The sequence below is a fragment of the Triturus cristatus genome, chromosome 12 (genome assembly GCF_964204655.1).
Source record: "Triturus cristatus chromosome 12, aTriCri1.1, whole genome shotgun sequence".
Lineage (NCBI taxonomy): Eukaryota > Metazoa > Chordata > Amphibia > Caudata > Salamandridae > Triturus > Triturus cristatus.
In genome coordinates, this window is record NC_140595.1 from 697,679,870 (window position 1) to 697,751,958 (window position 72,089).

General features: G+C 43.7%; 1 protein-coding gene across 1 annotated transcript; it reads right to left on the bottom strand.

The window, feature by feature from the left end:
- Positions 1–10,197: 10,197 nt before the first annotated feature.
- On the bottom strand, positions 10,198–53,724 carry LOC146780126 (histidine N-acetyltransferase-like). The gene is made up of 3 exons (XM_085637850.1): positions 53,424–53,724; positions 13,784–14,008; positions 10,198–11,109 (listed from the first exon to the last, which is right to left on the bottom strand). The coding sequence occupies exons 1-3, from the start codon at positions 53,613–53,615 to the stop codon at positions 10,561–10,563; spliced, it is 966 nt and encodes a 321-aa protein (XP_085493976.1). The 5' UTR covers positions 53,616–53,724; the 3' UTR covers positions 10,198–10,560.
- Between the last annotated feature and the right edge of the window lie 18,365 nt (positions 53,725–72,089).

The window sequence follows — 72,089 nt, forward strand, 5'->3', positions numbered from 1 at the left end:
ATAAGCTCGACCATTGGTGTCAACTGCATGCAACAAACTATTACTTTGAAGATAACTCTCTTCATTAAAAAATGGTTCAGTACTTGAACTATGCTTCCATTCTCCTAAAAACACTTTACAAAAGTTTTTTTTTTTCACTACTCTTTTCCTTTTGCTTTGTGACTTCATTGCTTTGACTAATTTTTCTAATCTACGCATCCTGTTCAAAATTAAAATGAATAGTTTTCATTTTATTTCCAAAGCCTTTGCAACAATTGTTTCAATATATTTCTTTTTTTTATAAAATTTGGTTTTCTTCTTCTATTTTTTCACATCCTTTAGCAAATTTAACCTCACTCTTCTCTGAAATTTTTTTCGTTGAATGATTTAAAATCTATTTTTCGTGTTAAGTCACTCTTTCTTACTTCTGATGCTACATTAGCTTTTAGTATTTTCTGTTGACTCTGTTGTTGTTTTGTACTTGAAACACTATTTGTAGTGGATATACTTTTAAAAATTTTTCTTTGTTTGAAGATATTTTTTTAAAAATCCTTAGTCTGCTCACCAGAAGACTTTTTCTTCTTTCCAACATGAGGTTTTTCAACTAATTTTTTTTGTCCAGTTGTCTTCAAATATAGATGTTGTTGCTGTTCTTTTCTCTTTCTTGACTTTATAGGCATCTTTAATTAATTTCACTGTTGTTCAGCAATACCTGAAAGAAACTAAAAAAAAATACCTTTTTGTAATTTTAATACATTACGATTTTTTATTTGAGCTTTTCAAATCCTATCATATGAGCTGTCCCTTTCTTTCAACTGCAAGTCTGACAGAACAATACCAACACGTATTAAATCTCTAACATCAATTCCTGTGTGCACAGAGACTCATGGTGTGATTCTAGGTAGAAAACGATATTTGATTGGCAATTTCAAAGCACATTTACTACTGTGGTAGAGCAAGTGATAATTACTGTAACAGCCTGACACATTTTCCTTATAGTTTAGAGAGGCAGAAAAGAGCACATGTCCTAACAACTACTTGAGAGCATGAGCATGTGGAACCTGGGTGAGTGATTAGACTAGAGCAAAGGAAATGAGCCTTGGTGATGTTGAATGTGTTAGCGTTACAAACTGCTATCTGAAATACCACACAGTGCTGAATAGTAAGCATGGGAGTGCAGGAGAAACAGCTGCCTGTGTGCTAAGAGTGTGTTTCTGGGGACTGTTTATTGTCAGGTGCAAGAGAGATCTGCATGGACGCTTGCACAACTGCATGAAGACTGCAGAGATGTATGTAAGATCACCTGTGGTAAGGGTTAATTGGAGTTTTGAACATGTAGGAACTACCTCACCCATTGCAGGAGTGGAAGAAAAATCTACCCTGTTGTTTTCAAATGTGTTAGCATTTGCCTCTCATCTGTGAGATAGTGATTTGTGCTGAATGCTAACCATCACAGTTCAAGAAAACAAGCTGCCCCTTTCCTACAAGTGCAAGTCTTACAGAACAAGAGCAACACAAATTAAATCTCTGACAACAATTCCAGTGTGCACACAGTCTCATGGTGTGATTCTAGGCAGAAAACGATATTTGATAGGCAATTTCAAAGCACATTTACTACTGCGGTACAGCAAGTGATAATCACTGTAACAGCCTGACACATTTACCTTATAGTTTAGAGAGGCAGAAAAGAGCACATGTCCTAACAGCTACTTGAGACCATGAGCATGTGGAACCTGGGTGAGTGATTAGACTAGAGCAAAGGAAATGAGCCTTGGTGATGTTGAATGTGTTAGCGTTACACATTGCTATCTGAAATACGACACAGTGCTGAATAGTAAGCATGGGAGTGCAGGAGAAGCAGCTGGCTGTGTGCTAAGAGTGTGTTTCTGGAGACTGTGTATTGTCAGGTGCAAAAGAGATCTGCATGGACGCTTGCACAACTGCATGAAGACTGCATAGATGTATGTAAGATCACCTGTGGTAAGGGTTAATTGGAGTTTTTAACATGTAGGAACTACCTCACCCATTGCAGGAGTGGAAGGAAAATCTACCCTGTTGTTTTCAAGTGTGTTAGCATTTGCCTCTCATTTGTGAGATAGTGATTTCTGCTGAATGCTAGCCATCACAGTTCAAGAAAACAAGCTGCCCCTTTCCTGCGAGTGCAAGTCTAACAGAGCAAGAGCAACACGTATTAAATCTCTGAGAAGAATTCCTGTGTGCAGACAGACTCATGGTGTGATTCTAGGCACAAAACAGTATTGCTGGGTGATACCAGAACATCTTAACTTATGGTGAAGACATACTCCATAATATCTGACAAGTTCAAGGCAGTTAAATATCTTCCTTAACATAAAATGTAAAACACAACTTTAAAAGTGGAAGGAAAATGTACCATGCTAATTTCAAATGTGTTAGCATTTGCCTCTCATTTGTGAGATAGAGATTTCTGCTGAATGCTAACCATCACAGTTCAAGAAAACAAGCTGCCCCTTTCCTGCGAGTGCAAGTCTAACAGAGCAAGAGCAACACGAATTAAATCTCTGAGAAGAATTCCTGTGTGCAGACAGACTCATGGTGTGATTCTAGGCACAAAACAGTATTGCTGGGTGATACCAGAACACCTTAACTTATGGTGAAGACATACTCCATAATATCTGACAAGTTCAAGGCAGTTAAATATCTTCCTTAACATAAAATGTAAAACACAACTTTAAAAGTGGAAGGAAAATGTACCATGCTAATTTCAAATGTGTTAGCATTTGCCTCTCATTTGTGAGATAGAGATTTCTGCTGAATGCCAACCATCACAGTGCAAGAAAACAAGCTGCCCCTTTCCTGCGAGTGCAAGTCTAACAGAGCAAGAGCAACACTAATTAAATCTCTGAGAAGAATTCCTGTGTGCAGACAGACTCGTGGTGTGATTCTAGGCACAAAACAGTATTGCTGGGTGATACCAGAACCCCTTAACTTATGGTGAAGACATACTCCATAATATCTGACATGTTCAAGGCAGTTAAATATCTTCCTTAACATAAAATGTAAAACACAACTTTAAAAGTGGAAGGAAAATGTACCATGCTAATTTCAAATGTGTTAGCATTTTCCTCTCATTTGTGAGATAGTGATTTCTGCTGAATGCTAACCATCACAGTTCAAGAAAACAAGCTGCCCCTTTCCTGCGACTGCATGTCTAACAGAGCAAGAGCAACACGAATGTAATCTCTGAGAAGAATTCCTGTGTGCAGACAGACTCATGGTGTGATTCTAGGCACAAAACAGTATTGCTGGGTGATACCAGAACACCTTAACTTATGGTGAAGACATACTCCATAATATCTGACAAGTTCAAGGCAGTTAAATATCTTCCTTAACATAAAATGTAAAACACAACTTTAAAAGTGGAAAGAAAATGTACCATGCTCATTTCAAATGTGTTAGCATTTGACTCTCCTTTGTGAGATAGAGATTTCTGCTGAATGCTAACCATCACAGTTCAAGAAAACAAGCTGCCCCTTTCCTGCGAGTGCAAGTCTAACAGAGCAAGAGCAACACAAATTAAATCTCTGAGAAGAATTCCTGTGTGCAGACAGACTCATGGTGTGATTCTAGGCACAAAACAGTATTGCTGGGTGATACCAGAACACCTTAACTTATGGTGAAGACATACTCCATAATATCTGACATGTTCAAGGCAGTTAAATATCTTCCTTAACATAAAATGTAAAACACAACTTTAAAAGTGTAGGGAAAATGTACCATGCTAATTTCAAATGTGTTAGCATTTGCCTCTCATTTGTGAGATAGTGATTTCTGCTGAATGCTAGCCATCACAGTTCAAGAAAACAAGCTGCCCCTTTCCTGCGAGTGCAAGTCTAACAGAGCAAGAGCAACACGTATTAAATCTCTGAGAAGAATTCCTGTGTGCAGACAGACTCATGGTGTGATTCTAGGCACAAAACAGTATTGCTGGGTGATACCAGAACATCTTAACTTATGGTGAAGACATACTCCATAATATCTGACAAGTTCAAGGCAGTTAAATATCTTCCTTAACATAAAATGTAAAACACAACTTTAAAAGTGGAAGGAAAATGTACCATGCTAATTTCAAATGTGTTAGCATTTGCCTCTCATTTGTGAGATAGAGATTTCTGCTGAATGCTAACCATCACAGTTCAAGAAAACAAGCTGCCCCTTTCCTGCGAGTGCAAGTCTAACAGAGCAAGAGCAACACGAATTAAATCTCTGAGAAGAATTCCTGTGTGCAGACAGACTCATGGTGTGATTCTAGGCACAAAACAGTATTGCTGGGTGATACCAGAACACCTTAACTTATGGTGAAGACATACTCCATAATATCTGACAAGTTCAAGGCAGTTAAATATCTTCCTTAACATAAAATGTAAAACACAACTTTAAAAGTGGAAGGAAAATGTACCATGCTAATTTCAAATGTGTTAGCATTTGCCTCTCATTTGTGAGATAGAGATTTCTGCTGAATGCCAACCATCACAGTGCAAGAAAACAAGCTGCCCCTTTCCTGCGAGTGCAAGTCTAACAGAGCAAGAGCAACACTAATTAAATCTCTGAGAAGAATTCCTGTGTGCAGACAGACTCGTGGTGTGATTCTAGGCACAAAACAGTATTGCTGGGTGATACCAGAACCCCTTAACTTATGGTGAAGACATACTCCATGATATCTGACATGTTCAAGGCAGTTAAATATCTTCCTTAACATAAAATGTAAAACACAACTTTAAAAGTGGAAGGAAAATGTACCATGCTAATTTCAAATGTGTTAGCATTTTCCTCTCATTTGTGAGATAGTGATTTCTGCTGAATGCTAACCATCACAGTTCAAGAAAACAAGCTGCCCCTTTCCTGCGACTGCATGTCTAACAGAGCAAGAGCAACACGAATGTAATCTCTGAGAAGAATTCCTGTGTGCAGACAGACTCATGGTGTGATTCTAGGCACAAAACAGTATTGCTGGGTGATACCAGAACACCTTAACTTATGGTGAAGACATACTCCATAATATCTGACAAGTTCAAGGCAGTTAAATATCTTCCTTAACATAAAATGTAAAACACAACTTTAAAAGTGGAAAGAAAATGTACCATGCTCATTTCAAATGTGTTAGCATTTGACTCTCCTTTGTGAGATAGAGATTTCTGCTGAATGCTAACCATCACAGTTCAAGAAAACAAGCTGCCCCTTTCCTGCGAGTGCAAGTCTAACAGAGCAAGAGCAACACAAATTAAATCTCTGAGAAGAATTCCTGTGTGCAGACAGACTCATGGTGTGATTCTAGGCACAAAACAGTATTGCTGGGTGATACCAGAACACCTTAACTTATGGTGAAGACATACTCCATAATATCTGACATGTTCAAGGCAGTTAAATATCTTCCTTAACATAAAATGTAAAACACAACTTTAAAAGTGTAGGGAAAATGTACCATTCTAATTTCAAATGTGTTAGCATTTGCCTCTCATTTGTGAGATAGTGATTTCTGCTGAATGCTAGCCATCACAGTTCAAGAAAACAAGCTGCCCCTTTCCTGCGAGTGCAAGTCTAACAGAGCAAGAGCAACACGTATTAAATCTCTGAGAAGAATTCCTGTGTGCAGACAGACTCATGGTGTGATTCTAGGCACAAAACAGTATTGCTGGGTGATACCAGAACATCTTAACTTATGGTGAAGACATACTCCATAATATCTGACAAGTTCAAGGCAGTTAAATATCTTCCTTAACATAAAATGTAAAACACAACTTTAAAAGTGGAAGGAAAATGTACCATGCTAATTTCAAATGTGTTAGCATTTGCCTCTCATTTGTGAGATAGAGATTTCTGCTGAATGCTAACCATCACAGTTCAAGAAAACAAGCTGCCCCTTTCCTGCGAGTGCAAGTCTAACAGAGCAAGAGCAACACGAATTAAATCTCTGAGAAGAATTCCTGTGTGCAGACAGACTCATGGTGTGATTCTAGGCACAAAACAGTATTGCTGGGTGATACCAGAACACCTTAACTTATGGTGAAGACATACTCCATAATATCTGACAAGTTCAAGGCAGTTAAATATCTTCCTTAACATAAAATGTAAAACACAACTTTAAAAGTGGAAGGAAAATGTACCATGCTAATTTCAAATGTGTTAGCATTTGCCTCTCATTTGTGAGATAGAGATTTCTGCTGAATGCCAACCATCACAGTGCAAGAAAACAAGCTGCCCCTTTCCTGCGAGTGCAAGTCTAACAGAGCAAGAGCAACACTAATTAAATCTCTGAGAAGAATTCCTGTGTGCAGACAGACTCGTGGTGTGATTCTAGGCACAAAACAGTATTGCTGGGTGATACCAGAACCCCTTAACTTATGGTGAAGACATACTCCATAATATCTGACATGTTCAAGGCAGTTAAATATCTTCCTTAACATAAAATGTAAAACACAACTTTAAAAGTGGAAGGAAAATGTACCATGCTAATTTCAAATGTGTTAGCATTTTCCTCTCATTTGTGAGATAGTGATTTCTGCTGAATGCTAACCATCACAGTTCAAGAAAACAAGCTGCCCCTTTCCTGCGACTGCATGTCTAACAGAGCAAGAGCAACACGAATGTAATCTCTGAGAAGAATTCCTGTGTGCAGACAGACTCATGGTGTGATTCTAGGCACAAAACAGTATTGCTGGGTGATACCAGAACACCTTAACTTATGGTGAAGACATACTCCATAATATCTGACAAGTTCAAGGCAGTTAAATATCTTCCTTAACATAAAATGTAAAACACAACTTTAAAAGTGTAAGGAAAATTTACCATGCTAATTTCAAATGTGTTAGCATTTGACTCTCCTTTGTGAGATAGAGATTTCTGCTGAATGCTAACCATCACAGTTCAAGAAAACAAGCTGCCCCTTTCCTGCGAGTGCAAGTCTAACAGAGCAAGATCAACACAAATAAATCTCTGAGAAGAATTCCTGTGTGCAGACAGACTCATGGTGTGATTCTAGGCACAAAACAGTATTGCTGGGTGATACCAGAACACCTTAACTTATGATGAAGACATACTCCATAATATCTGACAAGTTCAAGGCAGTTAAATATCTTCCTTAACATAAAATGTAAAACACAACTTTAAAGGTGTAAGGAAAATGTACCATGCTAATTTCAAATGTGTTAGCATTTTCCTCACATTTGTGAGATAGTGATTTCTGCTGAATGCTAACCATCTCAGTTCAAGAAAACAAGCTACCCCTTTCCTGTGAGTGCAAGTCTAACAGAGCAAGAGCAACACAAATTAAATCTCTGAGAAGAATTCCTGTGTGCAGACAGACTCATGGTGGGATTCTAGGCACAAAACAGTTTGCTGGGTGATACCAGAACACCTTAACTTATGGTGAAGACATACTCCATAATATCTGATATGTTCAAGGCAGTTAAATATCTTCCAAAACATAAAATGTAAAACACAACTTTAAAAGTGGAAGGAAAATGTACCATGCTAATGTCAAATCTGTTAGCATTTGCCTCTCGTTTGTGAGAAAGTGATTTCTGCTGAATGCTAACCATCACAGTTCAAGAAAACAAGCTGCCCCTTTCTTGCAAGTGCAAGTCTAACAGAGCAAGAGCAACACAAATTAAATCTCTGAGAAGAATTCCTGTGTGCAGACAGACTCATGGTGTGATTCTAGGCACAAAACAGTATTGCTGGGTGATACCAGAACACCTTAATTTATGGTGAAGACATACTCCATAATATCTGACATGTTCAAGGCAGTTAAATATCTTCCAAAACATAAAATGTAAAACACAACTTTAAAAGAAGAATCACATTTCTATTATTTATATCAAAATACACCACATACATCCCCTCTCAAATTCCTAACTCACCTTTAAAAGTAGTTAGCTGAGAAAGAAATGTGGCACTCACACAGCAGATTATCAGAGCCAGAATCTCTGAACTGTACACCTCTCAGCAGAACCAGTAAATGGCAATGTTTCCCTCTCTTTTTTCACACATATACATGTTAACTTCAAATCACAGTGTTTCCCACATTTTTTCAAATGGAAACACACATTTCTATTGGTTGCAAATGTCAACCCTTTCCAAATGATCCCTACCCCCAACATTACTTCTGCCTGCTACCATAGCAACAGGTCATGGAACACTGGTGTGAGCAGAGAGGTCAGAAGTTCAGCACACAATGTTTCTATTCCAAAGAGCAAGAGTGCTTGACTTTTCAAACCTAACAGCAAATCCAAACTAATGTTCTGTTAGAACACATTTTTCACAACCAATACAAAACATGCTTTTATAAATGTAAACATACAGCCTAGTTTATTGTGTAGAATGATCTGAAATAGCCAATGAGCTCTTTTTATTTAAAAAAAAAGTATGTAAGTCTCCATTTTACAACTATCTTTCATTTCATATTGCCATTCTACTGAAAGACACCTTCTGAGTGCATCCAGATCTCCTTAGAAGATGTTCACAGTGTGGATTATAGGTCACAGCTATGTCTTCTGGAGTGAAAAGTTTGCAGAAAAAAGAGGTATTGTGAAAGACCTTGCTTTGCCAAATGTAGACATTAAATGGATTGGTCAGAGAGGGTTAAAGTGGCACCAATTAATGCCTTTGGTGAAAACCTTTCTACATCTCCCACAGCCTAACCTTATTATTGTGCACTGTGGTGGAAATGACCTAGGCACTTTAACTGGGGTAGGTCTGGAAATGCTTATTAAGGACACCTTTGTGCAATTGATGTCACTTTTTCCACAAACTGCCTTTGTATATTCTAATATATGCCAAAGGCAAAAGTGGAACTCGTCCAACCAACATTGTCTGCAGATTGACAAAGCAAGAAAGCACGTCAATAAGTCTGTTTCTGCTTTTCTCAGAGACTATGGTATGGGTTCTATATACCACAACAACTTGCGTTACAACATGCAAGACATTTATAGAGGAGACGGTGTACTTTTCAATGATGAAGGGAACAGAGTCTTCCTCTTGAACTTTAGACTCTGCATCGGTACTTACTTGTAGGTACCAAAAAACACTCAATAAACACAACGGCTCTTTTTAGAGCCACCTAATATCTAAACACTTAATCTTCTTTTTTTTTAAAATGTTTCCGTGCGCGCACGGTGCGCGCACCCTGCGAATTAAAATAAAAAATTAAAATCTTTTTTTTGGCCCTTCGGGGTCCCACTGTGACCCCCTATCAAAGGCTAGAGGGTCAGGAACTCCCTACCCTGCCCCCTGTTCACGTTCTCCACCTTTCCTTTTCAGTGTGACAGACAAAATGGCGGCCGACACTTCCTGATTTCGACCGATTCGAATGTTTACAGACATGTAGCAACCAATCAGAATTTCGCTTGCGCACGTTAGGGTGCGCGCACCATGCGCTTACGGTGCGCGCATGGTACGTGCTTATAGAAATTTATATGCTTTTAAATGCTATTTTTCTCAGGAACTACTGAACGAATTGACACCAGACCTGCAAAAGGCACTGCCCTGACCTGAGGACTACCTCTCTGCCAAATTTCAAGTAATTCTGTTCAGCCGTTCGGGCTGTACCTTCGACTAAAGGTCCTATGGGAAAATGCATGGAGAAAACGTGTTTTGGGACCCCCCTTTTTTCTCGGCCCCCGCTTGACGAATCACCCCGAGAATTTTAGGGTAGGAGCTGAGCGGAGCGCCCCATTAGTTTTGAAAATTACGCGAGGATTCGTCAACCGGCGCCAAAGTTATTCAAAATAGAATTTTCAGATTTCCTTTGGAAACTCGGTCCTAACTATAACTATCTACTGGCGACCGCCAGTAGATAATATATAATACCTGCTGACAGTTGCCAGTGGGTAGTTATAGTTAGGACCTAGTTTCCATAGGAAAAGCGTTTTTTGTTTTCCCAATCATTTTCTCGTTGTTTTACGAATCTTTGTGAAAGTTTCAAAAAAGATTCTAAAAGCCTTCCTCTTCTTGAAAGGAGGAAGAGTTGGAAAATTAGGTAACCAGACATCAATTGGCCATCCCTTGGCATCATATGCAATTTTTGTAAATGTCCTAATTTTAGGCAATCATTAGCCTCATTATACCAATTGTTTACCATTCCATGCTTCTATACAGTCTAATACTGACAGCACTGGTAAGTGGTACCACTGACTGAGGTAGAGGCTTAGGTTGGAGTTTGTTCAAAGAGACTTAGTCAGAAACTCTTTAACTATAGTTTTATTATGAGGAAAGAGGCAAGAAGTTCACTTCTGGCATCTACAAATGTATTCAGTGTGAGGATAAATATCAAGAAATTGAGCTTTAGTCAAATAGTGGGGTTGGGAAAATTCAAGATCATGCATAAAAATCAGGGTGGGCGGGGCACAATCGAAATCATTTATGCGGTGACTTGTGTGTGCTGCAGATGTGTTGACATATAACCCATTGGTCATTTACAAGATGTTCCTTCAAGATACATGTCCTTAGCTGGTTTCAGAACTACAGGTTGATGGGGTACATCTGATATGTAGAGAGATGGTCTCTACACTGATGCCCAGGTAGGGGCTTTACACTTGAAGGACTTCAGATGTCTTTCTCCATTACTAGCTGCTCTGTTAAAAAAACAAACCTATTTATGTCCTTGCAGAAAGCATCCATTGAGGGAAACACAGCTTTTTCCATGATCAGGAAGCAGACCAGATCACCTTTAAGGACCTCTTTAGAAATTGCCAATAATTGAGCAAGGAAATGTATCTTTACACTTTTTGAGTCAACGCCAAAAAGATCAATGTCTGTTCGGTGAAAGCTGCCTTCTAGTGGCACTCTAATTGCAGGGTATCCCAGGCTCAGGACGTTGGGTTCCTCTGAGTTGTCAGCCATCCAGGTGACTTCTTTAGTGAGGAGATAGTCCAGGTTGAGTTTCATTGGATAAACTGGCAGCCAGTTTTGGATAAGCATCTTCGCTGGCAGGATTTTTTCAATCACCGTCTGATTTGTACAAACCGTCATCACATCCTTGGCCTCCAAAGTCATGGGTGGCTGGAAACACTGCCCGTCCTTCTCCATTTGAGAGATGAGGACTTGGGCCTTTTCGTCTACTTCCTCAGCCTTGAACATGAGTGACAGTATCGCCTGGCAGAAAACAGAGAGGCCATTATACCACTTGTTTCCAATGGAACATTCAGTACAGGCTCAATATGCTCATTTTTGCAATGTCAGAGCCACTATTAAGCACATTCCAGTTAAACAACTTCTTTTTGCACCACACATCCCTGTCAAATAACTTATCTCTACACTTCATATGGCATACAAAGACCCTTTCTCAAACACCTCATGCCATAGGAAAGCTTCTCTCGTCACACTCTTTTTGTGGGCAATACCCCCTTCTGTAATCTCTGTTTTATTATTTCCATTCTGAACATCTCTCACAGAAGTCTCAACTTTCCTTCTCCAGTTCAAAAACACCTATCTAAGGATTCTCCCATTTTCATTTTGAGACTTGGGCACTGGATTGAATGAGTCCTGTGAAGGTAGTTGTCTGTTTGAGTGGCTGCCACTAGACGCTTGACCTGCATGTTTACACTAGATTTGCCATACCCCAGTCTGTCTGTGCTGTTTTTCATTGTTTTTGTCACAGTTTTCTACCTGGGCAGGTGACATGTCCCATGCTGAGCACTTTATTTATCATGCCACGTACTTTAGTCTAAGTGCATACTTTCCAACACCCCCTCTTCCAGTGCTTAATTTGAAAAATCACAGCTGCATAAGCCCTTGTGGAGGCCTCTTCCACTTGCACCACCCATTGCCTCTGTCAGTAGGAACATAACTACTAACTATCACACTACTACAAGTGTGAGAGTTCTAACTGTTCCAGGCCCCCATAGCTATAAGAAAGGCAGCAGGTATTAGTCATTTTTCATGTATATTGAATGAATAAACAACTGTTGTTGTCCTTTCCTTAAATCAGACAAACAGTGCTGGTGCTGAGCACCGGAAACCACCAGCTCAAATTAAGCACTGCCGTCTTCCCCCAGGGCTAGTCATTGGTCTAAGTCATTTCTTCTGATACTAAGGATTAACCTCAAGGGGAAGTGGTGGAAGATCAGTGCTTTCATAGAAGTCCTAGGAATTCATGTGAGTAGCAATTGGTTTGACAAGATCTCTCACGGGTGGGGAGCCTTCTCCCCGGTCTCGCACTACCCCTTTGCCAAGATATGTAAAGGCTAAATAAGTGTGTATATAATTCGCTACACCTATCCTTGGAGGCTGTCAGGTTAGAATTCGTGGTAGACTAGCCCAGTACATCTATGATCATTGTCAGTCTTCTAGATCAGTTTGTTCTCCCTAACCTCTATTTTTATTTCATTGTTTTGGTGGCAAGGGGTGTACAAAATCCATATTTATATGGGACTTGTGAACTATACTGTAGACTTTGGACTGCATGAGCACCTTCCTCATCTGTGCACTCCTGAGTAATTGATAATGTTGGCACCCTGCATCTATCTTGTCCATGATCTTGTCACAAACTTACTTTGTTTGTATTAATTTAGTATAAATTGAGTCTTCAGGCCTCATCTTTTGAGTGTTTTGGTGGCGGAAGTTAGTCTGTGTGATAGAATGGTGGCCCCTTAAAGGTAAGCTCCACCCACATGCAATGGTGAGTTGTCTATACCTTCCTGATTCGTACACTAGGAAGAAACTACCATAAATGTTCTAAAGGGGGAAATACAGGCAGATCTAATTTTGCAATTATGTATGCCCTTCTTTGCTCATCCTCTCATGAAAGAGATATATTCTTCTCTTTTGCTCTGACCCTCCTGTAACTCCTTCTCTTTTGCACTCACTCTCCCCTCCAAGATGTAAGTCGTTCTCTTCTTTGCTCATCCTCCCCCACAAAATATGTATCCCCGACTTCTGAGGTTACCCTCCACAATGTAAGAAGTAACCCCTTCTTTTCTTTGCTCACCTCCCATATACGGAGCACCACTTTTTGTCTTCTGTTCTAGCGCACCCTTACAAGGTAGAGTTCACAATCCCACATTATACACTACTCCCTCTCTTTGCTCAATCCCTTACATATAAAACTAACTTATTCTCCTGTCCTGTTGAACAAATATCTCCCTAACACTTATAAGAACATCTTCTCTTTAGTGCTTTCCCCTATAAGACGTTTCTGCTTCTCTCAGCCTCATTCCTCTCTCCATCCTCTCTCCATAAGGAGTCTCTCTACTCCTTTCTTTGTTACCATTTTGTTTTACAGACTATTTATTATTTTGGCCCTCTCTTTATCTCTCCCGAAATAAGGAGTTTATCTTGCTAATGTACGGATCTAAATCCTTTAATATCTCTCTATTGTCCACTCCTGCAGGGTATTTTGTAAACTAAATATATATAATTTAATATATCTATGCTTGTCCAACTCACCCTATCAATCCTCGAAAAATCTGTCTGGTTCTGAACCCATGAATCCCCTGGAAATGTCCTGTATAAGTTCATCTAGGCCTAGGTGGGCAATCAATAGGAGGGACTGTGCTACATGAAACTCCTGGAAGTGATTTCGAATGCAGCGTTGCATCACGGGAAAGCTCAGGAAAGCATCATGGATGCTGTGTTGTGTGCTTCACCTCTGGGTGTTTGCTTTGCTACATGAAACCTGGAATACAATCATTCTCCTGTTTTCCCACTTAAACTTGAATTCTCATCTCTCACCTGCCACTTCTATTACTCTTCAACTTTAACCTTTAACCTCTTTGTATACTTATGTTACCCTTTCTAGGCCCAAAGGCACCCCAGCTTGGCCTATTACCTTGGAATGTAGCAGTCTGTACTTATGAAGCGTGCTTGAGGGTGGGTCTTGGCTTCGGGTTAATCTTATGACTTTAACAGCAGGGAGCTCGGCCTTTAAAAAATCCTCAACATGGTCCAGCATCAGCCGAGCGATGCCTTGCCCCCTCTCCCAGGGCGCCACCCGCAGGCCTTCTGTAACAGCAGTGCTTCCACCATCCACCAGGCAGACTGACTCCAGAGCGATCTAAAACAAGAGACAATCTGACAGTCAGAGAAGGAAGAATGGAGACCATCAGACAGGATCAGCCAGGAGACCAAATCCAAAAGCTTTGCTTAGTCGGTGAAAGTCAGCCTTTGTGTTTGTGAGTCACAAATTTCCTGACCAATATCACTGTATAGCCAACTAAAACAAGCATTGGCAAAGACAATAAGTCTGGTGTTGAACGCCAACTTTTTGGCCATTTTTTTTTATTCTCTCATGATTTTTCTAAACCTTTATTGTTGGAGGAATATGTCGGGCCCTCATCAATCTAAAAAAAAAGTGGCTGAAAGAAAAATATTTTTTGGTCTAAAAAACGTACACTTCTATAGTAGCCCCTGTCTCTGAAGGGAAGTATTTTGTGTAGGGATGTGCTCCTTGTGAATGGGCCGCATGTCATTACTCAAAGTGAAGTTAGCCAATGGTGGAAGTGGGCTGACTCATTGACCATTGATACATGCTGAAGTGGGTCGAAGACAAATGTGAATGACACAATATTAGACTCATGAATGAAGTGTGGCTTAAGAAAAACCTATAACTAACTATGTTATGTATGCAATTTTAGGAAAAAACAAGGTATTGGCAAACACCATATCTAAAAAAGTCAATTGTTCTGGGGTTGACTGCCAGTCTCTTGAGTTTGCTAATGCTTTTTGGTAATGTTTTTGTAAATCTTTATTACAAATAGAGAGGTCTGAAAATATAGATAGATTGATAGATAGACAGACAGACAGACAGACAGACAGACAGACAGACAGACAGACAGACAGACAGACAGACAGACAGACAGACAGACAGATAGATAGATAGATAGATAGATAGATAGATAGATAGATAGATAGATAGATAGATAGATAGATAGATAGATAGATAGATAGATAGATAGATTGGAATAAACAACACCACTTTAATTAATCACTTAAATGTTATATAATCATGTCATACAGAGCACTGAGAGCAAACTAGAAAGCCATACAGGTAGGACATACAGACTAAATTGATTTTTAAATATAACTGCTTTCCCCAGCATGACATACAGAAGTGCATTTAAACATGCACTTCATAGCATGCATACTAAAAAGAGAACAACTTTACAAGGGACAGTTTCAAATGCGCACAATCTGGTAAACTGGTAAAAATAACAACAGTCAGATAAACAAAGGCCAATCCAAAAGGAATTTACAACAGCATTAGGAGGAGACAGGAACTGATAAACCTGGAATGTGCTCCTTGTGAAAGAGCTAAATGCCATCACACAGTGATGTTAGCCATTAACTTAGCATGGGGGAGGAAACTTGCCGCCACGGAAAGGCATGCGGAATTCTCTTCCGGGGGCCCATTGCCTGCCCCCAGGGTATTGGGAGAGTGGGGGTGCACATGGGGGTACCTATGGTACCCCCCCTGCATTGTCATGGACATGGTGGCAGGCACCTCGCGGTGCCTGTCACCTTGTGCATGACAATGCAAGCAGTGCATTCCCAGCATTGTGGCGGGCGGTGCTGTGAGCACCGCCCGACACAATGCTGGGAATGGAGGATGCCACGGCCACGGTGGCATCCTAATCGCTGGTGCGGGACCGCCGCACCACTGGCGCCCGGTCCCAGCACCGCTAGGGTGGCACATCCTAATGGACCTCTAGGTCTTCACAAAGCCAGACATAAAAATATAAACATAATACAATATCAGGTGGTTGTGAGATTCAAGCACATCTTTACTTATGCATGAGGAACACCTTGCTCATTAAATGACCTCAAGTTTCTTTAATTGTTTTTGACAAAAAGGACATTTCAAATTCTCACAATTGGTGCGATGAAAGAAAAGATCAACCACATTCAATTAAATAGCTATACAGTGAATAGTTTGTGAAAAACTATAAGTGTTAAAAAGCTACAAAAAAAAACGAGATTCATACTCAAAATTATTACATAAACATACTAAAATTCAGTCTTCAATCCAAAACTTGAAAAACCGGAGCAGGAAGTTCACAGAAAACGCTGTTGGTGTGGCAAGATGGCGAACGTGCCGCCGGTTGTGCTGGACGTGTGAGCTGAAACCTCTCTCACCGACACCATAGGATATGGAGTAGCGGATAACTCCGCTCAGTAATTGGCTGCTTTTGTTGTTCGGAGCTCTTTCTTGAACTATTTAGGAGTGAGACTCTCTGCTAAATGCTAAAAAAAACGATAAAACTTTGAAAAGCCGCAAATACTGCAAATACGGTGAAGGAAAAAAAATATACCTTCATGTTGGAGGCAGTTACAGCGCTGCTGAAACTCCGTAGAGCCTGGTGGGCGGTAACTCGCACAGGTGTAGCCGGTTTGTCACGAAGCAAGCAGCAGCAGAACATCGATTGCGCCCGTTCGGAGAACTTGCTGAGACACGCGATGGCTCCTAAAACCACCCGTAAGCAACGCAGACAAGAGGCTGTAACAGACTGTGAGGCGCCAACTACCAATATTGATCAAGGTGAGAGAGCTTTAAACGGTACCATTACTAAGAAGAATGCAAAGGGGACTCCGGCCAGAGTGAAACAGACGATAACTACCTTATTTACGGCCTCAGAGCAAAAACAAAAGGGACAGGCTTCAAAGGCTTCAAAAGCTCGGCAAGAATCTCACCGGGAAGATTTAATGGTAGAGCCGCAGCAGAGTGTTAAAGTTTCCGACACATTAATACAAAGTACTCATAGTGACTATGTGAATCCAGAAGAACAGTATAATACTGTAGAGAAAGAAGGCTCTACGTTAAATTCAGCTGACGTTAATATAATGGAGAAACCTTCCCCCTCGGTGCCTGCTAACACAATATCGGTAGCGGCTGCAGAGGCTGAATCTGTGGATTTCTTCTCAGTCTCAGAAAATTCAGCCTCTTCGTGTGAAGATTTAGTGACACAATATTCTAAACAGCTTAGTTTAGAGGGGGCAGAGAGCGATTATGATGAGAATGAGCCAGCTGATTTTATGGAAGAAGAGAGTCCTGTAGCCGTCAGGAGCTTGAGTGATGTGCACGCGTCAGATGGCGCGGAAGATGTGTCAGATAAGATTACGCTATCTACGATATATCAGAATATTCTCAGCCATATGGATAAAACCGCATTAGAGAGCCATAAAATTCAAAATTCATGCCGGAAATTACAAGGCTCTATTCGGAAGTTAGCTAAGGCACAGGCAGATTTTGGGGAAAGATTTACAGAGGTGGAAACTAGAATTTCCAATATTGAGGACGAGCTGGTTAAGCAGAAAGTGATAACAGAAACTCTAAGTGCCAACAAGGAGGATTTATTATGAAAAATGGCTGATTTTGAAAACCGCGCTCGTCGCAACAATTTACGATTAATGCAGATTCCTGAAGGGAAAGAAGGCCAAGATCCGCGCAAATATATAGTGGAACTTTTTTAACTGGCTTTTCCGACTTTGAACAAATGGGACTGGGAGCATGAAATTGATCGAGCTCATAGGTTTCCTTTTTATCTTCGACCCAATCAGAATCCAACTAAGACTAAACCAAGACCTTTCATTGTAGCTTTTAACAGCTTTCGCGCCAGAGAAGATGTATACATGAGCACTCAACCCAATAGGAAATCTATGGCGGAGGGATTCTCTTTTTTTTTTGCCACACCTGATTACTCCAAATATACAATGGATATCCGTTGGCAATTGCGACAGCTGGTCCATTTATATCAAACAAAAGGTGCTCAGGCCTACATTATGAACCCAACAAAACTCAAGGTGGTTTATAAGGAAAAAACTCGCTTTTTTACAAATGTTGAGGCAGCCAAAGAATATTTACATTCTTTGAAGGATTCATAATTTTTTTTTTTTTCTCTCTTAGATTTATGGAATCGGGAAATTTTTGTGTATATTTTTTTGGAATCACTAGAGTTAGTAGCGCTAACTTAAAAGTATTACTGATTTATAACCTTCTGATTTATGCATTCTGATATGTAATTTGGATAATCTTTTTTTTTTCCTGTGGTGAAGGTAGGGGGGGTAATCAGTTCGGAACCATCGATAGGACCATAAGTCCTGAAGCCTCATTAAGGGGGGGTAGGTTGGGGTTGCCAATTGAGGGAGGGGTAGAGGGGGGGGATCGGGGAGGGATGGAGAAGGTGGTGGGCACTAGGGGTAGTAAGGGTTAAGAGGGGAAAAACCATGGTAATTTCTGATGGCGACTGTCAAGAGGAAACATATAGTGGCTGGAACATCAGTTTATGCAGCATAAAAAATTCATTACTTATTATGAGTAGTTATGATTTGAGCACTTTGAAATCAACACTGTATGGCGCGAAATACTAAAATATGTTCATTTAATGTATCTGGGCTTAATCAATTTCATAAAAGAAGGAGAATTGCAGCCGAAATTCGTTTCATTCAACCCGACATTCTTTGCTTGCAAGAAACCCATCTGGCATGGGATAATAGGAAACTTGTAGCTGACTTAGGATATGTTTTAATTTCGGCCACTCAACAGACCAATAATACCAGAGGTGTAATGATTTTATCAAAACCAGGTTATTGTGAGGCAGTTCACAGTCTAACAGATAAATGGGGTAGATGGGCGATCTCAGAATTAAAAGTGGGAAATGGATTTTTTACTTTATGTTCAGTTTATGGATCTAACACTGATGAAGCTGAGGTTCTGGAAAACTTGAATACAGAACTTGCGAAATGGCGATCTCCCTTAATTATTTGTGGCGACCTTAATATCAATTTAAATAATGTGGAACTTACTGCTGGTTTAGAAAATTATAGAGGTCGTAAACCACGAGTTTTCAAAGCTTTATACGACTTGGTTACCGATCATGGACTGGTGGATATATGGAGCAAAAATCACCCGATGTCCCCAGGGTATACCCACTACTCTGCTCCACATAAGAAATTTGTCCGCTTGGACTATTTTTTTATGTCTACATCTATTCATAGCGGTACCAAGATTCAGATATTTCCAAGAGTTACTTCTGATCACTCCCCTATATTAATCGAGATTTTAATCTCAAAAGAGATATATAGAGTAAGAAATTTTTCATATGACAGAAAATTGTGTTTGGATGAACAATATAAAACTTATATGAATAAGTGGATATTAGACTTCTTTAATATTAATATTGGGTCGGCTAATATTCTAAGTGTATGGGATACTTTCAAGGCCTGTTTCAGAGGGGAGACGATAAGCTATGGTCTGTATAATCAAAATAAACTACGATCTGACATGCGAGAACTATATAATAAGTTAAGGATCGCGGAGGTGGAGTTGATTAATGAAATTGGGAAGGAGAATAATTTACCTAGTATACATGAGGCAGAAGCCAAAATCGTATGAGCATAACCGGAATTTGAACCCAAGAGATTGCAAAAAAATATTTAGTTCATAAACGTCATATCTATGAATATGGAGAAACTATAGGCCGGTCTTTGGCTTTACGCCTAAAAATGAATTCCACTTCTCGTTCAATCCCTAAATTACAAGATCAGAAAGGGGTGACTCATGAGGAACCGGGGGAAATATTAAATATATTTCAACAATTTTATACTGATTTATATACTCATCAACCTAACTTGGTTGAAGATCACGATTGGGAAGAGAGGATGTTTAACAAGCTAAGCAATATTGACTTGCAATTTTTGGATACCCCCTTTTCTATGGAAGAATTAGAGGAAGCAGTCAAGTGTATACCTTCTGGAAAAGCGGCAGGCCCTGATTTTATTCCAGGAGAAGTGTATAAATGTTTTTTTAAATCATTAAAGATAGTTATGTTAGATATCTTTAGAATGGCGCAAAAAGGAACAGCTCCAAATACATGGAATGATGCCTTAATTGTGGTATTTAGTAAGAAAGGAAAACCACCGGAGTTACCTGGGTCGTATCGCCCAATATCATTACTTAATTGTGACAGTAAGATTTATTCGAAGATGATTGCAAATCGCATATCTAAGATTATAACCCCGCTTGTATCGATAAACCAACATGGTTTTATTCCGAAAAGAGGTACAGCTACTCATATAAATAGGGTCATCACTTTATTTGACATTGCAGAGGGGGAGAACCGGGATCTAGCGTTAGTATTACTTGACGCTGAGAAAGCTTTTGACTGGGTGGAGTGGTCATATTTATGGGAAATTATGTCAAGGATGGGTTTTGGAAAAGCTATCTTAACTTCAATTCAAGTTTTATACAAAACACCAAATGCTAGAATAACTGCAATGGGTTTAAAATCTGAAAAGATCATTATAACAAGAGGGACATGGCAAGGGTGTCCGTGTTCTCCTCTGCTTTTTGCGTTGTTTATAAATCCTTTCATCATTAGTCTTCAGAAATCGTCCCATATTAAACCATTTATAGTAAAGGAGCTAGCTTATTCAGTTTTTGCATATGCGGATGATATCGCAGTAGTAACAACTCACCCAGGAGAGGCTATCACCGAGATTGAACATTTAGCCAGAGATTTTGGTGGAAAGTCCGGGTATAAATTAAATTCTGCAAAAACTCAAATATTATGTACACAAAATATTCAGTTTAAGGATCCACGAGTTATTAATGTAGTTACATATTTAGGTATAAAAATTACATTCCATATGCAAGAGATAGTAGATATTAACTGGCAAGAGACAATATCACAAATTAAGCAATCGCTGGCTAGATGGAGACGACTGCAAATATCAATAATTGGTAAAGGAAACATTATCAAGATGAAGGTTCTTGCCAAAATATTATATTTATTTCGGAGTATTCCACTGCAGTTTTCCCCTAAAAATATATCGCAACTTCAGATTGTTTGTGGAGAATTTTTGTGGGCTCCAGGAAAAGTACGTCGAGCTATGAAATGGCTGACGCTACCTGAAGAAAGGGGTGGACGTGGGCTACCGGATTTTTTACTTTATTATTATGTATGCTTTTTACAAAGAATGAGATATATGCTGACTGGTGAACCTACGGAGGATGAAGCGGAAGCTCCTTCGATATTTTTTCTGTTATTGGGTGAGCAAGCAAAAGGATGCTTATTAAAAGAACTGGAGGGTAATTATTACAAGCATACTCGATTTAAGGTTCTGATTTCAGCTTATCAAGTTTGAAGAAGTGTTAGGAATTTAATAAATCTGGGCAGAATCACCTTTTATACTCCCTTCAGTGCGGATAAAATTCTCCCTTCCGTATTTTGGGATAATGTTGCTAAGAGTTGGATAAGAAAGGGTTTATTTAGAATTGGAGATTTATATAATGGAAGTGGTACATTTGCTACATTTACAGAATTAGCAGTTAAATATCAACTGCCTCAACATTCCTTTTTTAAATATCTCCAAGTTAGAAATTTCTGTTTAAAAAAAATAAAAAAAATTTGTGCCCCTGTCTAACAATTTAGTGGAGGGGATTCGGAGGAGATTAAGGATTGGATCCCTTTATTTGATTTTGATGCAGTCCAGAGAGGATGATATGAAAAAATATAATACTTATTGGCAAAATCTGCTTGGAGTCCCGGAAGTGGATATTCAGGATACTTTATCCATTTCTAAAGAGATATGTTTAGCCGCAAACTTGAAAGCTCAAGTGTATAAAACAGTTTTTCGATTATATTATACTCCTAAACGGATGGCAAGTTGGGGTAGTAAATATGATGGGAAATGTTTTAGATGCGGGGATTCCGATGCTGATATGCTGCATATATTTTTCCAATGTAATAAATTATCACCTTTCTTGACCAATATTGAAAAATTTATGTCAGCGGTATTACATTATCCGTTTAGGATATCTTCGGTGTTGCTGTTATTGGGAGTGGAACCAAATTTAAATGGTTTCCCTGTCCTAAGTGAGCATAAATATTTTATTTTTTTAGCTATGACTGTGGTCCGTTTATGTATTGCAACTGATTGGCTTTCCCCTGACACTCCGAAATTTGAATTGTGGAGAAACAAATTTTATAGTATCTATGAGTTAGAATGGAGTTTATATGCATTGAAGGGGGTTAGAAAAAAACGTATTGGATTATTAACTTGGGGTGTTTTGTCAGATTACCTTGCATCATGAAACATTGTATGGATTTGTTATTAATGTATTAATATGTCTCAAATCTAAATTGTCAGAGGTTGATTATAATATTTTGTATAATATCCAGGCACGTCATGTATATAAATTGTATTGTCGCCAGAATTACTGTGGAAATAAAGAAATACAAAAAAAAAAGAAAACGCTCTTGGTGTTAGGACGTTATGAGGGTCCAGATGGATCTAATATGGGGTTGTAAATGATTGCTTATGGAAAAATTAATTTTAATCGTCCATATTGATGCTTGTTGGACTATGCATTTTGAACCCAAAGTGTCTATACAGGTTCTCTTCAGGACAAAGGTTTGGTAAGTTCTGCAAGGGTAAAGGGAAAGACTTTTAAACTAAGTGATCAGCACACTCCAGTTTTTAGGTCTCGACTAGCGAAGGCTGCGCTTGCGCAGTCTCGCTCGCGAGAGATAATGACTTGGAGAAGAGGGGCTTGAACCCGCCCCTCTTCTCCCCTCTTCTCCATTGGCTGGCCTCTTGAATGCTGGCCAGCCATTGGAGAAGAGGTCCGTCACTCCGAACAGGCCCCGTCCTTTTCGGATTCGGGGGCGTGTTTTTTGCAACTTTCCTAATTATCTCCTCCAGCCAATGGCAAGAGGAGAACACGCCCCCGAAACCGCCTCTGCCTTTCTCCGAGGCATTTCTGCTTCGCCTCGGAGAAAGGCAGTGGTGTGCTTGTTTCTCTTGTTATCGAGCCTCTCTCTCTCACCCTTAAAAACGCTTTTCTCCTAGTTTCCTTGCTCCGCACTGCCCTTCCGCAATCTACTGTCTACCCATCCACTGACGTGCTCCGTGTCTCGGAGTTACACCCTTCCTCTATCCTCGCACCCTCTGTCTGCCCCGGGCCTCCCGTTCACCGGCTGCACGCCTTCCAGGGCTCTGCGCTCCTCTGCAGCCAAGAACCTCACATGCCAAAGGTCACACGGTCTTCCTGGGGCGACGGGAGCTTCACAACCTGCACCGCCAGATTCTGGAGAGTTTCCCCTCCTGTCTGAAGGACACCTCGAGGCTCCCTTCCTTCAGAAAAGCCTGAAAAACAGGGCTATTCTGCCAAGAACCTTTGGAGCTTCCCTGGTTAAACCTTCATACAGCACCAAGACGCCTCTGTGCATGCCAGCGCTTTATAAAAAGGAATAACTTAACATATTAATATTAGTAATTGCACTAGTAACGGCAACAATATTCATGTAGATAATATCATATAGTTCATGTATATAACGTCACAGTTCCAGAGGCCCGTTTGTCGCTTTTATCCCAGGGCTGCCGCACGCCATCATTGTTGAACTCTGAAGAGCGAACAGCCCGGGCCACCCTGCAAGGAGTGCAGTCTGTGACCCGCAGGCTCCTCACTGACCCTCTGCAGCAGCGACCCGAACCCGACAAGCTGCCTCGCATCCATTCCAAGGCAGTTCATCCGACTGAGCCCTTACCGCTGGGGTCTGTGTATGGTCTGAAGGTCAGAGGTCATGGCAGGGGCATCTCGGCCTTTCATCCACCTTAAGTTGATAAACTGAATACCAATACTTCGACCAGGTACTAATTCTATATAAAATGCTGCGTGAAGCGCTGTATAAATACCAGGGGATGCTTACCTGCAAAGGTGGAGCTGATGAAGATGCGGACCACCCTGGAGGACTCTGGGGGAGTTCCACCGCCCTCCCCCAGAGGAGGGCCCGCCGCACCTCCGCACTGAGGCCTTGAAAGCGCATTCTGCCTTCAGATTCTAGGCGCTACCGTGAATAAACCTGGGGATCCCGGGCCCAGCGCCAACACACACCCGCTCCTTTCCACGAACAGCGCTGTTGAATTCCGGGAGCAAACGTGCAGCGGCGCAGGTCCTGTTAAGCGTCTTCTCTGTGTGCGCCCACGACGAGTTTCCTCTGCTCCTTTCTGGTGTGGGAGGAAAATGGAAGAAACGCTTGGGTATTCACCGATTGCAGATTAAATATTTGTAAGGGGGTTGGTGATGTGTAGACCCCTCCTTCCTGCCTCGCCCCATATACACCCCATCAGGCATCAGAGGCTGCAGCTGAGCACCCCGCAGCTGGGGCCTGATCCCATTCAGCTATCTCCTGAAGAGGGAGCCTATTGGGTTACTGGGCCATTCCCGACCTGCCCTGCAAAGGCCCCACTGCCCCCACCCCTACTCCCAAGATTCAATTCTGATTTTATTGTATTCACGACTCAGGTGGCAGGTGCATAAACCCACTCAGCTATCTCCACGACATTAGGCCTCTAGGATAACTCTGTCCGCCCCAGCCTGGCTTGCAGTAACCCCATGCAGACTCCCCAGAATCCAAGCCAAGCCTATGGCTTTCAGGATGCAGAACTCTCCGTGCAGCAGGTGCATGAACCCACTTAGCTTTCCCCCGCACTGGCAGGCTCTTGCATTACCTTGACCTGGCTGCGGGAGCCTCTTGGTGCAGTAGGACGCGAGGAGCCCGTTGTGCCCTGTCTGGACCCGGTGAACGCAGCCGGCTGTGTCTGATCCTTCCACCGGCTGTAAAGCACCTAGCGTGTGATCCCTCATGTGTTTGAAGCGCTCCCTTGAGAACCTCAGCATCGCTATAACAACCAGTGTTGTCGGAGAGGCTCCGGTACCACAACGGCCCACGCCGCAGGCAGAGCTCGGATCCCGCTGTGAAAGAGCACGTGGTGGTGCTATGAGGCGCTCAAAGGCGCTACAGGCATAAAGGGCGCTGCGTTCAGTGACCGACTCGGTGTTCCAGTCCAGCAGGTTTTCATTCACTGCAGGAGCCTGCGGGTGCCGCGTGGGAGGGCCTTCCTCTAATTCTGAGGAAGAAGACTGTCAAAGGGCCAGACGAACCTTTCAGAGGTTCCCGGATAAGAATAGCTTGTGACTGACTCTGCCCCAGCGCCACAGACCTTTCAGAGATATAAGCTGCACCTGACGTGTGACTGACTGACTCCTTCCCAGCGCCACAGACCTTTCGGAGATGTAAGCTGCACCTGACGTGTGACTGACTGACTCCTTCCCAGCGCCACAGACCTTTCAGAGATGTAAGCTGCACCTGATGTGTGACTGACTCTGTCCCAGCACCACAGACCTTTCAGAGATGTAAGCTGCACCTGATGTGTGACTGTCTGACTCTGTCCCAGCTCCACAGACCTTTCGGAGGCTCCCGGATAAGAATAACTTGTGACTGACTCTGTCACAGCACCACAGACCTTTCAGAGATGTAAGCTGCACCTAACCTGTGACTGACTGACTCCTTCCCAGCGCCACAGACCTTTCAGAGATGTAAGTTGCACCTGATGTGTGACTGACTGACTCTGTCCCAGCGCCACAGACCTTTCAGAGGCTCCCAGATAAGAATAACTCGTGACTGACTCCTTCCGAGCGAAACCGCGGGACACGTTCTGTGCTGCTGACCTGGGGTATGCGAGGAGAAGCAGGGGCGCCTGGAAGTCCCTACGGTGCGTGTAACTGAGGGGCAACTCCAGGCTGAGTTGGCAGCAGGATGAGAAAGTTTAGTAGTCTGGGCGACCTAGCGGTTTGGGGCAGGACTGACCGCCAGGTTGCTCGGAGTTAGTACTCCTACTGCTGGTATTGGGCATCTTTGGAATCTCAGAACATGTATCATTTTAAATAAACTGCAGGAAGGAGACAAATTAGCATCGGGGGTAATGGGATTGTCACATTCATATGCTAATTGCATTGGTGAGCATGTAGTCTGTCACCGATTATTGCCCCTCCCCGCCTTATAATGACGGGTCATAGGGCGATCACGCGGGAGTGGGGAAGGTGGCAGCTGTCTCCACCCTCAGCCCGTGTCTTGCATGTTCCTAACTGCACCAGCTGAATTCTGAGACAGCCATCAAATGGGTGTGCACGTCCAAGGCCCGCTACTTAACGTAACCTTAAGAGGCATGGGTGAACCTGTTTTCCGGGGTCGACATAAGTCAGCTTCCTGGCTCTCCAGTGCGCCGTGGGAATTGTAGTGCACCGTGTGCTCCTGGACAAATTCCTTCGTTTCCGTTCGCCTAGTTTTCTTAAGCTCTAGACATTGGAAATAACAATGCCGTTTCTTTAAATGTTTTAAAGACAAAAACATAAACAAAAATAATGTCATGAGCAATGCCAATAGCTTTAACTTTAACAATGCTGAGACCATTGCATTGTAAATGCTTGTTTAGTATGGCATGATTATCATATACTTACCTTGAAGGCACGAAAAATGCCAAAGGCTAGGATCACGGTCTGTCTTAGCTTTAATTCATTGAATAAAAAATCAATCTAGTACCTCGAGTTTTCAGCCTTGATATTGTAAGGGGACACATAGATTCACATCAATGCTATGGTGTATAATTGTGTAGGCAGCTGATAAATTGCGTATGAAATATATTTACCCTGGGTTATCGAGATTTAGACTCGTACACCAAATGAAGAGGACAAGAGAAGCTTTAAATAGTTTTCCATATTGAAGTGTGCTGGTCACTTAGTTTAAAAGTATTTCCCTTGCAGAACTCATCAAACCTTTGGCCTGAAGAGAACACTCTATAAATTGTTTTCATGATCCCTGGAGGTGTTGGTTACGGGGGTGCTTAATGGGCAATTGAGGGGGGCGCGCATGGCCGCCCTCTGTTTTTTTAATAAAGCCCCATGGAGGTGGTGGTCCCAGGGGGCCTTAAAGGGCAATGCAGGGGGGTCAGTGCCCCCCTATGCTTTTTTTATAAAGCCTACGGAAGGTGGTAATCCTCCGGGCTTGTAACAGCCTCAGGAGGAGGGCTCTGTTGTCCTCCTTTGCTTATTTTCTGAATCAGCCTGCCCCCGGGAGGTGCAGCCCCAGGGCCGAGATTGGCCATCGGGAGGGGGTTCTTGTGTGCCCCCTTTCCTTATTTAAAATATAATAAGCCCTTGGAACCTGGCCCACCCAGGGGGCCTATGTTTAATCAAGTGTGGGAGAATGGAATGTATGACATTAAAATGCAAACATTTACAACACTTGCCTTTACAAAGCAGTTTTTACATCGCAACATCCATTACAATGCATGATTTTACATCGCATGCCATCACAATGCATTTTTAGAAACTACATTTACAACGCATTCCATTACATCTCATTATACCATTACAAGGCATACCATTACATTGCATTTAAGGTAGGTGCTGGATAGTGTAGGGGTAAAAATTACTATTCCCACTCCAGTGAGTGCAACAGTAGGGTAAGTGTTGGATAGTTTAAGGGTAAAAACTCTGCGTTGTAATGGCATGCATTGTAATGGTATGCGTTGTAGTGACATGCGTTGTAATGACATGCGTTGTAGTGACATGCGATGTAATGGCTGCGTTGTAATGGCATGCGATGTAAAGGATGTTGCATTGTAATGACTGCATTGTAAAGGAAGTGCGATGTAATGACTGTGTTGTAAAGGCTGTTTCCCGGGAGAATGCATTTGTTTTTTTATTTTTTTAAATTTCTGCCTTGAATTCGCAAATCCATTGCAATTTTTGACACAATAAAAAAAAAATGCTTTTTGGGTCAGGTGGGGTCCCTCTGGGACCCCAGCACCAAGCCCGGGGAGGCAAGGTATTCCTACCCTGCCCCCTTCTCTTTATTTACCTTTTTGTTTGAGACTTGGCTGAGTGTAGGTCCCAAGATGGCTGCCACCACTTGCTAGTTGAAGTGTTAGCAGCCAATCAGACCTATACACGAGATTGAGAGGATTCGTGGAGGGGCCATCAAATCACAAAAAGGTTGCTTTCTGGACCAAGATGTACCTTTTTTTTTACCAAATATGGTGTAAATCCGTTCAGTGGTTCGTGCTGTAGTCATGTCTACAATCTCTATGGGAATTAACATGGGAAATGCACTTTTTTGACCCCCCCCCTTTTCTCAGCTCCCGCTTGACAGATCACCCCTAAAAGTTCCATGCACAAATAGAATCAGTAGGTTACTATTTTTGGAAAATTTGGTGAAGAGTCATAAGCAAGTCAAAAAATGCTTTTCCCATGGACACTAGGTCCTAACTATGCCTACCTACTGGCAACTTCCAATAGGTAATATATTCACTCAACAAAACTTTATAGTTAGGTGTGATATAAAAGATCTATTTTTGTTTAAGGAAAACCTTAAAAATTCACTGAACAAAACTAAGGTAAACTTGCATTATAGTTAGATGAATTTGTCAGTGACAACATTAATGTTTTTAACTAAAAAAAACACAGAAATGTACCAGTTATAGTTAGCAAAGCTATCTGTACCTTGTGCCTTGCCATGCACTGCTTATAACCTCACATATTACATCACTCATGACCTGTTGCATGAGATCATTTAAGACATCACTCATGACATTATCCAATGAGTGTGCTAGTTTGTTTTATAGTTTACATAGTGGTGGGTAACTACCAAATTACTGTTATACCTAATTTTGTACAGCCTGGGTCCAGCTTATTGGTGTAAGTGTTTACAAAACACATGTGCTCCTAATGCATCACAGATATGTAGAGGTATTGAACAAGTTATAAACCTTTGTATTGAAGAGTAAATCTGCATGCAGGTGCCAGTCGATGACTTGTGTTTATTATATTTCACATAAGTGTTTAGGTAGTGCAGGAAACGTTTTTCGCAGCGCAAAGATTCCACATTCTACTAAGTGACCGATTATGATGTCAGTCAGAGTTGCCTCCGACCGACATTACCATGAAATTGGGACCGACGGACCTCCGGTCGGCGGTACTGGCTGCATAATTACGATGCACCTGCACAAGGTGTGGTCTCATACTCCCATTTCCTTTTGGGAGCTTGTGCTGCGGCCGTAGGCCATAGGGAAATGGGAGATTGTGTTCACCCCTGCACTGCATACCACAAGGTGCAGGGATCAACAGGAGGGCACCATAAGTGCCCTGGCAGCCCCCAACTGGAGACCGCAAGGAGAAGGGGGCCCTGCTAGGGGCCCACAAACTCACTTTCTGACAGGCTTTCCATGTCGGAAAGCCCAGCGTGGAAAGCCAGTCGGAAACCGAGCATCATAATCCCAACAGCGGAAACGCTGTCCATTGGGATTACGGGCTGGCCTCCGACTAGCCAACGGGCTCTTAAACCATTGGGATCTAGCCGAATGACAATCCGGTTTCAATTCCAACCACCTACATTGTAATTAGGCGGTCAGAATTGAAGCCATCGATGTCAGTCGGAAAGCATCCAAACTGCGGTCGGAAGCTTTCCGACCAACATCGAAATAGGCCCCTAAGTATTGTAAGCAAACTTGATTTATAAGACTATTAGACAAAATCATCTCAACATGACAATTTCTAGTTAACATAGACGACTGTGTGCACCATGTACTAACCTATATGTACATGCACTTGTTTTGCTTCAGAAGGTGGGCTATCTGTAAAGTTTTCACCACAGTATGAAGGCTACCGGTAGTATGATATTTAGCAGCTTCAGACCGTGTCTATTTTAATTGAATAGAGTCTCTTTGGACAAGTTTTGCATATAGTGTATACGATTCTTAGTAGATACTTTTCAATACTCTGTGGTGTATTTCTCATTAGTGTTTCACTTTCTGCAAATTGTGTAGTACAGAGTAAACTCTCTTCATAGAGTCAACAGTGTTGAAAGTAACAACTATTCTACTTCTATTTACTTCTTTTCTTATTGTAGGCTCAGTGACTTTCAGGGGTTTGATAAAGGTAAAGACTTCCCATAGTAGGGCATTAGTTATGTAATAAGGATTCAGCATCTGGGGAACTTGATTTTCCCTGAACACTTGTATACAGATTGAACACTAGGTGCAGGATAGGTTACCCTTTCATCCGTGGTACGTAGTCAACATGAACTTGGCTACCCATGAAGTGTATGCTATAGGGTCAATGTTGCACATAACACAAGCTTCCTTTACCTATAGGGATTGTATGCATGATAGCAGTAATGATGCTTCATATTATTCTGAGCTATTTTGCACTTACTTTCATAGCTCTAATGCTATACCCATTTTTGGAGCAATGTGTACAAAAGAAGCGTGGATGATATCATCAGTGATGTCATTTGCAATGTCATCAATGATGACAGGTTGACTGGCTGAGTTTATATACTGTAAGGGCTTTTAAGGATTGCCCTGAATCATTCATTTATGCAGGTAATGGCTCAGCCTTGGTAAAAAAAAAAAAAACTCATTTGAAGACTGTACTTGTCCGGTCGTTCATTTGATGACCTCAAACTATAAACTGGTTTATAAAATAGTAAAACAACTTTGAGGCAGTTCAAGCTAACCAATAGCACAATACAGCTTATACAAATGCCGTATGGATGTAAGACCACTCCCTTGCTGGATCAGATTGTTAATACTGCTTACACATTTATTCATATTACATTTCTAAAGGTGAGCATATGTTTCTAAATCCAAGTTTAGCAGCACCTTTCCATGGCTCCAGCCCTTCCACCCTGGCTAACTTGTGAACAAGTGCAGTCCCTTCACAGGCACATCAGCTCAGAAGAGAGGGGGTAGTAGTGTGAAAAAGTAGACATAAAGTGCTGACATGAAGGATTACAGGTAGAGGGGAAACAGGAGGAAGACCAGGCAGAGGAGGTACACCAGAAAGACCCAAAGAAAGATTTGGAGAGCTTGGAAGGTCCTAAGTGACACAAAGATCATGATGAGGCTCAGGAGATCCAGGACCCAGATTTCCTGGATGACCAGCATCACCAGGAAGAGTATAGGAATCCCCAAGTCCTTCAGGAGTATCGAGAGAACAAGGATGCATAGGAACAGCAGGAGTAGGAAAACCAGAATGAGAATCAAGAAGATCACGAAGAGGAGCAAGAGGACCAGAGGAACATCAGAACAGGGACTGTCATTAGGATAAGGTGAATACCGCAAAGGTTAGGACAAGCATGTCTACCAAAAGACCAGAATAGGACACAGGAGTATTAGTTGGAACAGTAAGACCAAAATCTGGATGGTTGTGAAAGCCTAGATCAAAGGACCAGTAATAGGAAGGGGGGTGCCAAGAGGAGAAGCGACACCAAGCGAACCAAGACCACCAGGATGACCAGGAAGTGGAGGGACTTCAGAAAAGAAGAAGGAGGGCAACCAGAAGGGCGAGCTTGGTTGACTAAGACTAGATGAACACAGAGGAGGAACAAGAGGGTTAAAAGGAGCACTAGGCAGAGTAGAAGGAAGATCAAGAAGATGAGGAAGACAAGGAGGAACCTAGAAATTAGAACCTGGGGTCCATAGAGAAGCATAATAGGTGGCTCTGGAAGAGGAGGAGGAGGTGGAGGAGGAGGAAGAGTAGAGGACTAGATAACCAAGAAGATAAGGAGTAGTACCCAGACCAGCAGACTCAAGATCAAGTAGACTGGGGCTTATAGACTAGGTGGGCTAGAATGACCCGTAGGATTAAGAGGATGATAATCCACATTAGGGGAAGGAAATTAGAAAGAACAACAAGAGGAAAAGGATCAGCAGGAGGATGAAGGGCGGAGAAAAATGAAGAGTGGGATCAGAACCACATGAAGGACTAGAAATATCTGAAATACTGGAAACATCATCACCAGGACCACCCAAGACCCTGGATTAGTAGGACTTGAAAAGCCAAGAGGAGCAGAAGGACCACAAGGAAAACTAGAAAGACTAGGTGGAGGAGGAGGGGAATGAAGAGATTCAGGAGGACTGCCAGAACTGGGGAAATCAGCAGTAGGAGGAGGACTAGGACTGATTAGACACAGGACCATAAGGAGGATCAGGACCAGCAGGAAGACCAGGAGCAATAGAAGAATGCAGAAGTCCAAGGCCAGGAAAATCAGACTCAGTATGGCCATAAACTCAAGTTGCCTTTGGGGCCGTGCATTCAAGGGAAATATGGAGCAGCTGTTTACAAGCCACTCAATGTTTCACTGTGCTGGCGGCAACCCACCTGCACTTTAATTAGGGGAGAGAGATCCCCTCTCAGGCGAGTGCAGTGAGTGAGTTCACCTGCCTGCAGGGGGATATTTGAGGGGGGCCAGGACTCCCTCTCCTCCCTCCTGAGGGCTGCCTTGTCAGTGCACCTCCTGACGGCGTCTTTGCCTTTGCGCCTGCATCCTACATACGTTGCGGGAGCAGAGGCAAAGAGATTCCCTCATTTGCATGGGGCCACACCCCAATTCAAATTAGGGGACACCCGCTCATAATTGCACTGGCACACATGCGTGCCAGTGCTCTCAGTATTACAGAAGGGGCCACACAAGCATCTGCAGCCCCTTCTATAATATCAAAGTGCTCTAGGGGCGAACAAAGTGGACACACGCCTGTACCACCCCCAGGGCACCTTGTGTTATACAGCCCCACGTGGATGTCCACGTACAGAAGATAGAGTGCTTTTAGGTAGAAGGTCACTAGAAGGATCAGAAATGATTCCAGGTCACATGTATCAGGACATGACTTTAAATTCAGAAGCAAAACCTCTTATAAACTTTTCATAATTATGCATTATAAGACACATCTCTTTTCAAATCCCCCACCTATTTAAGTTGACTTAAAGCATAGTTCTGCATTTAGACAAATAGAATTTAAGGTCCAGTGCAGGCAGTACGGGAGACAGTTAAGGGTCTTAGGGCTGCCTGAAAGTTACAGAGTGTCAGCTGTTTTAGACAGCCTTATGAGCTCTTACGGCTGACAGAGTGGGGTTCAGAGACGGCTGCCAAGTGGCCCCTTTTTGTGTAAAGGCTTCAGTCAATAATATGTTTTTTTAATCACCAGCAGTTGCGGTTGTAGTTTTTCTTTTTACTATGGTATTATGGGCTTAAAATCACAACATGTTAAGTGTTGTTGGATAAAAAGCCAGGACTGGCCTGCAACGTCATGCATTACCCAGAGCTGCTTGGCAGCTATGCTAGGGGCTAACAGGGGTATGTAGGGCTGGAAGGGTTGGAAGGGTTTCTAGGACAGTAACAGAGTTGTGATAGATGGTAGAGTTTGCCTTGTGCTTACCAGCTGTTCTGGGGCAGACAAACTGGGTCACAAGGCCTCAGAAACGTACAAAGGGGGATTGTGGGGTAGAGAGCATGGGTAAAGTGGGTTGTGGTTATCTGAAGGATGGCAGAAAAATATTATAGCATAGAGCTGCTCTGATGGCAAACATAGAGAGAGAACTTCAAATGATAATAAAGGAGGTGTAAGCAGCAGCAGGGACCAGCACCTAGAGGGCTTAGGTCTGGACGTTACGTTCTGATGATTTGAGGAAGCTCGGAGAAGCAGCAAACCAGGTCAGAGGGACAGCAGGATTACCTGAACACCAAAGGTTTCTGATGGGCAGTAGACGTGACACTAAGAGCTGTGGTTAGAAGTTGTGGTCGGAACTCCAGCAAAATGGCCTGGACAGCTCCGAGGGCAAGAAAAAGGGGGATGATGAAGTCGGCTGAAGGGCCTGAATGACCAATAGAGAGGTACTAAATGTCATAAGTGGCAGAGGTGGTCCCAACACTGGGTCTCTGAAATTATCTCTTGGCTGGCAGATTCCCTTTGAACATTGATTGTGGAGGCCAGTTGAATTGTAAGGCAGATGAAGGGATTTGAGGGAATCTAATGGCTAGCACACAATCTCTAATGTCTAGAAAGGAAAAGTAGTAGGAGCTTGAGGGATGACAGAGGGTCTCTAACAACTAGTTGAAGGAAGCAGAGTGTTGAAAGAGACATTTTTAAGCAGACAATTGCAGTATGAAATCTCTGAGAAGCCACAGAGAGCATCAATAGTCTGATGGACAGCAGTGAGAAAGACGGACAGTGAGGTATGAGGGCTTACAAAGGTGCATCTCCGAAGGTCTTCAGTGTATTGATTCAGAGAGCGGGTGGGTGTAAGAGCTGGAGAGTGTGAGGACTCAGAGGGGCTGAAGGGAGTCATCTGGCTTGAGGTCAGCTGAGTTGGTTAAAAACTAGCAAAGAGGGAGCTATTGGGCTCTGACAGATAAAACTGTGGAGTTCAAAGGGGGTTAACACAGACCCACATTGCTAGTATTGTTGAATACTGAGAGCTTAGGATAGAAGATGAGGTCTGAGCTTCAATAGGGATGCACCAAGTGCATCTTAAGGCTGGCATAGGTATGATGGTGAACTGGAGATAGGGTTATATGAGCAATAAGATTGACTGGGGTGCAAACAGCATTCAAAGAATGGTACTAGATAGACTGTGAGGGATGAAGTTGGCAGAGGTGAACAAAGGGCTGCAAATGTTAGATACAAGGGCCAGAATCTGTTTTTAAAACCTGGCAGAAAGAATTGAACTGATATGAAAACTAATGAAAAAGAAATAGCATTCTGGGGCTAGGTTTGAGAGGCATATGAACACTGACACAAATTGATAACATGGATTCTGACTGGGTGTATGAGTTCCCCAAGTCTAAAAAAGGGTGTTTTTTCAGTGAGAATAATAGAGCCAGGAAAAGAGTTCTGGAATCCATGAGGGCAGACACAGGGTTATCAACCATCTGCGAGGGCTGTCAAAGTGGCTCAAAGTCTCGAGCGTTGGCAGATATTTGTGGGAATTAGAAGGCCATGGAATCTGAAGGAGAAAGAGAGCAAAAGGGCATGGAATCAGAGGTCTGATGTTGGAAAAGTTGGCAAAGGAATCAGAGAGCTCTTAGGACAGACAGAAGGAGAGGCTGTGAGAAGCAGAAGGGAAGGCTCTTAATGCTGCTAACAGTGGATTTTAGATGACTAATTAAGAGACTCATTGAGCTAGCTTGGTGACACAGAGAGTAGAGCAGAGGCCAAAGGCTCCTGTAAAGGCACAGAGATCACTGCTGCGCCTGCAGTCATCCCTAGATAGAAGAGGTGGGTCAGGCTGAAGAAGGTAATGACCTCTGCCATCCTGACAGATGGCAGTCGCCCTGGCTTAGTTTAAATCAAGCCTTAATTCATTATGATCCTGGGGGCTTTATTCAGCTTCATTTTTCCAGGTTTGACTACGTGTTTGAATTTGTGATGTCAATCTTAATATTGGCAAAAAAGTGTTGGTTACTATGTTTGTAGCTTTTCTAATTAAATCTATGTGCATGACACTAGACAGTGAAAACAACCCCCTATTTACCAATCCATTGGCAATAGATAGTGATAATGTACTATATGTACTATTTAGTGGCAAAAATGCAAAAATAAAACCCACTTGTCTGGTTAAATAGCATCAATTCTCTGGGATTTAGAGGCTGAAGGAGTGTTCCGCCATGCTCCTAGGCTAGGGTCACGTTCGATCTATGACGACGTCATGCTGCATGAAGCGCCTGAATTGGCTAGTTCTTGTGGATTCTGCAAGTTTGTGCAGCATTTCACTCCACACTAGAGGGTAGGAGGGGTGTGCAGAGGAGCTATGACAGAACTGTTTTGGGGACGCATTAGGCTCCCAACACTGGTGCTGAGCCAAGGCGGCAGTGGAGGCAGCCCTCCTAGATGTTGGGCGCAGCTTGCTGCTGCTCGGCCTACCCTTCCCCCTCCACCTTATACCATGAACAACAGGGCATTATAGCACTCTTCAGAAGTTTACAGTATTAAGTTTACTCCCTCCACAAGCTGACTTCTGAACTAAGGCTGATGAAGTGCTTAACTACACGAGATGGAACTATAAAAACCTGTAGCCCGGCAAAGGTTTCTCGGACAGCCAAAGCTTCAAAAGTACTGGAAAAAACAGGTTGAGCCAATCGGCCCAGAAATTCAAGAAGAGGATATTGCGGAGTGTAATATTAGTATGACTGTAAACGCTACTCAAGATGATCCATTGGTTTCACCCAACCTGGAAAGAAGCTGATCTTCTGCAGAGGTAAATGAGTCTTTAAAAGTTCATACAATGTCCCAGCAGGGCATTTTCAAATCAAATCAAATCAGGAATATTTTTTTAGCGCACATATCACCGAAAGTCTCATGGCGCTAGCGGAAGCTCAGGAGTTAGATTTAAATATGGCCGGTCAGGAGTCGAACAGCCAGGTTTTTAGCTCCCCGCGAAAGTGATTATGATTTGAGATAGAGCGCAAGTGCAGAGGCAGTTTATTCCAGAAAGCAGGCGCGAGGAAAGTGAAAGATCTCCCCCCCATTCTGGCAGCACGGATTTTGATGGATGTTAAAAGAAATTTGTTGCTGGACCTTAGAGCCCTGCATGGGCTGTACCAACTGAGTTTCTTCTTCCAGCAGCCGGGACCAGTGCTGTAAATGTTCTTATGAGTTAAGCAAAGAATCTTGAAACAAGTTCGTTTACTGACAGGAAGGCAGTGGAGGAGTCTCAAGTTAGGGGCCGAAGGGGATCCCGTGGGGAAATTCAGCACCAGTCTGGCAGCAGTGTTCTGCAGGACTTGGAGCCTAGTGAGAAGGTCTTCATTTATTGAGGACAACAATGCATTACCGTAATCCATGCGGTTAATGATCAGGCCTTGGACTAATGGTTTCCTGGCTTCCATTGGGAGCCATTTAAAAACTTTGCGTAGTGTGACGGAGGGAGGTTGGAGCAGGGAGAGGAGGGGACTGAAGTAAATTGGTGGACCCCGACACCCCTATCTTTCCCTCTTGTCTCCATACATCTGGAGGAATGGACCGCATCGACTTTTTTACATCAACCCGAGGAATACGACAGTTCCTTTAAGTGGGAAAGCCGAGAGAGAAAAGACACGCCCCCTTCCCGCTGATGCGGCACCGCCAAGACCAATAAAGGTATGGGATTCCCGCTCCCCAGGGTGTGACGACACCAGAGAGGGAAACCCAGAAGCCAGAGGAGACGCCCAAGACGGAAGACGAAGCCGAGAGGAAAGCGAGAAGCGGAATCGAGCCGAAGGACTGCCGGACACCGTGGGAGAGCCCGAAGGCCAACAACAACACGCTACGTCCAGCCACGTCCCAGGAGGAGTGTGGCTCGGCCAGGTACTTGAGCGCTTCGCGGCTGGGTTGGGAGGAGGCAGAGTGCCGATAAATAGCCCGACGCTCCCCGGTTGCTCTCTTTTTTTCATTTTTGTATAACACCCTACCCCGTGCACTCTCACCACACACCCCCAATCTGAAAGTCCTCTCACCGTATTCAGGAGTGCTCACGAGTGTTTTCCCTCACCCCCTTTCCCATTACCAAAACGCACGGTAGCACAGAGCTGATGCCCGTTCTATCCTTTCTATTTTTGTTACGGAGGTGGAGCTGAAGCTAATCCCCAGACGGTGCCAAATCAGAGAAGAAGCCGAAGTTGTTCCCCATAACAACGGTGGTATTCTGGACTACAGAAAAGGAATATGAGGAGGAAAACTCCTTGTCTGATAGAAGTCAAACCCGTACAGACTGGACTAACAGTGTTAAGAACTGTCTTTGAATAGAAAGCGAGTCTTGGGAAAAGTAAAAGCCCTCACTAACTAGAGTTGGTGTACGTCTCCCTTATTCGGCCCGCAACACATAGGTTTCGCATAATGCCGAAACAGGAACCAATTAGGTGATTAACCTGATCTTTCATAGACAATTTATTGTCTATTTGGATGCCTAGATTTGGCACTGGGCAAGGTCCCAGGGTTTGAGGCCACCAGTCATTTGACCAGTGTTCATGTGCTTTGCCAAAGAGGACTATTTCAGTCTTTCCTCCGTTTAGTTGAAGATGGTTTAGATTCATCCATCTGTCAAGTGCTTCCTTTAGATCCCTTGATATTTCATCAGGTGGATCATCGGCGGCTCCACAAAGTGACTGTCCTGGGCAAAAACCCTCTCATCAATTGTTTGAGCTTAAGGGGGCTATGCCAGCAGGGCTGGAGGCATTGAGCCCACCAGAAATGAGGTGAGGTTTGCAAAATGTAGCGCATTTGGCATTAGCAAGTCCAACATCTGGAGAGAGGAACAAGCACATTGCAGAAACAGCAGTGATAAATATAGCAAATGGGTTACCAGTATTGCAAAATGTTGCTAGCAACATTATCCCTATAATCTGAGACAAGAATAGATATAGTGTCAGTGATGGAGGGGGATGCTGCATATAATTCCCACTAAGAAGACATGCTGAGAAATATCTTGAAGGGAATAAGGCAACTAAAAAATGCCAAAGAAAAAGCCCACATAGAACTAAAGAGCCAGCTGGAGATCATCAACAGCAATGCCCTGCAGTTAAATCAAAGTCTAACCCTCGATGAGCAGTATATTTCCAATCTCGAAGACGCCCAGAAAAACTTTGAGCGCTTCCAAGCCCAGTACAATCAAGAGATGGAAGAAACCCAGATCAAGCTCGATGAGTTTGAGACTAGGTCTAGAAGATTACATTTACGCTCTGTGGGTATCCCAAACGGGCAGGAAACTGGTCATGAGCCCATTAAATATATCTCAGATCTTATTCAAAAGTAGGTCTGCAAGGGAGAGCTGCCTAACAAAGATTGTCATGCGATTATGAGAGCTCATCGTGTTTCATTCCACCAACAGACCAACGAAAAATATTCATGCACTTTTCTTGTCAACTTTGGAGACGTTTGAGAAAAGGAATCAATCATAGCTGCAGCCATTAAATCCAAGGGGTTCCAGACTTCTGACAAGTTTCAGTTCCACTTCTTTGCAGATATGTCAGCCATAATGGCAAGAGTTTAAATCAATGCTGAGCTATTTCAAGGGACAAGGAATTCAGGAGGCTATACCAGCAGTCCAAATTGAAAGAGATTCTAAGCAGAAAAATCAGTGCAGAAAATGGAGTGAGGAGGTCAAGGCTTGAATTAGGATGTATCGGTTAGCTAACACAGTAATCCAGACAAAAACAGTAAATCATGAGTTAGGGTGTTTTTCTGGCTGGTAGGCTCTTTTTATTTTCCCTTCTGTTCACTGCGGCCAGCACCAGAGTGGTGACCTACAGTGCCATACCAAGGCTCACAAGTGTAAATATAATAGTAGGGAAGGGAGGACGTCCCTTCCCACTTGGGGTTCTCTTTGGGCACACAGGGGCTCCAGTTAGGGCAGCCATGGTGGGCGGGTGGGGGGCACTTTTGAATTTGGAAAAAATAGCAGATTCATGGAGAACAGAAAGTAATCGTTAAATTTGACAAAATTAGTTCAATTAGTAGAGGAAGGGTATTAAGGGAGATTATAAAAGTGCTTTCATGATGTCATCTGAGAAACACAAATTTCGGATTCTTTCGTGTAATGTAAATGGGCTAGCTATTAAACATAAATATGGCAGTTTGATGGGCTGGTTAGCCTCTTTTTCGCCAGAGGCATCCATGTACGCGAGACCCATCTGTAGAGAATCACCCCAAAGTTGGTAGTCCCTCCAAAGTATTCCCATGTATTTTTCGCGTCTGCACAGGCAATGGTCAGGGGGGTTGCTATTTTCTTAGAAAATAGTATTCACTGGGAGGTGAGGGAAGTGATTCGAGATCAACTTGGCAGATATATCTGAGTCAAAGCAACAATTAATGGCAGAAATCTTATCTTTATAAATTACTACGGCCCTATATTCGACCATACAGACACTCTTACCAAGATCTATATCGCCTTGGGGGCCATTGGTCCTTTGATTTGGGGAGGGTATTTTAACTTTTTTCAACATTTGGCTAAAGACACTTTGAATAAGAATAAGCAACAGCTTAAACCTAAAATGAAAAAATGTATAGAAGCTTTTAAGTCAAGCTATCAGCTAGTTGATCCCTCGAGAGAGGACCATCCAGAAGTTAAGCAATATACATGTCTTTCTTACATATTTAAAACTGCTTCATGAATAGATTTTTTTTTAGTATCAAAATCATTAAGAAGTGGGGAGACTGATATATGGACCAATGCTTTTTCAGTCCAATTATTGATCTCCCTAGTGGTAGATATTGGCTCTAACGAAAGGGACAGACCTAGATGGAAACTTGATAGATCGCTGCTCTCCAATACCCAGTGGGTTGATGAAACAAAGCAGTTCATACTCACGTTTTTTACCATCAACTGTAATACGGCTTAATTATTTTCATTTTGAGAGGCTTTTAAAGCAACATTAAGAGGTAGGTTTTAGCATTTAAAGCGACTCAAAGTAAGAAACGGTCCGAGCAGATAGCGAGCCTACAGACAACATTTGATAACGCTATTGGAGCTAGGGAGCAAAACTCAGTAACTGAGACCAAGGCTGGCCTAATAGTAACAGCTAAACAAAATCTCAGAGATGTTTTTATTCTAGAAGAAATTAATAAATGGAATAGCTCTCAACAAAAAATATATGAGGAAATTCAGCACATTGACAAGTTCCTGGCCTGGTCTACAAGATCAAGAAGGGAATGATTAACTCTCGAGAGAAACCCATTACGGGAAACATAGTAACAGACCAGGACAAGACACCTAAACTCTTTCTTCAGAATTATTCTGCTATTTATCAGACTCACTATATAGTGTCAACGAGTCACATCAAACAGTATTATGATACCCTGTGCCGCCCTTTTTACCAAAGTCTCTTTTCCAGTTAATATTGAAGCCTATAACGCCTACCAAGATTCAGAAATCTTTAAAGAAAATGCCCAATGCTAAAGCCTGTGGGAATGATGGGTTACCCAAAGAATTTATTTGAATATTCTACACTGAACTTGTGCCATTTTCAGGCAATTTATTCAATTTAATTACAGGACGGTGCAAGATCCCTCCAACTATTCAAGAATCAACAATAGTTTCATTTCTTAAAAAAGACAAGAATCCTAAATCTGTTTATTCCTATAGACCGATTACTCTGTTTAATGCGGACTATAAATTGCTCATGAAGCTGTGGGTAGACGGCATAATGCCAGCACCACAACAGCTAATACATGAAGATCAGTGTGGCTTTGTGGCAGGTTGATTAATGTCAGCAAGTACTCAATTTTTAATCCAGGCAATAGATTTTTTTTCAGTGAATCACACAAAAGCCTTAGTTACGATGGTTGATGCCGAAAAGGCCTTCAAGCTCGTAAACTGGGATGCCTTGTTTTATAGTCTTCAAAAATTTGGTTTTCCCTCCCAGTTAATTTCAATGCTAACACATCTGTATAATGGGACTCAAACTAAGTTGATGATGAACTCAAAAATGGCAGGGTCAATTATGATTAAAACTAGACATGCGCCAAGGATGTCCCCTCTCACCTATTTTATTCACTTTTTTATCAACCCCTGGCGATACAACTTCGTTACAATAATATGAGGGCACCTATAGAAGGAATGTCTAGGCTTAAACTACTTGCTGACAATATGATTTTATATCCCCAGTCCGATGAGGATAATATAAAATTAATTTTACAGATGATTACAGACTTCATTAAGATTGGAGGATACAAGATAAATCAAAGCAAAACACAATTATTGCTTTTTAGTGTGACAGCTGAGAACCTCCTGCTTTCACTACAGCCTTGGGCAAGGATGGAATACCAAATTAGATATCTTGGTACATTGGTGTCAAATAACTTTTCTCATCTTTTCCACCTAAACTATGGAAAAATGATATATACAATTAAGAGACTGCTTCATAGGTGGTTCTTGCTCCCTTTGAATATATTAAGCAATATTTCTATGATAAAAATATCCATCTTGACTTTGTTAATATTTGTATCCTCCAATGTCCCTGTTAGGTTCTCTAACAGCCTTTTTTAATGTAATTAGATTCAGCTTTTAAGAGTTTTATATGGAACAAAAAATCTGCAAGGGTTCATTTGGGGTTTTTACAATTCGGGAAATCACAAGGAGGGTTGGCATGTCCTGACAAGCGTATTTATTATCAGGCTGCTTTATTGGATGTTCTCTCACGTTATTTAAATGTATGTGGGACACTTGATCAATTATTTTTCAAGGTGCTGATTTAGGAATCTGAGATTAGCTTACCAATGTTTATAAAAATAGCAAAGCTACCAAAAAGAATTAGATATAAGTTTATTCATGATATTAAGGCATAAACAACAAGAGACAACCTGCCTCCATATACAGAAGAGCAGAGTATCTCGCTATAATTTGGGGACTTCAAGTCTCCAAAGAGCCACGTGATTCAAAACCATACTCTCAAAAGAGCCATCAATTATGAGACAATCATCTTATTTAGTTGCAAGCTCTTCAGTATATAATACAACAAAACATATCAGTATACATACCAACAAAATATGTACATAATTTGTATCCATAGATAAGTTTATTTCACTCTGGACCATAATCAAGGGACAAATTGTGAGTAATTGTGAGTAATTGTGAGTAAGTGACAGAAGAGTGTAGTCTAAATTTCGGGTTACCCCATTGATACTTAACTCTATAAGTGCAGGAGCTATCCTGCAAGGGTACTTTCCTTTCCTTCTCTCAACCTTGTGGTCGAATTATGCCAGATAACGAAACACTCTCGTACACAGAGGACTATATCAATAGATTAATACAGGGACAATCGAATGCTAGTTTTTCTAACAACCAATACCCCAAACATACACTTCTCATTGAATGAAAAGATTAATAAATTAGTACGGCTGGAGAAAAAACTGGTCCGCACACGTTTACATGGTCACCTGTTGACAAAATATCTCCAGGCAAACATAATCCCTGTAGGTTTACAAGTGAGAAATGAGCCAGCCATCTTTGTTGACCTCCCTAAGTTTAAAGAAGGTTTTAGTTTCGTAGCTAATTACTGCTTCTGCCATTGGATGGTGCTCGGGAACGAAACTGCCATAGAACAAGTGGAGAAACTGCTTTAGGAGATTACCGAACTTAAGCTCAAGATTGCTGGGGACAGTGCACTAACTAATGCGAAGGAGGCTTTAGAGCGATTGGAGAAAACCATAAAAGAATTTGACACCAACACACAGACCAAAAAACTTGAGAAATTGGCCAAGGATATAAGTTTCTATGACAAGAAGATCACATATCCTTGCTTGCAAGAAGATTACTTCAAACAAGATTCGCAAGGACGTTTTTTCAACAGGGGGAGAGACGGGCATCGAGGAAACCGTCGGTACACCACCTTCTCTGAGTCATCTGGCTCAAATAGTGCTGGTAGTGAGGGAGAACAACTTTAGTGGAGACGGAGTTCCATGTACACACATTGCTAAGTTAGCATAAGCGTCTTAGATGTAAAACGCCATCTTGTCACTTTTTGCTGCTTTTGCTCATGACACTGCAGGCAGCTGTTGTTATATTATTATAAGAAAGACTGCTTGCTTGCTTTTTCTTCACATGAGAACGGTCTGTTGTTCACATCCCTAGACGTGCACCGCGACCTTAGTCTGAACACTGTGTGCAGAAGCCGTCAAGGTCAAATAACAATGTATGCTTTTGAATTTATGTTGATCGGCCTACGCTCTAGCCATAACACTCACACAGCTGCAAATATCTGAAACTCTGGTGCCTTTAATATTGCATTTTGCATGCATGATTAGGACACTTTTGAGAAGACCTTTTCCAGACACAGATCAGAGCTGATCCTGTGATGTGATTCACCTAAGCTGATATTTACGGTATAGGGTTCCCCATTCAAACCTAGAGACCTTCTATTAGTTTCATAATACTAGCTTACTTGTGAAGGAGGGTGGCTTTATTCCATTATCATTCATAACATGATTTCTCCATTCATTTTTTATGGTATTGTAACAATGCTGATGGTCTTGTTTTTATTTATTTGTCTGCTTATGTTAGCCAAAGTACTGCATCTTAGGGCACGTAGTTAAAAATAAACATTTTAAACTTTACTGTGTCTCTGATTACTCTTGTTGTGGACTGATATGAGAATAATAACGAAAAGGTGTTTCTGATTCCCACCATTCCTAAGAGTACTCTAAGTCGTTTGTTCTGGGTTGTCTAATCATTGGTAGCTTCGAGATGATACGGAGAACAAATGAGACACTGATGCTAGTCGGATAGGGGTTCTGGGTACTGAGGTGAGTTTTTGGTACACCACCATTCACTGAGGTCCTGGTTTCCTACGCATAGTTCTGTGCATGAGCAGAATCCCTGCAACATGGTGCACCTAACGTTTGGTCTTATGATTGAGACGCCTTAGTAGTGCTTATATTAGTCCATGACGCCCTCACTCTTGTTTTCGGATAGCGGGAGTGACGGTTTTAACCTACCTAATAGTTAATATATAGGTTCTATCAAGCTTGTCAATTAAAAAGGTTTTTACTTTATACCCTTTTTGTGCTACTGTTTATATAGATTTGTTTTTCTTCTCTGTGTCCTTATGGCTGAAGTCGCTATTGCGGCGCAAAGCCGCGCACCTCTCTGGCATCATTTGACACACTTCGGTGTGCCTGATGATGGGATGTCTATTATCTTTGTAGTGAGTGCCGATGCATCATATCCCTATGATTTATTTTACTCCTGGGTTACTTTGCCGGCGGTGAATGCGGACGACAGAACGTTTCCCTCTTACACTCCTACAGTTGTCCCAGTGAATTATACGCCATACAGGACGCAGGAGATTCCGGTTTCCGCTTGGCAGCATCGTATTTGGTTCAATGGCGCCCTCCCCCACACGGTTACACCAGTTTGTTTGGGCCCCTTGTCCATTCCAGGGGTCACTTGGCCAGTACTGGCCGGGTTCACACCACATCCACGTTATTTGCATGCCATGGTGGATGAGTTACGTCAACTCCGTACCGACCTGATTACGGTACATCGGGCTTTAGTGCAATACGTTTCACGCAATGTCCAGGTAGGGGCACCTGTTGTTGCGGGGCAACCAGCTGGCCCGGCCGGGATTACTATTAGTCTCGTCATGGTTAATTCGGTAATGGGCAAGTGCCCCCAGAATAAGGACGATATGCCTTATTGGCTTGCTGAGAAATTTGACCAGCTGGAAGCCATTTTTCCGAATTCTACTCCTGTGGAAAAACACAGGATACTCACCATTAGTTTGCAGGAAGATTTAGTCCCAGAGGTGGCCGATTGTGATAACTGGGGTAAAGTTTTTGCAGCAGTCTACTCGAAGTGCTTCGGCACCCCGTCTATGGCCGTACTGCCCTCCGTGATCAAACGCGTTCAAGATCAACATGGTTCGGAGGCGGTGGTCGAGTGGGGGATGAGGCTTGTTGGTGTGTTCGACATAGTTGCCACACTCATCCTTGGTAATGTCAAGGGAGATGCGGTTCACTTTCAAGTGTCGAATGCGCTGCGCCTCATCGACGACGACGATAAACCCCGCGAGTTGCCTTAAATTATTGTGGAGGCGTATAGGACCATTGGCCGCAGTAGTTTAGGGGTTAAGCCTTCTGTTCAGACAACAGCTGGACAACAGCAAACTTAGATGGTTCGTCTTTTAAAGACGAACGTCCAGCTTTTCCGAAACAAAATTGGAAAGCTAAGAAACAGGGGAAGCAGCAACAGAAACAGGGGTCTCGTCCGGCGTCGCCTCTACAGGCGACTGGTGAGCGCACATATGATTTGCGCGATCGCACTAGGATTAGGTCACCTGATATAGTTCAGGTTACTGAACAACGTTCTCTTCGTTCTTCACAGGAAACATCGGTCTCACAGTCCCGTGGAGGAGAACGTGGCAAAGGTCGGGGTGCCCAACAAGGACGTGAGCAGCCCCGTCAGCCTGACAGTAAAGGCAGGCAGGACGAATTTGCACGCCAAAGACCCCAGTTTCAGAAGAAGAAAGTTGCTGCATTTACAGCGAGGTATGCCACAGATAGTGAGAACGCAGCTTCGGAACCTGACATGGGCACTAATGGTGCTCAACAGCGCAGTGGAGGTTACAGTAGTGTGGCTAGCACTGTGTCCATATCTGGTGGCGACAGCAACTGACACATTTATTACTGTAGAAACTGCTGATACTAGAGTGGCTCCCCCTGACAGACTATATGACATAGTCATTTTAATAGAGGGTGACATACAACGTACCATAAAATGGATTTTGGGAAAATCTGACCTCTACCTATGACATTCTTTCAGCAGAAGTGGACTGGCCCCAGCTTTCGTTTTGGCCGCTCCCAGAGGAGAGGAGGTAATCCTCCCATTCTTCACGCACACTGTGCCGAAGGATCAGGCTCAGAACTTTGCAGAAGAGTGGGCTCAGGTACTTGCTCCGGCTTTGTACCGTACTCAGGTTGGGTGGGATAAATTGTCAACAAGCCACGAGATTCCATTACGGTCTATGCCCCAGCCGCAACCCCAATATCCCATGTGCTGCGAAGCTAGATCTCACGTTGCAGAAATCCTTGAACAATTGGAATATCAAGAAGTTATTGAAACATGTGTGTCACCCATGAATAATCCTGTATTCACTGTAACTAAACCTGATGGGTCGTACCGCCTAGTTTTGGATTACCGGCATTTGAACTCTCATTGTCGGACTTGTGCTGTACAGAATACCCACAGTTCTGCCCTCGTTGATAGTCTCGGGAGAAAAATGTTTAAGACCACACTTGACATATCCAATGGCTTTTATAGCCATAATCTGTCCTCTATTAGAAGTTAATGGACAGCCTTTACTTCAGGCGGCAAACAAAAACAGTTTAAAAGATTAGCCATGGGTTATAAAACAGTCCACGTGTCTTTGCCGCACGAGTAGTCTCTCTGTTAGAGAGCATAGACCCTGATGCGTACTTGTATGTTGATGATATCTATCTCACAGACGACGAATTATGGCTGCATCTGTGTCGCATTGACCGCATCATTATCATGTTTCCGGACTTCGGTTACAAATTCAACTTTGCGAAGTCACACATTGCAGAGTATACAGTGTTGTTTTTGGGCTATGAACTCAACAATGAAGGCCGAGGATTAGCCCCTCACTTCCTGGAGAAGTGTGCATGTTTGCGTGCTCCGACAACACTGAAAAAATTACAATCTTTGCTGGGTTTTCTACATTTCGGGCGGACTTACATTCCCGATTATGCCCAGTGTATCAAGCCGCTATATGCCTTGGTACAACCTACTTTTTCCAAATCGAGCTGGCTGCCAGAACATTCAGCTATCTTGCAATCTTTGTAGGCTGATCTTCTTGCTGCGAAGTACTTACTGACACGTGATAACCACACTAACTTGGTGATAAGAATTGTGCCTGGTGTAGTGGGTTTCACTAACTTAACGTTCAATGAGGGCGACACAGTCCCCATTGCTTACAAATCACACTCGTACACTTGGGCTGAAATGCACTTTTCCACTGTCGAGAAAGTTTTGACTGTGGTGCAGATGGCGATTCTGAAAGATAGAGCACTGTCGCAAGGGACACGCATGTTGGTTGTGACACCTTATCCTGCCCTAGAGGCAGTGCCTAAAGCCAGTGTACCTAATTCTAAAGCTTTGCATCCATGTTGGATACAATTGGCCACTTCCTTGACATTGCCGGATGTCACCTACATCTTTGATGCCTCATTGCAGACTCAGGAGTATTTGCAGTATGAGTTCGTTCATCCAGCTCCTCTGTCTTTTCGCCTGCTTGAGGATTAGCATTGTGTCATTTACACTGACGGTTCAGCGCAACCGGTGACAGAATCTAAGCATGCATATTCAGCGGCCTGCGCAATTGTGGCTGGTACTTTCGTGAATGGTGAATTCATGTCTGATGTCGTGTATACGCAGTAATTGGGTAATTGTACCGCCTAGTAGGCAGAGCTACGTGCTCTGTTGCTCGCACTGGAGCTTGCTGATCCTCGAGTTACAACTCTTATAGTGAGTGACTCATGTTACTGTGTTCAGTCTTTTAACCACAATTTATTCTTTTGGTCTCAAAATGAATATCGTGATTCCGAGGGTAGCACAATCAAGCATAAAATGCTTTGGGTTCGAGTAGCAGAACTTAAACAGAATCTGCCTCTCGTGAATGTAATTCATACTCTTGGGCACCAGCGAGTTGTTGTCCACGCTGTCGGAAACAGCTTAGCTGATGAAGCGGCGAAAACAGCAGCGGCAACATATCTAGTAGCAGCAGTAACAAGATCCAAAAGTAAGACTGAGGATGACATCTTGGCAGCTATTGCTGCAACGGAGAAGGGAAGTAATTACCCTAGAGGTTTCCCTTCTAAATACTCTTATCATTTAAGTCCTGATAAAGTTCCCTATGTGAAAATTAACGACGTTGGTGACAGATTGATTCGCAACGTGGACTGCAGACTTTCCTTGATAACAGCGGCTCACGAAGGTATGGCTTCTGCGCATGCCGGCGTTTCAGCGACTGTTACTCTCTTGCAACAACGTTACTGGTGGCGCAGATTGTATAAACAGGCTCGTGCTTACGTTCTTAATTGTGACATCTGCCAGCAGATTAAACCTTCGACTGCTGCGCGCCCACCACAAACACAGTTGTACATATCTAATAAACCACTTGGGTGTGTTTATTTAGATCACTGCGGTCCTTTCTCCTCTGATACTGCGTATAAGTACATCTTAGTTGCAGTGGATTCATGCACACGTTTTCTTTGGGTATGGCCGCAACGGAGTGCTGATGCTCGAACTGTCATCAGGGATTTGCGTGCCTTTGTGGGAATTTTCGCATGTAGTACCCTTCATTCTGACCAAGGTCCTGCGTTCGCCGCTAAGGCGTACAAAGAAGCCATGAGATCTTTGGGGGTCCAAGTCAAATTTTTGTCTCCATACCGGCCTGAGGGCAATAGTGTTGTGGAGCAAATGAACTGTGACTTAAAGCAATCCTTGACAGCTAGGGTTTTAGGTACTGGCAGGAACTGGTTGGCCCATTTGTATAGCGTTCAACGTGCACTTAATAATCTCCCTAGAGGGTCTCTGGGTGGGCGGACCCCATACAAAATGCTCTTTGGCATAAAGATGTTTTTCCCGGACCTTGATGGTCTAGACATGACGGCGTCACCCGCACCCTTGATGTAGATGATCACTGTGCTGTATTACAGAATCTACAAGAGACCAGAGACGGTCTTGCAAAGGAACACTTGCCCTCCACGACTGATGCTGCACTTCAGATTCCGGTAGTCAGCTGGCCACATCGAGTTGGTGACTAGGGGTGGGTGGAATTAGCGAAAGTGCCTTTCGCAAAATATCGCGAAACGGCACAAAATCTCCGCGATCTCGCGATATTTCGCGTGATCGCGGAGATTAGTGCTTCCGGTTGGGGTTTAATTATTTTTGTGACAGGAGCATCGTGCCAGAATGAATCCTGCCCTGCATATTTACCCAAGAAGATGCCACCGTTTTGTGCAATACCTCTACTCAACTCGAGTACTTTCTATTGGCTAATCAGTAAGTGCTACCTCGTTGGGTACAGCTGCGTAAAGGGCCAGAAAAGTTGTCTCCAGTCACAGTGGCAATGTGTGTCTGTAACGTTGCCACGGCGCCGACGGCCCTGGGGTCACTCGAGTCAGCTGTCCATCATAGTGGGGGAAAGGGCGGGAAGACGTTGCCCACCGCTGGTGTGTGTGGCGGGACTTCCATGCAGTTCACATGCCGCTTGTTTAAAGGGCCAGAGACCGATCAGAGCAGCAGACGAGGAGGCAGAACCTCCTGGTGTCAGGAGCTACATGGGGATTGCGCTAGAGAAAGTCATGGGTGCACAGAGCTCCATCAAAGATCACAGCTAATTTTTTACGGTAGATATGGGGAGAAAAGCACACCTGCCCAGCCTCGACCTAGCTCCCGAATGTTTTGTGCTGATTAATGCGTTACTGAATTTGAGCTTCAACTCGGGCCCCTGCTTTATTTATATCTGTAAGTGCTTCCTGTTGAGGTTTAATTTGTGTGACAGGAAAGGACTCAAGGCGCCAATTTCCGTTCCGTCGCGGATCGCGGAATTTTCGACATTTTCGCGTTCTGCGCAGAACGCGAAAATTTCGAATTTCGCAATTTCCGCGAGCGGAACGGAAATTGTCGCCCACCCCTATTGGTGACCTGGTCTGTGAGAAGGTGGAGAACAAGAAGGAGTTTGGCCCCTCTTATCGTGCTACAGTACAAGTGCTTGGTGTGCAGGGTACAAGAACAGTCATTTTGCCTCCACTTCCTGGTCGCAAAGAGAACAGGTACATCTTCATTGACAATGTCAAACTACAGCGAGTGGCTGATTCTTCTTAGTATGACTCCAGCGGTCTCTTTTCCTACAATGCTGAGAAATTCTGTTTTGGCTCCGGCGACTACCACCATGCCTGACATTGCCATTGAGATGCATAACAGTTACTAATCCTTTATTGCCACCACCGGCTGGTGGTCCAACTGAAGATACTGAGTATACTTATCTCACAGATGTGTCGTTGCCTGGTTTACAATCAACTGCAGTTGTCCAGTCACGTTTTTCATTTGACACTAGCTCTATGACTTCCAGTCCCCCATCGACAATTTCTATTTTTGCTGCTTGGTTTAAAAGACACCTTTTAATTCCCCCTTGGACTTATATTTGGCTGGTGCTCATAAGTATTTTTTTGTTTATGTCCATTGGATTTGTGGTGGTATTTTTTCGTCTAGTAAATGGACACTATCTCACCGAAAGATCTGCAATTAGATTAATAGATAGAACTTTGGCCCCCCACTCCTCATTGCACATCATGAAAAGGGACCAGGCTTTTGTGAATATTACTGCCTGGCCTGTGTTGGCTGGGATTGTATGGGATGCTGTTAAATTTCAAATTCATGGTCCCACAGAGGTGATTAATGTCCCCAATGTACTTGGTGTTTCTATGGGAGATGTTGTTAAACAAAACATCTGCTCTGATGATTGGGACGTCCAAGCCATAGAGGCTCTTTTTTGGGTTTTGAAATATTATGCTGTTTTGGATGCTGAAGATTTGTATTTAAACACGGCTAATTATGGGGAGTTGTTTTGCTACCAACACTATGGCAATCATTTCCTGCATAAAGCGAATACATTTAGAAATGTTGTCAATTATACTCAATGGGAACATTGCCCTGCGCCCGTTGAGGGCAGCTCTAAAACTCTAGTGTGAAAATGTACATATTTTACCGATTTCAGTGTATCTGAGCCTGACGCCTTTTATTTTAAAATGGCTGCGGAGTCAGCTTCCAAAGTTAGACTGACCCACACTAAATTATTGTATTCCAAATCCTTTATGGATGATTTGGCTATAGGGGGCTATGAGCTGTGGAAAGATACCATTGATCTTAAATCTGTTTGGGGTTCTAAAGCATAGCAGGTACAAGGTACGGAAGCTCTGCATCGTGCTTGCCTTATCCCAAACCACGTTCTTTTTTTAATTCTGCCATTTTTCAAACCACCTGCTCTGGATTGGCTACTTCTAAAAAGATGAATTCACCCTCTGATCCTGATCTGGGCGCTTATCCAAAATAGAATAATCACCCAGATCTGTCCATTGATGCGTTGCAGTCTTTTGTTACTAATACGTCCTTTAACATTTCCAACTTAGATTCTGAAGGATGGTTGATATGGCAGAAGAGCTCAGATTCCTGTCAACATCATTTTCTGGGTCTATATCCTGGCTATACACAGGTTAGGGTGGACCCCAGATTTGCATCTTCTCATTCTGTTACTACCTATTCAGTCGGAAAATTGTGTCAGAATTGGCTGCAACATTCCACCTTAGCATCTGTTAAACTTCATCTCTCAAAATTAAATAACAGAGTGGATTTGAATGATTTTGTTAGGGGTCCTGTGGGTGGCAGATCCAAAAGATGGGTGTATGGTATTTACAACGAAGTTTGGAAATTATCTCAAATTGAGGCTGCTTCCAGATTAAGAGCTATTGATCAAGCTAATTTGGAAAAAGTGCTAGCTGTAATCGATAATAGCATTAATACCCTTTCTTCCAGGATTTATATATTAGATAATATTGTTTCATCTGTTGTGGATATTGTACAGGATGATATGTCTGTTCTATATCATGGTCAAAATCAGTTGCGTTCTATTATGCAATTTGCATGGACTTTGCAAACATTAAAGGCTGGGAAGGTTCCCTGGGACTAAATGAATACATCATCATTATTCCTGCCATTTAATCTAACTGCTACACAACAATTCATGTCCATGAAAGATGCAACATACTCATTACTGCATAATCTTCGGGATATTCAGGACAATGAGGCGAGAGATCTGTAGATGTAACAAGAGTGACTCTTCTGCTGCTGCAACATTAATTGCCCTATCCACTCTAAATAGCATGGACAGGGCCATCTGCGGATCTTTGGCAGATGTTCCACATCTGCTAAACTTAAAAGAAGTCCCAAAATCTTAATGCTGTCAAAGTTTGAATAGCAAAACCACTTGCACACAAAAGCAAGTTGAACAAAGAGTTTTGTAGTGTGCAAACAGAAAGAGTGGAGGCGAGTGGAGAGGAACAGAGATATTCATGTGGTCTGATCTTTTTTTTAAGAGATCACTGTATAGGTGTGGGGATACAGAGACAGCAGAAGAGATATGGCGACAGAGCGGCAGATAGGATAGAGCGACAGAGTGGCAGAGCGGATACAGAGAGAGAGCGGCAGGAGATTAAGAGACAGGGCGGCAGAGGTGAAAAAGTGACAGAGGGGACACAGAGCGGCAGAGGGGATACAGAGACAGAGCAGGTGAGGGGATACAGAAACAGATCAGGTGAGGGCATACAGAAACAGAGCAGGTGAGGGCATGCAGAGACAGAGCAGCAGAGGGGATACAGAGACAGAGCTGCAGAGGAGATACAGAGACAGAGCAGGTGAGGGGATATAGAGACAGAGCAGCAGAAGGGATACAGAGACAGAGCGGCAGCGAAGATACAAAGTCAGAGCAGCAGAGGAGATACAGAGACAGAGCAGGTGAGGGAATACAGAGACAGAGCAGCAGAGGAGATACAGAGACAGAACCGGTCAGGGGATACAAAGACAGAGGTAGAGGAGATACAGAGACAGAGCAGGTGAGAGTATACAGAGACAGAGCAGTAGAGGGGATACAGAGACAGAGCAGCAGAGGAGAAACAGGGACAGAGCGGCAGAGGAGGTATAGAGACAGAGGGGCAGAGTGGATACAGAAACAGAGCAGGTGAGCGCATACAGAGACAGAGCAGCAGAGGAGAAACAGGGACAGAGCGGCAGAGGAGGTATAGAGACAGAGGGGCAGAGTGGATACAGAAACAGAGCAGGTGAGCGCATACAGAGACAGAGCAGCAGAGGGGATACAAGAGACAGAGCAGCAGAGGAGCTACAGAGACAGCGGCAGAAGAGTTACAGAGACAGAGCAGCAGAGGTGATACAGAGACAGAGCGGTAGAGAGGATATAGAGAAAAAGCGGCAGAGGGGATACGGAGATAGAGCAGCAGTGGGGATACAGAGAAAGAGCATGTGAGGGGATACAGGGACAGAGCAGCAGAGGGGATACAGTGACAGAATGGATGAGGTCTGTGTACAGCAGCAGTAGAGAGAAAAGAAATCTAAGGTCCGAGACGTCACACAAATATAATAGCGCTGCAAAGGAAATTCAGAATCCAGGAGTAGATAGTATTCAGCCACATTGACCCTGGACTAGGTGGTTCTCAGATTTTGATGTGGCGATGGGCAGAGGAAGGATTGCGAGATGTTGATTGAATGACCAGCTCCTTGGGTAACTCACCACCTGCCCTTTGCGTTTGGCTACAAATGTCCTCCGGTTGGTCTCCTTCAGCCAGCTGTGGTATTTCACTGGTAAGTAGTCCATTCCTCGATAAACATCTCCAGAAATGGCCATAACCCCCTCAAAGTCCTCAGCAGTTGCAAGATGGAATTCGAGCTGATGGTCTATCCCAGGTGGCTTTGGACAAGCCATCAGTCCTGCCTGTTTTAACCAAACATTTAAATGAAAGCTGGAATAAGATATTGGTGTTTGGAATGAGAGAGTTGAATCGTCAGTCTGTGGTTGTGTTACAATCTTTGCAAAGAGTTACATTGGACCAAAGAGCTTCGATATAAAAAATCGCAATGATTAACAAGCTCTGGGATTGATAGTCTAAAATACACAGCAACAAAAGATAAGGCAGACATTATAACAATTAATGTGCATGAATGTACTGAAGTGTAGTGCTTAATTGGCGTCAAAGGTTGCAGCACTCATTTTTTGGGACTGGGCCATATTTTTTTCATCAGGCTTAGACCAGATAAAGAGAGGTTGGCCAGAAAAGTGAGAAATGAGGAGGAAGAAAACGCTTGGGCAGGACCACCACTAGGGGGGAGCAGCTGGGGTTGTTTGCCCCAGCCCTTGCTCATTTCAGGACCCTGTATTGCTATTTCTACAAATATTTATTTATCATTAAAGCAGACCTTGGCTGCCTGCTTGGTGATATAGCCAAGATGTGGTGGGTCTGCCTCCAAATGTGGGTTAGGCTATTGTGATTTAATTTGAAAAAAATGTTTATGCTACCAGAAATGCAGATGGGCCACACATGTTGATTGTGACTTGGACCTCACAAAACTTTCTGACAGGTCTGTGGGAGTGCAGCAGGGCTTCATAGAAGGGCAGCAATAATCGGCCAGAGGAACAGCAAGTGTGCATCAGACACGGGGCTAGCACTGAATGTGGACAGGTTGGCAGGTGCTTTGGGCTGCTGATGTATAGAGTAACAGATGAAGTGCCTGGAAAACAAGTAATTTACCTTTGATAAACTCTCTATGGGGGATACTCTAGCTAACCTCAGATTACTCACCTTAAAATAACTCCCAAGGACCAGAGGAGGTGCAGAAAGATTTTACAGCAGTGTTCCCAGGCATCGCTAGATGGCACCATGAGGGTCCATGCTGATTCGATACCACTCGAAAGTGGTAGAGTGGGGTCACATGCAAGCACCACCGTGAATGATGGTGTTTTCAAATCACCTACCTGAAAATGAGTACACTTCAGTATCAGGGCTGGTTGGGTAGTTCTTTCGTTTTGAATTTTAGCTCATTATATTTCCCCCGTCATTTCTCTGCTTCTCCTCTCTTTGTTTAAGTGTTTCACAAGAGGACCAGGCAGTGCTTATGGTCTGCTTGTTTGCCTTTCATTTAATCTGCAGTGTGCTGCATTCCAAGTGGCCGCTTCCTCTAAACCAGGAGATCATTATGGAATGCTGTTGTCGATAGAGTTACCATTCCAAGATGGCCAACCTGTTAGTTCTAAATGTGGCAGCAAAGCTTGAACTTTAAACAGACAGACTATTTACAATACCTTTGAAAGATAGACACCTGCTGATGTGCTTAGTTTTGTTCTTGGAAACATATATCTGCCTTATTATGTTTTCTCCTTTCAACTTGTATTCTTTAAATTTATCTTGTAAATGTTGAGGAGTTTGGTTGTATCAGAGACTGAATTTAAGGATGAGTCAGTGGATTGATGAATGGATGCCTGAGTACCAAGATGGGTAACAGAGTTTGTGTATGATCACTTACTCTCTGCACCCATCAGTGACACAAAAGGCACTTTGATTTATAAGCCAGACCCATTGGCATTGCCAATGCTTGTTAGTTAAGCACTCTACAAGAGTGCATGTGTTTTCCACCCTTCTCCTGCATGTATTTCCCCCACCTCTACATCCCTGTGTTGCCCTCTCTCACCATGTGCTTTTCTGCCCCCTGCCACCACTTCCAATCTCCATGTAGCTCCTCTGTCTCTCTGTGTGCTACTGTGCTAAAACCCATTGCCAAAGGTAATACGTTCCAAAGGTGCGGCCTATTTTCTTTTGCCAATGCATGTTTAGAGTAAACCAAAAACAACCACAAAGACTGCCGCCCTTTAGGGTTTATTTATGGTATTAAAGGGATGTATATTTTATACGAGCTTAGTTTGAAGGCATTTGTTACAGAATAAAACTTTAACTTCAGTCCACACTCTACACTTTTCCCCACATAAAAAACCCACTCTAACCCACCTAAATACAAAATTCTCCCTGTGCACTCAAAGCTCAAAAAATATAACATTCACCAAACATTTATGTCGTAACTCACTCCAGATGCTGCCAGCACCCTATAAAGGGCTCTTCTTGCCCTCTGTGCATCTGTCACACCGTCCTACTCTCCACAACTTATACTCATCCACAACTACATATTTACTTCACATTCTCCACGCAATTTCTCACCATGTTTCTATCTCTTGCAGGCTGCCACCTCCCTCTCTTGGGCTTCCTCATGCTCAACTGCCCTGCTTCTGTTAATCCTCTGTTAAGTCCCTTCATTTCGTATGGTACTTTCTCTTGTCCTTCTCATCCCCTATGTTCTCTACACCCACCCACTGATACTCTCCATTCCACATGCACTCTCCTCACCCAGCTCGCTTTAAAAAAAACCCATGTTCTTCCCTCACACTCAAATCACACCTATATATCTGGCCCCTACTCATATTGACATTTACCACATTTTGCACATTCATCACATACAGGAACCAGTTCAATCATCCTAGCGCCTGACAGCGCCCAGTCACCAGCCTTTATTTCCAATACAGCACCTCATCGACCCACCACACGTGTATCTCAAAACACAATACATTTCAATGAATACATTTTAATGAGGAGCAAAAAAATACTGATTAGGCCAAGTACACCCTTCGATCTGAGGGTGTACTCGACCTAATAGGTCTCTGAGCAGCAATTGGAAATTAGTCCCCATTCCAGGATCCTACCCATTGCGGAGTTTTTACCTATAATCGAGGTAGGTCTTCATTAAAATGTATTTATCCATGTGATAAGGAGTTAGTAATGAATCTTTTTCTGCTCCTAATACGTAGGACATCTACCATATTCATACAGATTCTTCAGCCCTCAATACATAGGACCACCTCTACGTATTCCCTTGGTGAGTGCATTATTTATTTTTGGCACTTTCCACTTGCCTCTTCACCCCTAATCGTTAGGCTGTTCATACCTCCCACTTTGCCAGTTCTGATGAAGACCCACTGTGACGCCTTTTGATTTGCACACAATTCTAGGCCGAAACGTCAATGTGTTTTTAGGCCATGTCTATCAGTCTCCTCACCCTATGACTAAAATGACTATTACCAGGTTCAATGAGGAGGACATATATAACTACTAAATGATGGACCATTGTTTTTGTATATATAGATTTAAAAAACTTCTCTACCTAACACTGAGATCACCACTGTTTCACTTTGTCTCTCTTTATTCACATATGTCACCTCTTTCACCTTGGTGGATATAATTGTACATATGACAGCCATATATGTCTGAATCTTGTTCATATATAAAAAATAAAAAGTGATTGTTTACATTGTAAGAGTACCTTAATTTATGTTTATTTGGGGTGTTTCAGAACTGTATAACTATCATTATGGATTAATTGACTGGTCTAAAACTTTATTCCGGCATCATACACGAAGCAATTGTTTGACCCAACAACATCAGCTGTAGATACTTTAAAAGCATCCAAAATAACGCAAAAATTGAGGTTATCTGTTTGATTGAGGTGAAAGTACTGCTGAAAAAAAGAACTCAAATGAAGAGGTAAAATTGGGATCTAAGAGAAGTTAATTATTAAAGCGCCACCTGCAGGGGGCGCGAGAACAGAGAGGTAGTTCTAATTGAAGGGAAACAGGGGCATTTTTAGAAATGATAATTGATCCAATATCAACAGAACGTAGAAACTGTGAGGTATTGTGGGGTACAAACAAGTGATCAATACGTGATTGAGTTTCATGGGCAGGAGAGAAGTAAGTATATTCTCTCAGGGTAGGCTTACAAAGACGCCAGGCATTAACAAGCTTCTGTTGCTTAATAGTGTGGACAAAAGGTTTGTGGGTATTATTTGGTATAAAAATAACCGTGGAATTATGATCTATAAAGGGATCGACTATCTGGTTACAATCACCAGCCAGAATAAATTTCTCATCTGGGTATTTTACAAGAATCTGATTCAGGCCAGACCTAAAGTGGGAATCCTTGACCATAGGGGCGTAAATATTTAGCAAAGAGACTGGAACCTTCTTAACTGATTACTTAGTGTACAACCATCTACCAACATCTTCAGATTCCTGGGAAACCGCTTAGCATACAACAACATATGACATAGCATAATAACTCCATTTCTTTTACCATCACCTGGGAACAAATATGCGTCACCAACCCAACCTCTTTTTAATTTTAGAGACTCCTGCTCTGTGAAGTGCTACTCCTGAATTAAAGCTATGCTGTCACCCAGATGTGCCAAATGGGATTAGACACATTGGGGCATATCTACAAGGAGGCGATAAAAATATTATCGCCGCTTTAGCGGCCGTTTTCGGCCGAAAAGCGGCGATAATTATATCGCTATCTTAGCAAGGTCACGCTAACGCGTGAAACCCTGCTTTAGCGTGGGAATTTCTAACGCTCAGCTGTGCATCTCTAATGAGATGCAAAGTGGGCGTTCCTGACCTGACATGACAGGAGAAATGTCGCTAAGTGACATTGCTCCTATCATCAAGCCCCACGCTATGAAGCATAGCGTCAGGAAAAGTAGCGATAACACCTGTTATCGCTACTTTCCTTACGCCTGTTTCAGGACTGACTTAGCCATGATATCCTATGGAAGGTGGATACCATGGCTAAGTATGTGAGGACCTACCAACAAGCTAACGTGAGATAATCGCTGGGTTTCCAGCGATAATCTCACATTAGGCAGTTAGCGTGAGGATTTTTATCGCTATTGAGATAAGTGTTGCTAATAGCACGCTATCTCAGCGATAAAAATCCACGCTAGCCGGCGATAATTATCCTAGCGCTAAGTGCGCTTTGCGATAATTATCGCCGGTTGTTGTTGATATGCCCCATTGTCTTTTAATAGGGGAGTTGAAACCTCTGACATTCCAAGACACAATGTTTAGGGGCATAAACAACTTTTGAGAAGTAGAAAATGCAACAAATCACACCAAACAAGGAAGAGAAAAGCTGTAGACCATACCATGAAATGTATAGACCAAAGAGCCGTGAGGCATAGATAACAGGGAACTAGCAGTAAGAAGAGGAGAAAAAAAGGAGCAACAATAGAACAATGAGAGAAAGAAATATTGAGAGAAGGAGAATAGTTCATAAAAGAAGAGGAAAGTACATCGATGACTAAAAAAATGAATGGTAAAACATTAATATGAAGAGTGGTATCCAAGGAAGGGGGGGAATGAACCCACAAGGAATATATGGTATGTCAGGAGTCCAATGGGGAGAATACAAGAGGAGCACGTCACATATTACATAATACGGGTAAGACCACAAACACAGATGAAATACCTGCAAGAGAAGCAAATAAAGTTAATATTTAATACTAACAGGAATACAACTATGATACTACTGAAGGAGAAGAAGGCTCCTGAGTGCTCGTAAAGAACAGCGAAAATCTGAGCATAGTCTTATAAAACATTTTCTATACCAAACAGATTTTTGAATTGATGTATCCTGAGGAAAACACAAGGCAACATAAAGGAACAGCGCATAAGAGGCAGAAGGACCAGAGGTGTCCATACTTTAAATTTTGCATGTATTAATAAAACTTTTCAGTTTAACCGGGTCCTCATATGTAGTAGTCTTGTTTTTGTACGTGACTTTAAACTGGCAAGGATGAAATAGGCCAAAATGAGCTCCAAGTAAACAAAAATCTGGTCTCAAATTAAGGAACTCTTTGTGTCTGTCAGAAGTAGATTTAGCACAGTCCTGGGAGAAAAATAAAGGTTTTCCTGACCAAGAATAAATTTTAATGACTTGACAGCGGCAAAGACTTTGGGGAGGTCAGTATATTCAAGAAAGTAAATCATGACACCTCTAGGGTTACGTGCAGGGAAAACAGATGTTGACTGATGACCCAGCCTATGGGCCCTTTGAATATTAGGTGAGTGTACTCAGAAAAATTCAGAAGCTTGGGAAGGAAGGACTTTTGAAAAGTGATAGGGTCAGTACCTTCCAATCCTTCGGGCAGACCATAAATGCGGAGATTATTCCTTCTGCTTCTGTTTTCCAAGTTTTTGAACTGCTGATGAAGAGAAGAGACATGGGGGCACATGCATCATTGTTTTTAGCGGTCAAAAAGGGCAGATTAGCAGAATCTGTCCCTTTACGACCGCAATTTTTGCATTTTGGATGTATCATCCCAAATGCAAAAATCGCTATTTAAGAAATCGCAAAATTTGCAATTACTTGAATTGCGATTGCATATAGGGAATCGCAAATTGCAATTCCCTAAATGCAATGCAACAAAAAAACAACAAAAAAATGATTTCTATTTTAAGAAACACAAATTACCATCAACTTAAAGTTGATGGTAATTTGGGAAAACTTTGAAAAATGCACAAAAGTGCATTTTTCAAAGTTCTATGTTGCACACAAACATATCCTTGGGGCATGTGTGTGTGCAATATGTTTTTAGTTGCACTTTCAGGGGTGCATCAGGGTGTCCTTTTGGCACCCTTGCACCCTTGAAATTGCATGCGCAATTTGCGAGTACCTATTTGGTACTCGCAAAGTGTGCATGCATGCAATTGCCATTGATTTCTATGGGTCTTTAGGCCCATATTAATGAATGCGAAGCCATTCCTAATTTGCGAATCGCAATATGTGAGTCGCTAATAAGGAATGTGTAGGAATCGCACATTTTTTTGAGATTCCTACATGCATAGCATTTTGCGAATCCCAAATAAAACAAAAGGCAATACCTAAGGTAGAAATCTATATATCAGGAGCAGGGCAGGCTGGAAAGTACTGAAGCGTTGAACAGACATGAAAAATAAAGAATTCTTGAAGAAACTCCCTTAGCACTGAAGGGAATGCATTTTTGCTTGCATCAGCAGAGCGAGTAAAATGGCGGGCGGCTCACTGAGGAGAGTTTAGCCATCACTTGTAATGAACGCTTCGTGGCAGAAATAATGTCGGCAATTACGAAGAAACACTGCTGGGTCTCACGGCATTTCAAGATGCTCGCGCTGGACTCGGACAAGCCACCGGGAGAGCTGTAAAATGCTCACAACCCGCACAGTCCCAGAGGTCTACATGGGCGCCGTCATCATCCGTGAGCTCCAAGCCACACCACCAGGTCACAGACAGTTTAACTATAAATCTCTTCCAAATAGGCAGCAGGCGCCCTTACCATGATGGCATGTAGTGGTGGAAGGTTCAAACGTAGGCTTTGATTGGCCTGATATCTTGAATGCAAGTATTCTGGAAAACCCAAATAGATGCTGTTACCATAGTCTAATCTGTATGAAATGTTAGCGTGAACCAATTGTCATTTCCACTCTGATAGCAAAAACTGAACTTTTCGATTATGTTCAGTAAAGGGAACCTTATAGTTGCAGCACAATGTATGTGGGGGGAAATATATTTAGAGGCATCAACAATAATGCTAATATTCTGCACATTTGAGGGGGCACTAGAGAGCCCAACCACAAGATGGCCACTATTGTGGTGTGAGGCTCTGCAGTTTGGAGTCTGTTATTCACTTTTTTTCTGACTTAGAACCAGGCACTGGAGGCTGCTCGGGGTTGCCCGTATGCCATTTGTTGTGCTGCTGCTGGGATGCCCAAAATTTCGAGCCCAGGGGCGTCCATGCCATCAGTTGCTGCAGTGAAGAGTTTTGGGGCCTGTTCTTGGCCTTCCTCTTAAGAGAGACCACTGCGCAGGCTCGGATGAGCTGTTTAGCAGCTGGAGGAGGAAACCCAATTGGGGGAGACCATTGTTGTTGCACGGTCCTGCCTTGCATCATTCATGGAGCTCTTGACAATGCCGGTTGAGGGCCGCTGTGTCGGTGCGCTGCTCGCCAACCAGCTTTTAACAGAGACGTGAGGCCGGGCCTGCCAGCTGTGCTGCTGTGGGCTGTGGACCTCTGGCAGCAGAGACCCAGAACAGCGGTGGTGACTGGGTGCCTCCCTACAGGCACCCACATACCAGGTAGGATTGTCGCTGGACGCAGAATTGCCCCGGGGCGAGAGGACGCTAATCAAAAGAGGTGGCTTCGGGGGTGCGATCTGGGATGCCATGCTGGTCGGGGATCTGCTCGGGAGTGGTGGGGCCCAACAGAGGTGGTGTGAGGAAGTCAAATCTCTTACATTTTCTGCATTAGGAGCCCCCATGGCCTGTGAAAACCAGGCAGCATTGGCGACACCTTGGGAAGTAGAGCGGCTTCCTAGGCCCCAGTCTGGGAATAGTGGGGCAGTTGGCATTACTTGGGCCTGTGAATGGGGCTGTGGGGCCCGATGGCCTGCTGAGAGGACACACAAAGCTGAGGCCCCTTGGTGTGAACTGAGTGGGGAGGAGATTGCTGCCACCCTGCTCTCCCTGTGTGCCTTACTACTGCACTCCCTGGAGGCTGATATTCTACCCCCATACGATCGCCTCTCAGGGGGCCACGAATGGCTGGATTTGGGCAGTACTGTACTGTGAGCCCGAGGCTTGTATAGCAACCGAGGGGCTCATCTTTGGCCACTTGCACCTGCCACTTGATGTTCATGGAGTACTACAGAATATTGCCCTCACCTGCGACTCTGCCCTGCATGCTAGGTGGTACAGAGGCATGCTCATGCCCCCTGCGGTTGCCTTCCCAGGGTGACGCAGGACCTAGTCTTGAATCCTCTGGGATCCTCCTTACTGAACCCTGACTTGACTGACTATTCCTGCCTGAGGGATCAAAAATCCTGCTGATCAATTTGCTTACCATTATTGTATCTACAGCAAGATTTCACGAATCGGGCTTGCTTGTGCCCCCTCATTTGCTCCAGGTTAGAGGTTAGGCAGGGCCCTGGGGTACTGCAGAGCACACAGCGGCCTACTGAGTGCACACTTTGTATCGGTGATAGCCTGGGGAAGCGGGATGCCAAGCAGTCCAAACTCTTATTTGAACATCATACACAGACAAGAGCAGCGGAACTGCCTCCTGAACATCTGCATGTGAGTCAGAAAGATGTTGATGGCCCCTCTCAAGAAACAGACATTCATGCCATGTTTATAGATCTTAAGGATAGTCTAATGGCAATGAATACCAAAATTGACCTGTTGGCTGACAGATTCAATCGTCTGAAACACAAGGTTGATAAGCATGATGAACGACTTGATTACCTTGAGCGTCGTACCTCGGATGTTGAAAATGAACACCATTCGGCTGGACAGAAATTGCTCCAGATGGAATAAGTATTGCAGGTAATCCACAGCAAGAACAAAGATCTGAAAGCGTGCTCGAGGAGGAATAATTTGTGCATTATTGGTGTGCCAATGTCAATGGAGATAGACCGTATGGAGGACTACGTTGAGTTGATGGTCTGCACGTTGTTTGGTGACGCACTCTCAGCCATGTTCATTATAGAGCGAGTACACAGGTCACTTGGACAGAGATCCCCACCACACACCAACCTGACTTATAACCACTAGACTGCTAAACTACAGAAATCGGGACACAGTCCTGCAGCTAGCGAGGGTTTTGAGGACCCCCGCACTATTAGGGTAGCAAATTATCCATCTTCCCAGACTTCACTGACACACTGCAGACTGCCAGGAGGGACTTTCTTTACTGTACAAACCCACCTTGCAAAAAAACTGAAGCCAAATACTCTCTTGTTTATCCTGTCAAGCTCTGAATTCAATACTAAGGCAAGACTCACTACTTTACAGACCCGAAGGCTGCTGCCAAATTTGTCACACATATGCTCGAGGCGTCGCTACAGCCATCCAATGTGGCCCCAGTCTCAGACATGAGACATCTCAGCGACAATGATACCTCACGACCTTTGCTGACCACTCTGAGACCCCCGAGAGATTACTTGTAGTAAAGCCTCCCATACTAATCAAATACAGCACGAAAAGCTAGGACACTGTCATTTTGCTGGGATGCTAGCGACGGTGATACTCCTGGAGGCCGTGATGGGGTCCATCCAGGCAGGATCTGGCCACTTCGCAACCGCAACTCTGGCCACCTGGCTGTTCTTGGCTGGTAGTGAGTTAGCCATCTGGTTTTCCCCTGCATGATGATTCCCTGTTTTTTTCCCTAATTGACGTTTACCTTTGGGTTATCTCACGGGTGGGATAGTGCCATTCGGCCTAATTGGGAGATCAAAGTGGGAGTTGGGAGGGTAGCTGTGATGTAGGTAAAGTTTGGAGTCATTTGGCTGCTTATCATTTGCCTGTCCTTTCCTTCCCTAACCACTCTGCGCTATGCAATAGGCCTTTCTTCCAGATGTCTCTCACAAGTACGGCAGGGGAGCATACATCCACCCTTTGCTTGTATTGCAGCAGACTAAATGTGTGACCTGGAATATATGTGGCCTTAATGGCGTAAGGCGCAACATATGCTAGCTTACCTTCTATGACATCAGAGTGATATTTGCATGTTGGAAGAGTTGCATCTCACTGAGGGCACAGGGAGGCGCCTGCACGCAGGCTTGTTTGAAGAATACCATGTTGCCTGTTATTCCAACTACACTTGTGGAGTTGCTATCCTAATTTTCATGGGTCTACCATTGTGAAAGCGTTCAGTTCTCTGTGACAAACTGGGTTGAAATGTGCTACTCTAGTGAATACTGCATGGACACCCGATCAGACTAATTTCAGTGTATGACCCAAATGTAGACGACCCCTGCTTCTTTAAAGAGGTATGGAGACTGGCGAGCACGATGGGACCGGGGCAACACTATGAGGAGGGGACTTCAATGTGGTCCTAGATCCCCGGGCTGATGCTCGAGTGAGTCCAGGCACCCTCACTGAAATGCAGCAGCACAGCAGCACTTACTGATGATGGCCAACCACCGTAGTGACATATGGAGGGCACGACATATGGCTAACACGAAAGTTACATGTATTGCTGCTTCGCATACCATAAGGTTGAATATAGGTTACTGGCTGACAACACGAGACTTAGATGCATGGATCTACAAGGTTGAGCACTTACCGCGGACTCTGTCTGATCATCCTCCGGTGCTACTGGAGATGCCTCCGCTGGATTGTGCTATGTGCGCTTCTGCTTGGTGTCTCCCATCTGGTACTCTGCGAGGTCCGGTGTTTTGAGGGGATGCCAGATCCACCATAACAGACTATTTTAAGCAAATGAAGGGTTAGTATCATCGCAGTCCACACTTTGGGAGGCCTTTAAAGATGTTATACAGGGGTGGTCTGCATTGCGAAGCAGACGAGGATGCTGCTGCCACTACGCGGCGAGCTGGCACGCCTTGAAGGTGAGATTCGTGCTTTAGAGCTTCAATACTTTAATAATTCCTTTTTCCAACTGACGGATATTAGAGGCAAGTTGGGGGGAACATGAGAAGGAGACCCACTAAGAATCCACTCAGCATTATGGAGATGGAAACAGGGCTGATGAGATTTAGCCAATCTGCTACGTAAGGCTTGGGCCAGTGACCATATAGTTGAGTTAGAAGATGGTCAGCAGAGCGAACATGTGGGGACAGAGGCTGTGCAGAGGGAAATGGCTTCTCTTTTCTCCAAACTTTTTAGCACTGCCCAGGATGCGCTGCTGCAGGACTTCATCCTTACTTTGATTCAGTGCAGTTGTTGGCGAGATGAGGGCCACCGGTGGCACTTGGATGAGCCATTCACTGCAGAGGAGATTGTTCAGGTCATCACCTCATTGCTGGGTGACAAGGCTCCTGGGCTTGACAGCCTCACTGCTGCTTTTTACAGGAGTGTGCAGGAATCCTTGCTCCGCATCTCCTCACGCTATATGAGGAGTCCCTTGCTGTAGGTATTCTCCCCCCTTCTTGAGTGAAGAGTTGATTGTAACAATACTCAAGCCTGACAAGAATGCCAGCCAATGCGAGCCATACTCTATCCATGATTAACGTAGATAATTAAATCCTTGCAAAGCTGATTGCTGTGAGCCTTCTCCCACTCCTGCATAATTTGTGTACTTATTTTAACTTTGAACCAGACAATTGATCCTGCCCTCCGTGCAGCTGAGGTGTTTTTGGGTGCAACTAAGGTTTTGGATTCATTAGAATGGCCTTGTCTCTTTGCATTGCTCTCGCGCCTTGGAATGCGCCCCAGATTTATCAAATTAATCGGCATCCTGTGAGCCCAACCTGTTGCGCCCTTTTGTGTCATCGGCACAATCTCTCCTCCCTTCCCAGTGACGAGAGGCACCGACAGGGGTACGCACTATCCCCTGTATTGTTTGCTATCACTATGGAATCCATTGCAGTGCCTCTCTGACATCACACCCACCAGTGCTTCACCTCGCCAAATTTTGGTGTCTGTGTGCGTCGGCGATTTCAACCTGTTTATTAAAAACCCGTAGGATATGTTGGACCCATTGGTACGTGAATTTAACAGATTCGGTGGCATATCTGGAATCCACTATTAACCGGGCCAAATCGATTCTGTTCCCTCTGACAGATGTCATTGAGGAGCTTGTCTCGGAATTTCCGCTTTGCTGAGCAAGGGAGCCAGTGAGATATTTGGGTATTTGGCTAAGTAGAAATCTTGATGACCTGTGGAGAGCCAACTACAGGTGCTTAATGGAGGGGCTTGAGAAGCGCGTGATGGGCTGGATGAGGCTTCTGTTGTAGCTGACTGGGTGGCTAGCCATTGATAATCTGGAGGTCCTTCCTAAGGGACATATTAACAAGACAGGCAATACAATTATCACCGCTTTAGCGGCAGAAAACTGCCGCTAAAACAGCGAAGATGGGCTTGATAATATGCTCTATGGAATTCCAGTTGAAGCCTGTTAGAATCCGGGTTCTCTGGTTGGCACAGGTAGGTACTTGTGACAAGCAGGGAACCTTTCCTCTAGTCAGGGTAAGGGGTTACACTTCTAAAATAACCCCTGCTCACTCTCTAGGTAGCTTGGCGCGAGCAGACAAGGCTTATCTCAGAGCGTTATAGGTTAAGCATTTGTGAACACATACAGTAACCAAGTGACAACACAACAAATGGACACCATACAGGTTTTTATATTAAAATAAGGATTCTTTATATAGAGTTACCACAAGACCATTAAACGACAAAAATACACAATACTGTTACTTTAGATGGTAGAAGTTTGCTTAGTTCTCTTAAGTTCTTAAATGCGACACTTTAAGTCAATGTACCTTTTAAATGCGACACGCAGGGCAACGAAAGTGTTGCAACGATGCTGATGCAATGAAGTTTTTGGTGCAAAGAAATAAAGACGTGAAGATCTTCCAGATGCGTTACGCTTCTCCGATGTTGCGAGAAGACTCGACTCGATGCGTCAACTGCAGCAGCGTCACCCTTTACGCGATGCGACGACAGCGGCCTTGGCAGCGGCACTCTTCTCCGACGTTTGCGAGATGCTTCCGCTCGATGCGATGTTGCAGCGGCGACACCCCCTTACGCGATGCGACGACAGCAGCTCCGATGGCGGCACGCTTCTCCGTGGATGCAAGGCGCTTTTCTTGATGCGGTGCAATGCGACAGCTACGATGGCTGTGATGGCGACACGCTTCTTTCTCGATGATAGACTCTTCTTTTGATGCAGTGCGATGCATCAGCTACGATGGCTGCGATGGCGACACGCTTCTTCGGCGTTGCGAGACACTTCTTGGAGGATGGGAGACGCTTTTGCTCGATGTGATGCTTCAGCGGCGACACACTTTATGAGATGCGACGACAGCAGCTCCGACGGCGGCACGCTTCTCCTTCTTGAGTCGCGCTTCCAGCTCCTTGCGAAACGCAGTCCCTCAGAAGGCCTAAGAACAGCAGCAGGCACTTCCAAAGAATTTTGGGGAGCTGGGGGGTGAAGTCTGTTGTTCCTGAGACTTCAGCAGGAGGCAAGCTCTATTCCAAGCCCTTGGAGATCTTTTGAAGCACAAGTTGAAATAAAGTCTTTGTAGTCTTTCTCCTCTCCTTTCAGCAGCAAGGCAACCACTGCAGGCCAATCCCCCAGGTCAGGGACAGTACTCCTCCTTACAGCTTTCCCGGTTCCTTCTCCTCAGGCAGAGGTTCTTCTTGTCAAGCAGGATCTGATTTCTTGGGAGCAGGGTCCCAATACTTATACCCCTAATTCCTTTGTTCCTCTGGGGTAGAGGGGCCTTTGCCCAGTCCAAACCAGTTCCTGAGCACTTTGTTGACATGACTCTGACTTTCTATTCAGGGTGCAGGGCAGAGACATCAGCCGCTCCACAGGAGGTGGAGCCAGCATTGTGGTGGCAGAGCACAGCCCTATTCAGAGTCCAGGTGCACTACTCCCACCCATCTGGATGTCAATCTCTCTATTCACCACCAGGCTACCTAGCCCTGCCCCTCTGGGTTTTCCCAGCCCTGTCACTCACACAAACCAGACAGGCAGATACACATCATAGCAGAGGCGGGCTGAAATGGTTAGGCAAGCAAATGCCAACTTTCTAAAAGTGGTATTTGCAAACCCAGAATGTTAAAATAAACTTTACTAAAAGATGTATTTTATTATTCTGAGTTCAGGCATCCTAAACTCGAATTTCTACCATGTTCCCTGGGCCTGTTAGGATCATAGGATGTAACAATTCTAACAGCCCATTCTGGCCTATGGGAACAGGGAGCCTTGCAATAGTGAAAAACGAAAATGGCTGTAATTCACTATTAGGACATGCCACACACATCAGGGCTTGTCCTACCTTATGCTTATAATGCACCCTGCCCTTAGGCCTACCATAGGGGTGACTAACATGAAGTTAAGGGAAGGTTTAGGGACTGGCAAGTGGGTGCACTTGCCCAGTCAGCATGACAGTACCAGACTGCACGCAGGTTCTGCAATGGCAGACCTTAGACACATTTTACTAGGCCGCTTCTGTAGGTGGCACAACCAGTGCTGCAAGCCCACCAGCAGCATTTGTATTTACAAGCCCTGGGCACTCCTGGTGCACTTTACTGGGGTATGACAGTAAACCAAATAAAGCGGTACATAAGGGGGTGGTGATGGACGGAGCATCAGAACCAATCAAACACTCACACCCAGTCAACAGATCTGGGTTTGATCCATCACCGTTCTTTAGCCCACTCTGCCACCCCAGTTCAGACATGGCCATATGCAAATCAGTCTGACCCTGTGCCTCATGGGAACAGTCCAGCCCGAACTGCCAAGCCATGCCTTCCCTGGACCGGTTTCTGGCATTTCAGCCGTCTTCAGCCAGGCTTGCTTGAATCCAGTGGCAAAGTGAGCAAGGGACTCACGCCTGAGCATACCCTGCCAACTTATGGCGAACAAAGCGGTACAAAAGGGGGTGGTGATGGGCGGAGCATCAGAACCAATCAAACACTCACACCCAGTCAACAGATCTGGGTTTGATCCATCACCGTTCTTTAGCCCACTCTGCCACCCCAGTTCAGACATGGCCATATGCAAATCAGTCTGACCCTGTGCCTCATGGGAACAGTCCAGCCCGTACTGCCAAGCCATGCCTTCCCTGGACCGGAAACAAGCTTCCTAGGACCGGTTTCTGGCATTTCAGCCGTCTTCAGCCAGGCTTGCTTGAATCCAGTGGCAAAGTGAGCAAGGGACTCACGTCTGAGCATACCCTGCCAACTTATGGCGAACAAAGCGGTACAAAAGGGGGTGGTGATGGACGGAGCATCAGAACCAATCAAACACTCACACCCAGTCAACAGATCTGGGTTTGATCCATCACCATTCTTTAGCCCACTCTGCCACCCCAGTTCAGACATGGCCATATGCAAATCAGTCTGACCCTGTGCCTTGGTTGGCAGTGGCACATTGCTCTGAGCAGCTAACACCAGCAAAACACATGAGGCACAGCGACAAAAAGTGGAAGGAAAACTCACGCCAAGGTGCCAGGTCTAACAAAGCCCATGTTAGATGGGAAGGACATCTAACCTGAGCTTCAATTGGAATTCCATAGAGCATATTATCAAGCCCATTATCGCCGTTTTAGCGGCAGTTTTCCGCCGCTAAAGCGGCGATAATTGTATCGCATGTCTATATATTAATATGCCCCTAAATTCCTCTGTTTGTTTCTTAATCTGCCTCTCCCGCTGCCACTGTATTTCTGCAAAACAGCTCCGGTCACGTATGGTGACACTTGCATGAATGGGCGGCAAACCCGCATAGCGTGGGCGTGCCCTTCGAGCAGGGGGGATTGGTAGCCCCATACATGGACTTGTATTACTTCTGTGCCCAGGCACAGTTTCTGCATTACTGGCTTTTCCCCACAAAAATTATGCACATACTGCACCAGAATATGACCAAGTCGCACCGTGCCTCCTACAGATGGCACTGTACTTGACCCCTGGTCGACCATGGGCACACATAGACACTGTAGCCTGCATGATATTGGCATGGAATCAGCTTTGGCAGTGCGCTAAGGTGGATTCCCTTTCTGTTCCATCAGTGCCACTTATTGGTCATCCTTCTCTCCCGATAACACTTGATGTTGGCACCCGCAACCGACTGCGTTCTTTTGGCTGACATCCACGGGAGCCATATACCCGGAGGGTTCTTTTGCCACACCACAACATGCCCTGCAGGATCCTGATGTGACCTTACTAGACACATTTATGTATTATCAGCTGCGAGCTGCAATCCGGGTGCTGCACACCTCCTTCCCGGTGGCCCTTCCCATGCTCTCTGCTAGAAATGATCCTCACATCACCTTCCCCGTGCAAGCTAGTAACAATACTCTATGCCGGGAAGAAGAAGACTGCGCCAGTTCACATCCCCTGAGCTTGACATGCATGGGAGGTGAATCTAAGACCCCCCTCACTGATGATCAGGGGAAATACTGCTTTCCTCAATCTCTGGCACTTTTGCCTTACAACAGATTATATCTAGTGCACTTCAAGGGGCAGATTTACAAGCCCCTTGCGACACTTTTGCGTCACTTTTCCCATGTTAAAAATGACGCAAAAGTGGTGCAAGGGGCTTGTAAATCTGCCCCCAAGTATTTAAATAGACTATACCGCACTCAGGATACGTTATTTGGCATGGAGCTATTTGAAGATTCGCTCTGTATACGCTGTGCGGCTCCTAGTGCTGACTTTCTCCATCTAGGGTGGGATTCCCCGGGGGTACAGAGATTTTGACTTGAGCTGTTTGAAGCTATTGATGATATTACAGGAGCATGTGTTTGAGCTCTCGCCGAAGGTTGCGCTTTTGGGGTATGGAAAGGATGTCCCATCGGACAGGCATAAATGTACTGCTATGCGTCTCCTGGTGAAGTGGCAGGTGGCGATGTGTAGGGGTCTGCTTCTGATGCTGCACAGGGCTGGATGGCTTCATGATTCAACCTTCGTCCAAGCGCAACTCATGGAGTAGTGAGAGCTGCTGCCCATGAGGTCCCGCCCCTAAGATATTTGGTCCCCCTTGGAACTCTTTGTGAGCACGCAGGCGGCCAAGGGGGGCAATGACTCTGCTACTAACCTGACAGCTGTGGCTCTGCCGGACTGGAGACGGCAACCAGCCCAGGCAATGTGCTCAACTGGGCCCTGGAGGAGGGGGGGGGGGGAGGGTGCTAGTGAGAAGCACCGCTCCAGCTTTTGTTACAGGGGGCCTATATTGCAGCACTGCTGAAAAACCGGTCCCTACCCTTCCGGCCAACCGGGAAAATGCTCAGTGCCCACTACGGCCAGTCCGGCCCTGGCTTGGCCAGAGGCCCCTTCTTCTGTGACTCAGACTACATAAGGTCCTAGGTGTAATTGCTCTGATTATCCCTGCAGGCACGAGTCCTGGCGCACAGAGTGGAAATACCTTAATAGCTATATGCTCACATTCTTGAGGGGTGCTCCCCTCTTTCCACTCCTTTCCCTTTCCCCAGTTTTTGTGAGACTCAAGTACTAAAGCTGGTGATGGTATTGCTTTGATCTGCTGTATTATGCTACTGGCATCTATATGGAACTGTACTGGCTCTCTTTTGTTACTGTATGCAAACTTCAAAAAACAAAATAAAAAAAATAAAGAAATATTCTGCACTTTGGGTGAGAATGAGTGAAGTCAAACAACGATGGCCACCAAACCGAGTTCCAAATAGAAGTAGCCTATGAAAGATGAGTACTTCTATGTTATTTGAATTTAGCACCATCTGGGATGTAACTGACACCATATGGGCATGAAACCTCTTGTTTGTCTCTGGAATGATGCTGTTAAGTCAGAACACCTCGTGTATATTTCCAGGTTAGTGTACAATATTGTTCCAGATGATCTAATGAAGACAGACAATAGGAGATAGCAAATATTGATAAAGGTCTGACGCGGAAGATCTCTGAGGTACACAACGGGTCAATGAATGAAAACTGACTGTATATTGTGGGACAGTGGGAGGGAGACCACCTGTCAGTCAAAAAAGATGTCATTCACTTCCAATCATGCTGTCTGATCTCAGTGTTGTGGAGGCTCCAAAACAGAAGAGATT

Excerpts from the sequence above, each read along its gene's own strand:
- LOC146780126 (XM_085637850.1), bottom strand. The coding sequence starts at position 53,615 with ATGGCTTGTCCAAAGCCACCTGGGATAGACCATCAGCTCGAATTCCAT. Across the intron at positions 14,009-53,423 it reads CCAAACGCAAAGGGCAGGTG|ATCGCTCTGGAGTCAGTCTG; the intron begins GTGAGTTACCCA and ends CTCTTGTTTTAG. Across the intron at positions 11,110-13,783 it reads ACAGACTGCTACATTCCAAG|GCGATACTGTCACTCATGTT; the intron begins GTAATAGGCCAA and ends GTTTTCTGCCAG.